The sequence below is a fragment of the Camelina sativa genome, chromosome 11 (assembly GCF_000633955.1).
Source record: "Camelina sativa cultivar DH55 chromosome 11, Cs, whole genome shotgun sequence".
Lineage (NCBI taxonomy): Eukaryota > Viridiplantae > Streptophyta > Magnoliopsida > Brassicales > Brassicaceae > Camelina > Camelina sativa.
This window is the reverse complement of record NC_025695.1, coordinates 34,757,061-34,808,180: the sequence shown is the minus strand read 5'-3', so window position 1 is coordinate 34,808,180 and position 51,120 is coordinate 34,757,061. Positions and strand designations below refer to the sequence as shown.

The window sequence follows — 51,120 nt, the reverse complement described above, 5'->3', positions numbered from 1 at the left end:
CAGAGGCGGTGGATGGAGCTTGTGGCAGACTATGATTTGAAGATAGCCTATCATCCTGGTAAGGCTAACTTGGTTGCAGATGCTATGAGTCGGAAGAGAGTAGCTTCGACTCAGGAGCAGGAGATGGAGTCTCTGGTAGGAGAGATCGGTGCGTTGAGTTTGTGTGTTGTGTCTCAGGAACCATTGGGTTTGGAGGCGGTTGATAGAACAGATCTTCTGAGCAGAGTGCGGTTGGCTCAGGAGGGGGATTTAGGGCTGGTGAATGCCTCAAAGGATGTTGATTCAGAGAATCTGGTCTCAGATAATGGTACTATCTTGGTGCACGGTCAGATTTGTGTGCCCAAGGATGAGGGGTTGAGGCAGGAGATCCTGAGAGAGGCTCATGGGAGCAAGTTTTCTATTCATCCAGGAGCGACTAAGATGTACCGTGATCTCAAGAGGTACTATCATTGGGTCGGGATGAAGAAGGATGTAGCTAGTTGGGTCGCGAGGTGCGATGTGTGCCAGCTAGTGAAGGCTGAGCATCAGGTTCCATGAGGGTTACTGAGGAGTCTTCCCATTCCGGAGTGGAAGTGGGATATGATTACTATGGATTTCGTGGTAGGTTTGCCAGTGTCCAGGACGTTTGATGCTATTTGGGTCATTGTGGACCGGCTGACTAAGTCGGCACATTTTCTGGCCATTAAGAAGACTGATGCAGCAGCGGTCTTGGCTAAGAAGTATGCGAAGGAGATAGTCAGGTTGCATGGGGTGCCAGCGAGCATTGTGTCTGATAGGGATTCTAAGTTCACTTCGGTGTTTTGGAAAGCGTTTCAGGCAGAGATGGGCACTAAGGTGCATATGAGCACTGCTTACCATCCCCAGACAGATGGATAGTCAGAGAGGACGATTCAGACGCTGGAGGATTTGTTGAGGATGTGTGTGTTAGATTGGGGAGACCATTGGGCAGATCATTTGAGCTTGGTCGAGTTTGCTTACAACAACAGTTATCAGGCGAGTATTAAGATGGCTCCCTATGAGGCTTTGTATGGAAGGTCGTGTCGTACGCCGTTATGCTGGACTCAGGTGGGGGAGAGGAGCCTTTACGGGGCATATTTTGTTCAGGAGATCTCAGAAAAGATTTGGGTTCTCAAGCTGAACATGAAGGAGGCTCAGGATCGGCAGAGGAGTTATGCCGATAGGAGGAGGAGACATCTTGAGTTTCAGGTAGGAGACAAAGTGTACCTCAAGATGGCCATGTTACGGGGTCCGAACAGGTCATTGACTGAGACTAAGTTGAGTCCGAGGTATATGGGTCCGTTCAGAGTGATTGAGCGTGTCGGACCAGTGGCTTATAGACTGGAGTTACCTGAGGTTATGCGTGCATTCCATAAGGTTTTCCATGTTTCTATGTTGAGGAAGTGTCTCCGTGAGGATGATCAGTTGTTAGCTAAGATTCCTGAGGATCTTCAGCCTAACATGACTTTGGAGGCGAGACCAGTGAGGGTTCTCGAGAGGAGAATTAANTTGACTTTGGAGGTGAGACCAGTGAGGGTTCTCGAGAGGAGGATTAACGAACTTCGGAAGAAGAAGATTCCTTTGATGAGAGTCTTTTGGGACTGTGATGGTGTTGAGGAGCAGACTTCGGAGCCTGAGGCGAGGATGAAGGCAAGGTTTAAGAAGTGGTATGAGAAGCAAGCCGCGACTTGAGCTTGTCTAGCCTGGTCCCATCTGTAATCCGTGGCTGGAGCGGGAATGGAGTATTCCAGCCCATCTCTCTTGTTTACTTGGTCGATTGGGGTGGTTGGTTGTGCGACTAAGTAACAAGATGAGGTGGTGCTCGGGGTAAAAAGTTTCCGTGAGGCGGGGGTTTCTGGAGGAAAGTTTCCTGAAATAGAAGTTTCTTAAAGTGGAAAGTTTTATGTGAGTTAAATTTTGTCCATTTAAGTGGAGAGAGCCTTGGATGGGCTTGTGTGGCCTTAGTGGCGGACTTTTTAGTCATTGTGTGGTCTTAGTGGCGGTCTTTTGAGACATTGTGTGGCCTTTGTGGCGGGCTGTTTAGCCAGATGTGTGGCCTTTGTGGCAGGCTGTTTAGCCAAATGTGTGGTCTTTGTGACAGTCCTTCGGGACAGATGGTCTTTGTGACGGTCCTTCGGGACAGATGGTCTTTGTGACGGTCCTTTGGGACAGATGGTCTTTGTGACGGTCCTTCGGGACAGATGGTCTTTGTGACGGTCCTGTTTAGGACATTTGTTTGGTCTTTATTACGGTCCTGTTTAGGACTTTTGTTTGGTCTTTGTGACGGTCCTGTTTAGGACATTTGTTTGGTCTTTGTGACGGTCCTGTTGAGGACATTTGTTTTGGCCCTTGTGGCAGTGTGATGATCCATGTGAGGTCATGAGGTATTCCAGTGAGGGGATATGTGGTTGGTAGGACATTGAGATGTCTTACGCGAGCCACGGGAAGGAAACCTGGATAGGGATAGGACTCAGACGTGTTCAGAATTGTTTGCTCGCGACTCTTGGGGGACTTAGGTTCTCCTAGTACTGCCATATTCTGAGACTTTGTGGCTTGGGAGTACGGTTGGTATATCGACTTCGGATGACGATCCGGGGACGCGCTGTAGAGTGGCAATACAAGGCCGAGTATTGGGCTTCCTTATATTTTATGGCATGTAGGCTTCGGCCTGATGAGGAGCCAATATTATGGCATGCAAGTTTCGGCCTGATGAGGAGCCAATAAAAACTCAAGGTTTAGGCCTCTGAGTAAAGGAAAGTCCAAAAGTTGAGAGCAAATAATGCATGGAGCGTGAGTCTATCGCCTAGAGGTGAGCTTTCGTAGTTCGGTCGGAGGAGTGCAGGCCGTGGAGACGGTTGCACGGGAGTCCTTGGCTGATGGTTATTCGAGATTCGAGTACGAATCTATATTGGTGGGGGAGAATAGTAACATACGCGAACCAATTATTAGTTTTCTGGGATGGGTGTCGATCGACACCATGGTGGTGTCGGTCGACACCAATATTCTCTGGTTCAACCAGTTCGATTTAATTATCGATTTGGACCGGTTAGGTTTAGGGAAAACCATTGAACCGAGATATTAAAGGGAGAAAACGACCTAGGTTGTGTTTTGTTTTGTCTCACGCCGTTTTTGAGAGAAACAAAGGCGAGAAAAGATTGTTCTTGAGTTTTTGTGAGTATTGTGAGATTACAAGGCTTTGTGGGTGAGATCTTGCTGTGGGAGTGAGGATTCAAGGCTAGGAACGTGTGGGAAGCTTTCTGGGAGTGTGGTTTCGTTCTTTGTTGGTCAGAATATTCCTGCAGAGAGGTAAGTGCATGACCATGGCTAATCTAAGCCTTTGATTTCCTTGTTCTTGCTTGTTTGTAGTTGTTTTGTGTGTTTTTCTTGCTCGGATTGGTTGCTACAAGTTCCTATGGACGTATTTGGCTTGGGTTATGAGTATTGGGCGATTTGGAGGAGGTTGGGAGCGAGATTCGAATCTCGGCTTCGAGCGGGTCGCAATTGCAGAGGGAGTGTCGATCGACACCACTTGGTGTCGGTCGACACCAGCAAATTAGGCATTGATCGACACTGTGGGGTAGTGTCGGTCGACACCTCCCTTCCAGCGAGACGATGTTTGATTTCCTGGTTTGTATGTTTTGTTTGTTGTTTGTTTGGAACATTGGAATCATTGTTGCTTGTGTGTATAGCCCAGTAGATGGGAGGATTGGAATCAAATACTCATGCATCTCAATATGTGTTTGTGGTGCAGGTAAAGGCAAAGTGTGAACGTGGAATCAAGGCGATGAAGAGGAGGATGTTCTAGGGACTCGATTGTATGTTGTCTGGCATTGCTAGGTTGCTAGAGTTGGGTTTTTAGAAACATTGTTAGGTTGTCGGTTTCATGTTTCCTGATGTTTGATTATTGGATTGTTGTTATGGATATTTATTGGTTATATTATTATTGGATATTTATTGATATTGCTATTTCCGCTGTTGTCTGTGGTTGTGGATAGGTGGCTAGTGGGTATGAGACCACTAGTTTTAGTTATATTATACTTATATTTAATATTTATTAATTAAAAAAAACGGGTCGGTCGTTTCAATATCTTTGAAAACATTTTGAAAGTTTTTGAGAATTTTTTATCTAAACTTTTTTTAATAAATATTGCCTAAAAGGTAATTATTTCAAAGAAAACGGTTATGGGATATATAATTTTTGGCGGTGTGAAATGGCCATGACGGGACAAGACGGGGAGGAACGGGATATTACATGCAAAGAACTACTTTAAGGTGGGTATTTTGAGAATTTTTGTATTTTTGAAAATATTTTCAGAGTTTTTGATAATTATGATCTACTAACTATATATAAATTTTAAATATTCAAATAAAGATTTGATGTACTTTGTCTACATCTTTTAGCCAAACTTTTTAAAAAAATATTGTCTAATGGGAAATTATTTAAAAGAGTAGAGTTATGGGCATAAAATAAATGACGGTGTCGTACAAGACATGTTTCCCATTTCAAAATAGATACGTCTAGGTTATATACATAAAATAATTCAATTAAATCTAAACTGAAATATGATATTTTGATTCCACACCGTTAAGCAAACTATGAGAAATATTTTGATTAGTTTAGTATACACGTGACAAAATGACGGGCTATGTTTGGTTATTATGTATGGATTGCAAAAGCGTATATTTTCAAATTTAATTATCCTCTACACGGGTTGCAATATTCACATATACACCAAAATATTGACAAAACACCCAAATGAGTGGCCAACTAATTTTAATAGAAAAATACTGATAGAATATAATTAATTTTTTAATTTCTAAACTATTTGAACATGAAAAAATTTCACAACGTGTTGTATCCCGAGATAGTACTTCGAAGAAATTAAATGTCTCAGTGGCCAACAAATGTTTTTGTATTGTGTTGCCTATACACAAATATATCATATTTAAGAGAAAATAGCATTCTAGCACACTTTTACAAAACTTATTTACTCACTAGCACACTTCTCAACCATGACACACTTTATTGATCTGTAATGTCTAAAACACCCTTAACTAAACACTCTCCTTATAACCAATTCATTCCCTTCTTTATAAGACACCTTTTTATTTTTTATTCACAAACTTTTACTCTTTTTTTTTTCTTTTAACCTTAATAAAACATCCAAATATTAAAAAATAAAAACACATTTCACCACTTAAATTTCAAAGAAAATTTCATATAGAAAGTTTTAAGTGGATACGTTATTTTGGACATATTAGTATGGATATCTAAATTAACAGTAATTGGTTTTATATCTACCAAACTAGTGTATTAATTAAAAAACGCAAGTCTAACTATAATCTGAAACATATTTTATCCATAAAAACCCAAGTTGACGTCAAAAACGATGTTTCAATAATAATTAGTCCATATAAATGTATATATGATGTTTTAAGCATTTGTTGCAATGGAAAATTTTATATGAATATAAAAAATTAAAAAAAAAAAGAAATTGGATTAAGATACAAATACAATCCGCTCCATACAAATTAATGGACACCAATTTTGTAAAGAATGTTGTCCACATAAACAAAACATAATGGACACTATTAGAGAAATATTCTTATTGGAAAGAATGCATTAATAAGGCATTGTTATGTTAATTATGCATTCTTATGTATCCACAAAAAAAAATATCCACAAAAAAATATACACAAAAAACGTATCCACAAATAAGTATCCACAAAAAAATTTGTCCACAAATAAGTATCCACATAATAATTAACAAATATTCAACTATAATTGGATAATATGTCTAGTTATTCATTTTAAATATAGTAAAATAGATTTTAAAACGTAGAAAAAAATATAAAATTTTAATGAATCATAAAAACAAAATTGCAAATATAAGTTTTAATAATTAAATAAAGTGATTACGAAGAGAAAAAGAGAGAAACAAGAAAAGAAAAAGAAAAAGAAAAAAGTGAAGAGTAGAAAAAAAAATGTGACAAAAAATCTTGTCCATTGAATCTTAACTAATTGTTTTAATCGAATGGTTCTTATTATTTGTGACATCAAATCTACTATTTATATTCTTTAGTTAGACTCATGTTTAAGTTTGAGGGTAAAAATGTCTAAAAATTTATTGAACAATGTAAAAGTAAGCAAAAAATTGTGTCATGGTTAGAAAGTGTGTCTTTGCACAAGTTTTGACAAAAAGTGTGTCTTTATGTAAATCTCCCCATATTTAAAGGGTTGACTATGCGACATGTAATCATCTACTTTAGAACGAGTACGTTGAAAATTTTGGTACTTTTAAAAATTGATAAGATAGTTTTTGAGAATTATAATTTGTTTTGGATAATTTCAGCTAATTAAATAAAAAATAAATACTCAACAGAGAATTCGAGTATCTCCTCTAAATTTCTTATCCAATCTCTATTAATCTATTAATAAACATCGTCTAACGAGTAATCATTTAAAAGATAATGAAATCTTGATGGATACGGGATGAGACAAGACGATATGGGACAAAACGGAGTGGCACGATACGGGATGGGACAGGACAGGACGGGACGTGTCTCTCGATCCAAAGTATATACGTCTAGGTTATATACGCACAATTATCCAAACTAAAACTAATTTAAAATTTGATATTTGGATTTAATACCAATATTGTATAAACACTGAATTTCTGCATTTAAAATAAAATTCTAACTTATTTTTACAAATTTAAAATTTATATAAAAATATTTTGCCTCGTGTTGTAGCACGGGTTACTACCTAATTCTACCACATTGTGAAACACCTTTCACATTCTACCACAATGTGTATTTAAAAATTCAAAAATAGCTTTAAGTTTATGAGCATAAATTGGGGAAAAGGTATACAAATAATATTGTCCTTTGTAACATCCATGAACTGAAATCCCAGTTCGGTATGTGCATCGATCGATGCAGGTGTTACATCGGTCGAGGCAAGGTCGGTTTTCGCGAGGCGGCTTAAGTTAAACGCGTATTCGGCTGCGTTTTGGGGTTAAGAAAACCCTTAAGCCGAGTTAAAAGGAGGTTGTGTCGTCATTAGTGGGGCTTAGCCGTTTTTGAGAGAAAAAGAGAGAGAGAAAGAAGTTCCTAAGCGTTCTTGAGATTTTTAGTGATTCGTAGTTGTTCTTATGGTGATTTGTAGCTGGGATCGTTGTATGAGCTTGCTAGAAGTGTAGATCCGTCGGTTTAGAGTCAGAATCTTCTTTGGCAAGGGTGAGTGCAGGACCATGGCTTTAAGCTTGAGATTTCTTTGATTTTTGTGTTTATGTGTTATATAGAAGATTCTTTAGCTTGTTAGAGTGTTTTTGTGTCACTTGGGGCTTTGTGAGGCTTCTCTGTGGCTGTGGATCGTGTTTTGATGGTTTAGGAATGGAGATCTGGCGAAGAGCGTTGGGGAAGATGATGCTCAATATGTGCATCGATCGATGAACTTTGTGCGTCGGTTGATGCAATGCGAGGGCAGCGCGATTTGACCTAGGAGCATCGGTCGATGCCATGTGAAGGTGTCGATCGATGCAATTATGGATTTTGTGTAATGTCGAGCATGCATCGGTCGATGCAGTATTGGTGTCGGTCGATGCGGGTGAGTCTTGCTTCGGTCAATGCATGCTTGCATCGGTCAATACAATCCCTAGTTGGTGTCGGTCGATGCATGGGTTGGTGTTGGTCGATGCAGTTGTCGTGGTTTGTTTGTTGATTATTATATGTTTGTTTGTGTAGTTCAGTAGATGGGAGGATTACCTTACTAAGTGTTTATAATAATACTCACGCATCTCATATGTGTTGTAGTGCAAGTAAATGCAAAGTGTGATCGTGGAATCCAGGCGATGAAGATGAGAATGTTCTAGTGGCTAGTTGTTGTGTTGTCTAGCTTCTATTAGGTTGCTAGAGTTGAGTCATTAGAATACTACTATGTTGTGGTTATGTGATTAGTGGGTATGACATCTCATATGTGTTGTGGGTTAGACCACTAGTTAAATAATATTACATATTAAAAAAAAATAGATTTTGTCGTTTCTTCCTTTTATACAGTGACACATGATACGACATTTAATGTGGATAAAAAGAATAACGAAAACGCAAAAAGACAAATAGTTAGCCCTGGGCATTCGGTTTAATCGGATTATTTGGGTCGGGTTGTTCCGTTTAGAGAAAATTCGGTTTCTTAAAAATTCCACCGAACAGACCCAAATTAAAATTCGGTTCAGGTCGGTTCGGATGTCGGTTTATTCAGGTCGGTTATTGACTAAAATTTATATTCCGAAATTGAACCAAATTTTTTTTCTTCGGTTTATTCGGTTTCTACTTCGGTTCACATATTAAAAATATGAAAATTTACTCTATGACAAAATCCAAATCGACAAAAAACCATTACAAATACAATAAGAGGCCCAAAATACAGTTAACAAAAACCCAAACATACAATTAATATAGCCCAACCCAATAAAATATTAGGGTTTTCGCAAAGATATGAGCCGCTGGTTGAGCGGCTGCGGCTGCGGCTGTGATGGAACCGTGACAGCAACGATGTTCTCCGCCCGTCTTGTTCCCTGAGGCTGCGGCTGCGGCTGCGGCTGCGGCTGTGATGAATCCGTTTCTAACATTTTCACTAAAACAAAAAGGAAATAACTAAATCAGTCGAGATAATCACGAAATCTAAGATCTATACAACGAAAAAACATGCAAGACCAATAATCAAATCTATACACGAACCTCACGCTGTAAACTCATTGAAGGCGGATTAAGTTGAGGGAGATTCTCGGTCATAGCTGCCATGGATTAAAGCTTCAGATTTAGAAGAAAAAAAATGAAGGGAATGTGAAGAGAAAGATGTAGTAGAGTCTAGAAAAAGAGAAAGGAGAAGAAGAAGAAGGAATATCGTAAAGGAGAAGAGAGTGGAAGAAGGAGGCAGAGATCTTTTTTTTCTTCTTAGGATTGTTGTAATGAATTATATCTAGGGTTTTGAGTTTTTATACCATGTTCCTTTAAACCGAATAAACCGATCGGTAATCGGATACCGAACCGAGAAAACCGATTTCCGAACTCATAAAATAATCCTACCGATCGGTTAACTCCTCCTCTCTCATTTACTGTCGAAAACCGAATGTTTCAGTTTGATCGGTTCGGTTTAATCGGGTTTTGCCGATTGCCCAGGACTACAAATAGCTAAAAGACAAACTTCGTGGACAATAATTACTGTCTACCAAATTTAATAAAAAAAAATTTCAAATTTTTGTCTGTCAATACAACTTGGGAGAGCCCATCTAACTTGTCTCATATGTAAGAGTAGGAAAGTTGTCCCTCGAAAATTTCATTGTTGTCCACTAAAAAACTCAATGTTTTCCACCAAAAACTTAATTATTCTGCATTTCTATAATGGTGGACAAGATTTATTTTCTGCTAGAATTGTTTATATACATAGGGTGTAAACTTGTCCACCACTAAAAAATTGGTTCATCGATTTCGAGGGGATAAACATATCTACGGATAAATCATGGATATTTGTCTATCAAAGTATTACACTTCGTCTACCGCGTGTTATATACATGAATAAGATAATGGACAATTTCAACACTCCAAAATTTAAGAAAATAATAAATAATTTTAATGTAATTATTCATAACAATGTATTTACTAGGGAGAACTCATATAACTTGTTTAATTTTTAAGAGTATGAAAGTTGTCCACCGAAAACTTTAATGTTGTCTAGCAATAGCAAAAACTTCAATATTGTGCATTTTCATATTCGTGGATTAAATTTAATTTTTGATACAATTTTCCACCGCTATATTTAAATTTCTAGAAAAAATAATGGAGTTGTAATTAAAAAAACAAAGGTAAAGAAGTAGAGAAAAAAAAATGGAAAAAATAAAAAGTGTCGAGAATTAAAAAAAAAAGACAAAGGTAAGATGAGAGAGAAAGAGAATGAATAAAATAACAAATGTTTTTGGCTAATGATACTATAATCATTTTATTTAATGTTTCTGGTATTTTAAAAAAGAGTTTTGAGATATGGTATTTTAAAAACTATAGTGATAAAAATGTGGTACAATTGTTAGATTACTCAAAGAAAAAGATATCAAATTGCATCTCACAACTCTGAGGACATTATCATCTTCTTAAGTAGCCCTCTTGGTAGAAGAAAAAATGAGTTTTAATGGGTGGTAGAATTGAAAAGTTTGTTAGCAAATGTGGTACTTTTGGCTAAATTTTCTTATTTTATTATATTTCATTTTTTGTGAAAATATATAAAAAAAAAATATATTATTTTATTTGATATTAAAGATTCTAAGTGTAGATTTAGATATATACATACAATGGATACTATAATGTAATTATCGTTAAAAAAAATAATCATTGAAATGACGAGAAAAAGTACATCAAGGCTTTGATAGTAAGAATCTTTAACAATTAAACAACAAGTTTGGAGGGTTATTGGTTTGATACTTTGATCTATTTTTCTGAATATCTGGGAACTGATGTTTTAAGTATTTCATCTTTTATAGATTTTGACGACGAACTTAAATACTGATATCCAATTTACAATTGAATCGATTCACTCATCTATCCTGGTTTGGTTTATAAAATAGATTTTTAATCCTTTTTATTATCAACAAAATTATAAAAATATAGGAATAATCAAAATTCCTATAAATAAATTTAAAATAATTAGGTGGAATTAAATATTTTAATTAAAAACTAAGATACTTTTAAAAAAACCCTAAACTCATAACCCTAAAAATCTTATCTTATTTTCTCTCTTAAAAGCTCTGCCACCTCCCTTCTTCCTCTTTTCTTTTGTGAATTTTCTTTATTTCTTATTATATTTTTCTTCTTTTTTAATATTTGATTATATTATTTTTCTTCTTTTTTAATATTTATTTATCAAATTTTTTTTTGTCGTGCACATTGTTTATCATTTATGGAACGAATCAACCAAAAAAATCCAGAAAATATAATTGTGTAAATCTTTAACAAATAAATATAGAGTTTCGGAGGGTTGTTGGTTCGATAAATTTTACCATGTTTTTCTATGTTTACTGATGTTTTAGGTATCATATCTTCTATAAATTATGACAATGAACCTAAAAACTGATATCTGATTTGCAATTGAACCGTTTCAATCATCTACTCAGGTTTGGTTACAAAAGACGGTTTTCAAGTAAAATATGATTTTATTTTATTTCATTTTTATGTGAAAATATTATATTATATATATATATATATTTTATATGATAAATATTTTAAGTGTAGGTTTAGATATATATGTATATGAAAAATATGATAGATTCTGTTATGTAATTTTCGTAAAAATAAAATATATAGTTTAATGATTGAAATTGTAAAATTGACACGGAACAAATAAATTAAAAATAATTAAGTGAAATTAAACATTTTAATAAAAAAATAAAGATATTTTAAAGGAAACCCTAGATCCTTAATCCCAACAATCTTCTCATTTTTTATCTCTCTTACAAGTGCCACCACCTTTCTTTTTCCTCTTTTCTTTCTTTTTTTTTGTGGTTTTCCTTTATTTCTCATCATTATATTTCTTCTCCTATAATATTGATTATTTTATTCTTCAGAAAAGTCTGGTTTTTCTACATACATATGTGATACATACATAGGTGAAAGAACTAATGTGGGCAATAAAGCGTATAATTGTGGCAAAGAAGCGATAAGTTTTTTACAGACTACTCGAATTTGATGAAAACTGTTTATTTTCCAGCTGAGTGGCCAAGTTTTTCAGCATAACTCAAAGAGATGCAGAGCGATAAGGGAGAATTCTTTACCTTTTCTTTACTTTTATTACTTTGTCAAGCTAATATCAAAGTAGATAATTTGACATGTAAAATACGTATTGAACCGCTCTTGAATTTATATAAAACAATGTTTTTAAAAATTTATTCGTTTGAGCTAATTTTATAAAGCTGTTGACAAAAAAATGATTATTTTATTCTTCTCCTCATCTCTATTTCGAGTTCAAAACATTGTTTAAGAATTTATGAAACAAATCATCAAAACAAATTGGAAAAATAATGGTTTGAAATTTTTACAAGTAAACACCACGTTTGGAGTGTTGTTGGTTTGATCCATTTTGTTGAATTTCTTTGTTTTTACTGAAGTTTTAGGTATTTTCTCTTCTATCAATTTTGACAATAAATTTAAAGACTAATATCCTATTTACAATTGAATCGGTTCACTCAACTTTCCCGGTTTGGTTTATAAAATGTTGTTTTTAATATCTTTTATAATAAAAAAAATTATAAAAATATAGGAACAATTATAATTGCTAAGAATAATTTTGAAATAATTAGGTGGAATTAAATATTTTAATAAAATAAGATATTTTAAAGAAAATCCTAGACTCTTAACTCTAAAAATCTTTTTTTTTTGTTACAAGCACCGCCACCTCCCTTGTGTGAGTTTTCTTTATTTCTCATCATTTGTTTCTTCTTCTTTAATATTTGATAATTTTATTCTTCTTGTCGTCTTTATTCCAAGTTCAAAACATTGTTTATCATTCATCGAATGAATCAGCAAAAAAATTCAAAAAAAGATAATGTTGTAAATCTTTCACAAATAAATGTAGAGTTTTGGAGGGTTGGTGGTTCGATCAATTTTACCGGAATTTCTCTCTTTTTATTGGTGTTTTAGGTATCTTATATTCTATAGATTCTTAGGGTGAACCTAAAAATTGATATTCGATTTGCAATTGAACTGGTTCAATCATCAATTCAGGTTTAATTTACAAAGTATGGTTAATTTTCAAGTAATATTATATTATATTTTATTTTATTTTATTTTTATGAAAATATATTAGATTTTATATTTATTTGATTTGATTTTAAAGATTCTAAGTGTAGATTTAGATATATACAAAAGATTACGATAGATTTTCTGAGGTAATTATGGTGAAAAAAAAAAGATTGAAATTGTGAGAAAAAGTACATCAGACTTTGACTTGGAATATATTAATGTGCATGGGAAATAAAAATTTAAGAAGACGCAGAAGAGAGATTTCTCAAAAAACGTATTCAATCTCTCTTTTTCTTAAGTTTTCTTTTGTTTTTTATTTTTTTTGTCTCTGCAATTAAGTTTACCGTAATCACGTCTTCCTCCATTAATCCCTAAATCCTCTTAAGTATCTCACCTTCCTTTTTCTTTCCCTTCGTATTAAATTTTTTTACAGATAAAAAAAGTACTCTTTCTTAGTTTTTTCCCTAATATATATATTTTCACTTTTCTCTTCTTTTTTTTTTTTTAATTTCCCTAGATTTTTTCAGCTTCCTTGGAGAGTCATGGACAAGAAGTTTCGTGTCAACACTAACGGCGAACGCGACATCTGGTCAACGGCGGAGGAGACTCCGGAAACGGCAACGTTTAGGCGAGGTGGGTCTCAGTCACAAGCACCACAGATGCAGCAGCAGCCGTCGTCTCAGTTTCATCAACCGGAGAGTTCTCACCAGAGGGTTTCTAATGGTTTCTTGAATGACCTGCAAACCCTAGAATCCTCTTTTGGTGGCCTCTCTTTCTCTGATTCAACTGTTCGTCAGAACAGTCAACCGATGCCCCCTAATCGGTACAATCATGTGATCAACGGCGGCGGTAGTGGCGTTGTTGTTGTTGGTGGTGGTGGTAATGGGTACATGCCTCCTCTGAGTGCTGCTTACTACCAGCGTGAATTAGAAGGGATGCAGAGGTTTAATTACTACCAGCGTGAATTAGAAGGGATGCAGAGGTTTAATCAGATGCAGCAGAGACTGTCTGTTCAGAACGATTGTTCTAATCGATCGTCGTATGATACTTATGGGTTGCTTAACAATGGTATCATGAATGGAGTTTCTTATTCTTCAAGAAACCATGTCTCAGATCAGAACCCTTGGGATTACAGTAATGGTTTTGGGACTGGAATGAACAATCCTTGGATGGGTTCTGGTTATAACCATGATCAGGCGTTGGCTATGGCGAACTGGAGGGAGCCGCCATCCATACTTTCGATGGCTAAAGATAAAGATTTGAGAGACCATCTGCTGATGCTTCTCTTGGGTCCTCAGGAGAGCGTTGATGTGATCTACAACGCTCTCTTTGCACATCTCTTTGACTTGATGGTGGATTCTCATGCTAATGATGTCGTTAGGAGGCTTATGGACAAATGCAGCCCCGAACAGATCATTCAGATTCTTGATATGGTTACTCAGTCCCAGTCTCAGTTTGTTAACCTATGCTTTGATCCACTCGGGTACACACTTCTGAATCTTTTTTTTTTTACCTTTGATATATGATTAATGCATTGTTTAGGGTGAATCTTTGTTTTTGTGATTGCTATAGTTTGTAACTAGTAATCTCTTTGTTTTGAAGATATCAGAAGCAAGGCAATGAAATGGCTGGTGATTAATACAAGACTTCGTTGTGGGGAGGATCAAATTTTGCGCTTCCTGGGAGCTATAACCACGGTAGCACTCCGGTTGACAAGGAGCAGCAATGCTAAAGAAGTGATTCTGGAATGCTTTTGCCAGTTTACTTTCCCGCAGTGTAGGGTAAGCATGTCATTCGCAGTAGTCTGCTTCAGTACTTGGAAGTATATTATGTTAGAGATGGTTGGTCCTTTGTTATGTGAATGTGAATGGATACCTCAAAATTTAAGTTGGTTAGTAATGATCCTTCTGTTGATAAACATGAAATCTATTCATCTGATGAATCTTTGTCTCTGGTCATAGAGTTGTTTAGTACTTTTGCTTACTAACATGAGCCCTTCTTTATCAAGCTTCAAGTCACTTTCTTATACCATATAGTTGAAGAGAATCCATCTGTTTTATTCAGTTCAAGATTTTTTATTGAAGTCATGACTGAAACGTATCCTAGAATCTGTAGTATGGTCTAACCTTAGTAACTTTATTTCTTGTGGTACAAGTAAAATGAGCCATGGTAGACCCTGGATCATATTTTCTTATAGTATTCTTGAGGAAATGACACTTTTTCTTCTCCATCTGTGTTTTGTCTTTTATCTTTCGCAGCATCTTGTTGAAGTTGTAGCTGGACATTGTTACCAGATAGCGATTGATCAACACGGCTGCAGCCTGATACAGCAATGTTTTAACAATAAACGTCCGATGCCTTTTCAAATAAGGCAGCGTTTTATTATCGAGATAATCACTCATGCGTTGAAACTCTGCTTGAACTGCTACGGGTAAGCATTAGATGATGAATGATACACAAACCGTCTTTAGTGTTTATTACTCACAAGTATGTTTTCCTTTCAGAAACTACGTGGTACAGTATGTCGTGGAGCTGGAAAACCAACAGGTGACAGAAGCGCTCGTGGTACAGCTGTTAGGGAGCTATGCATACCTCGCCCGTAACAAATATGGAAGTCATGCTGTCCAGAAGTTGCTGCAGCTAAAGAGTATCAACACTAGGTTGATCGTAAATGACTTGGTTCAAGAGATTGATACACTTCTTCTCGACCCGTTTGGGAACTATGTCATTCAAACCGCATGGTTTGTCTCTAAGGTAAAGGCCGCGTGTGCTTATACGTTTGTCTAAAACATTGGTCTCTGCTTAGAGGGTTGGCGAAGATAATGAGGAATCTTGTTTGGTGTGTTTGCAGGATGATGTGCGCCAGATGTTGAGGTGGCATATTGAGCGTAATATTCGGTTGATGAGGTGTAACAAGTTTGGGAACAAGATTCTGGAGAGGCTCAATATCTAGAGGAGAGAGGAGGAGCCCAATGGTAGAAAAGAGAAACAATGTTGTTTGGTGTTTGTTAGTTGGCTTTGGTGTTGTTAGCTTTCTCTGTTTTGATTGATTCAGATTTTGTGTTGTTGCTGGTTACTAGTATTTGATTAGCCGTTGTTGATGTTTCTAGGTGAGAGTGTTCTCTGTGGGTGTTTTCTTTTACTTTAACGTTTTGTTAAATCATAGGATAATTGTTAGACACAGCACCAAAAAACACACACCATGTCTTGTCTGTTTAAGATTTATGTGTGTTTTGTGTTGTGTTCTGAGCTTTTTCTCTATGTAAAACTCGAACTATTCTTTATTTTAGAGTCGTGATGTTTGTTGTCTTTTTTCTTCTTCTTTTCCATTATTGCTTACTTTGGTCAAAGCTCTTTGACTATCTCTTTTTCTGCTCGGTCCTAATTAGAATGATACGTACTTTATATATGTTCTGATGAAATTTCTATTCCAATGATTGAGCATTTTTTTCCTTTTTGGAATATAAAACTTGGTTCGAATTGGAGTCTTCCGTGGGCTTTTTATTAACATCATAAATATTGTGGGTTTTTTCGTAAAATACAATGAGGCTGCTTTTGCCCTTTTATTATTTAGTACTATAAATGTCAACTCTATAAAGAAAAAAGTGATTATTGAGCTTTTGTGCTTTAATTGTCTCAAATAAATTTTCTTTGATCTTATCAGTGTTTTAAAACAAAACAAAAAAACCGGAATGGTCGGCTGAACCGGTTGAACCATGAATCGGATACCAGTTTGCTTTGGTTGGCCAAAAAAACCAATGAAAAAAAAAAACCTTAAAAGCGAATCACATTATTGTGGACCTTGTTGGTATATTGTAATTTACAGTCCAACAACCTTCATGTCCTGTGAACCTCTAACGTAAATGTGACAGCAGCGTGGTGGTCAATGTGAGTGTGGAGTGAAGAGGATGGTTTATCCATTTGGAATCCTCAAAATGAACGACATCAGTGTGGAAGTTAAGGAGAATGGCACTTAGGTTAACCACCACTTTTGAAAGGCTGGCTTCTTCGCGTTTGGGTTCTCTCCCATATCATGACACGAAAACAATGAGGTTTCACAAAGGTTGCATATAAAACTTCATTGATTTGATTAAGGCGTCCTGTCCGGTGATAATATAACCAACACAAATTTGGTTTTGTATTTTCATTGTAGTACTAGTAAGTTAAGATTTGTTGTAGTGATCATAACGCGCTCTAAAGGAGGTAAAGGAGTTGTGATCGTTGACTTTAACAGACTTACTAAATCGCCACGTGTCAGTACATTATTCGTGTTTAAGAGGCACAAAGATGGAAAATAATAAAATAGAGAGACCATTTCATTCTCTCTTTCTCTTTTCATTTTGTCTCGACGACGAAGGATCTACGACGGAGCCACGGTGGAGTTGACTCCGCTTAAACCCCCTCCGTCGCCACCGGCGTTCTCCAATTTAAATCCCAATCCACTGATCTCCTCAATCCACCACTCATGGATCGAGCTTCGCTCCTCCTCATCCTCCTTCTCTTCATCACCACCGTCTCTATATTCTTCTTCGATCTGACCACCGCTGATGAATCGCCTATGATTTTCCCGCTAAACTACTCTTCTTTACCGCCGCGAGTCGATGATATTCGCCGCCGCCGTCGTCTCCATCAATCTCAGCTCCCTAACGCTCACATGAAACTCTACGATGACCTCCTCTCTAACGGGTTCGTCTTTTTCTCGATTTAATTACCAATTTAGTCCTATAGTGTGGTTTATGACTCATCTTTATACAGCTACTACACTACACGATTATGGATTGGAACACCACCACAAGAGTTTGCTTTGATTGTAGATACTGGTAGTACTGTTACTTACGTTCCTTGCTCCACTTGTAAACAGTGTGGGAAGCATCAGGTGAGTCTTGCTTGTGTGACTAAGCTTAGAAACTGTTGTTGGTTTTGTAGCATGATTGACCTGAGGGATTTTGTTATTACTGTTTTCAGGATCCGAAGTTTCAACCTGAGTTATCTAGTAGTTACCAGGCTTTGAAATGTAATCCTGACTGTAATTGTGATGATGAAGGGAAATTATGTGTTTACGAAAGACGTTATGCTGAGATGAGTTCGAGTAGTGGGGTTTTAAGTGAGGATTTGATATCTTTTGGTAACGAGAGTCAGCTTTCTCCGCAACGTGCTGTTTTTGGATGTGAGAATGTGGAAACTGGCGATCTTTTTAGCCAACGTGCTGATGGTATAATGGGCTTAGGTCGTGGTAAGCTTAGTGTTGTTGATCAGCTTGTTGATAAGGGTGTTATCGAGGATACGTTTTCGTTGTGTTATGGAGGCATGGAAGTTGGGGGTGGTGCTATGGTACTTGGTAAAATATCTCCTCCTGCTGGAATGGTGTTTTCTCATTCCGATCCTTTCCGCAGGTAGAGTAACTTCATAATATTTGCAGTTGGTTTGTTTGTATTTTGGGAGTAGATTTCGAGCTTCTCACAACATCACTGTAGTTTCGGGTGTTTGCAGTCCGTATTATAACATTGACCTGAAACAAATGCATGTTGCTGGCAAGTCTCTAAAGCTAAACCCAAAGGTCTTTAATGGAAAGCATGGAACCGTTTTGGATAGTGGAACAACATATGCTTATTTCCCCAAGGAAGCGTTTATAGCCATTAAGGCTGCGGTAAGATATTTTAAGTCGTATAAAATGTTTGCTCATCTCTCTGCTCTTTCCTCTTTACGAGTCTCTATCCTCCACTGGTTTTTTTTTAATCTCTGAAGCATTGGTGTTAAGAGATTCCTGTTTATGTTGTATCACGAGTATACAACATATATATATGCTCATCTCTCCTCTTTCCACTTTACGAGTCTCTATTCTCACTAGTTTGTTTTGGTCTCTGAAGCATTTATGTTAACTGCTTCCTGTTTATGTTATTTTTTATTCGAGTAATGAAGCACATCATCACAATTACAATCCATTAGACATTAAGAAATTATATTCTTTTAGTGAGTTGCTAGAGCAGTGTAAAATATTCCTGTCATGCCTAATAGAAAACCTTCGACAAAAGATTGTGCTTTTTGAGCTTATAGTATAAATTGTAGGAGACAAATGCTGATGTTTCTTCCTTATTGTAATCGCATGTGATTATGTGGTATTGCAGGTCATTAAGGAAATTCCATCTCTGAAACGGATCCATGGTCCAGACCCAAATTATGATGATGTTTGTTTCTCTGGCGCTGGGAGGTTTGTTTAAACAACAATATCACGGAATTTCAAATTTTATATGTTTTCTAAGGATACTGCATTTGGATACCAATCAGGGATGTGGCTGAGATACACAATTTTTTTCCTGAGATCGCTATGGAATTCGGAAACGGTCAGAAACTGATTCTTTCTCCTGAGAACTACTTATTCAGGGTAATAACTTGATAAAGTAAATTTGGCTAATCTTTTTCTTGTAAGTACTTGTTTGATCCTTCAGGCAAGTATTAACAGTTTCCATTTGCCTTCCTGACATGCTTATAGCACACTAAAGTTAGAGGCGCATACTGCCTTGGAATATTTCCTGATAGAGACTCAACGACACTCCTAGGAGGTACTGCATGCAAAATCAATTTACATATCTTGCATGCATTCTCATTTCCATGAAAGCATTTTATCATTTAGGCTTTAGTGTCAAAGCAGACCATGTGTTTTCCTGTCTTATCAAGTCAGTTTCAATATCTAATGTTGGGGTTTGCCTTCTTCATCTTATGAGTATAAAGTTGGTACATCTTACATTGTGACCAGGAATTGTTGTCCGCAATACGCTTGTCACGTATGATCGTGAGAATGATAAGCTCGGGTTTCTGAAGACCAACTGTTCTGATCTATGGAGGAGGCTTGCGGCACCAGATTCTCCTGCGCCTACTTCACCAGTTTCCCAAAATAAAAGTTCTAGTATTTCTCCAAGTCCCGCTACAAGCGAGTCTTCTACCACTGATCTTCCAGGTAGTTTAGCCTTGTATGTCTCTATGTTGCTAGTCGCTGTCGTAGTCGCAGTCGTTGGTCGCTAGCGACTGCAAACGAGTAGAACCTATATCTGTCATTGTATATATTGAGAAAATTATTCAGAAGTTTGCTGAATCGAAACATTTCTTGGACATGCCATTATTCTAAATTCTTTTGGAAGACTATATATCCGCATTGAAAGTCTGGTTTTCTGGTGATGAAAAAGTGAAATTCCTCCTAAACTAAATTAAATTACTCCTAAAATAAATTAGTCGTTATTACCCAGAGCCTCATCAACATCATCCATAGCACTGTCATTGGCTACATCAGAACTTCATTTTCTTTTCTATTTTGGCGTTAACTTGTTTGTGGCTATATCTCACGAACATGTAGGTGTTTTCCGAGTTGGAGTTATCACCTTCGAAGTGTCAATTAGCGTGAATAATTCTTCACAGAAGCCTGAGTTCTCAGAGATGGCTGATTTCATTGCCCATGAGTTAGACATTAAAAGTTCACAGGCATGCTTCTAAACAATCATTTGACTAGTTTTTCTCTGTCTGAGGTGCTTTCTTTGTGATTAAATCGTCCCAGTGGCTATTCTTTTTGTTAGGTTCACTTGCTGAATATCTCGTCCAGGGGAAATGAGTATCGCCTGAAATGGGGAATCTTTCCCGCACAATCATCTGAGTACATTTCCAATACTACGGCGCTGGTAGTTGTCTTTTTCCTTACAAATGATGGTATAAGTGTTTTCATACGCAAATAAATAGATGTGAGTTGTACTTTGTACCTGATTGCAGAACATAATGCTGCTTCTGAAGGAAAACCGATTACGCCTACCTGGACAATTTGGAAGCTACAAGTTGCTAGAATGGAAGGCTGAGCAAAAGCAGAAACAGTAAGTTCCATTGCTCTCATATCTATGGTCACACTGGTTTAGTGGGTTTGATCTGTCTTACGGGTTTGTAGTGATGCTTTTGTCAGGAGCTGGTGGGAGAAACACGTACTCGGGGTGGTTGCGGGAGTGGTGATATCATTGCTGGTTACTTCGGCGATGATCAAACTTGTATTGGTGTGGAGACGTAGAAAGCAAGAGGAAGCTACTTATGAGCCTGTAAGTGCTGCTGTTAAAGAACAAGAACTTCAGCCTCTCTCCTCTGATACATCTAATGCTTGAGCCTCCCCATCACTTATAGAGTTTCTATATCTCTCTCTTTCTTTATATATATTTTATATACGTTTGATAGAAAGATATTAAACACAGGAAACAAGATTCCTAATTAAAGACACTTTGATTTTAAGTATATTGATGTAGTTATTACGTTATTTTTGATGTATAAGTTAAAGAAAGAAAATAGAGAAAAAATGGTTGGAATGCTTTTTCGCTTCTTGCTTATTCTGATTTCGAGAGGTGTTTTGGTATTTGAAAGGTTTAGACGTGAGGGTTTGTTTTGTGTGAGACAAAAGCAACTCAAGCACACACTTCATCACTTAGGGTGTATTGATCTCAAAATAGATACGTTTTTGAATGATTTTATGATTTTCTGTGAAATTATCTGCAATCTCATTCTAGGGCTATAAAACTCTGATTATTTTTTCAAGGGTTTTGTCTTGAAATCAAAAATAAGTAAGATAAATAAACATAAATATTCAAAATTTGGATGTTAAACACCGATAAATATTCAAAATCAGCGTAGTCATCTATAACTAAATATACCGAAATAATCTTACAAAAATCAGCGTAGTCATCGATAAGTGGAGATTGAGTTTGTTATGTGGTTATCCTTAAATAATCTTTTGTGTCTAAAATTGATAAAACCGTCTAACTAAACTTAGGGGTTGACGAGGATATAAAAAGACAAACAATGATATAATATATATTTTTTTATATAAAATTTGGTTTTAAAGTTACTTATTAATATGATTGCTGTCAATTCTGCCGGTTAAATACTGTGCAGTTTTTATATTATAATATGTAATTTTTCCTTTTTTCATATTTGTTTTACTTAGTTTAGTATGTTTTGTCGTCATTTAAAATGTAGTATTTTTTTAAAAAAATTCTCTTTTCATCTTTGAATTATAGAAAGTTTAAATAAGATGGTGTCTATAATTTTATATTTAATTTCTTAATTTCCTTTTTAGATTAATTATTTTGATTTCTAAATTCAGCTTCAATTTACATAAGATTGATCATATATTATCATGCTAATAATGTCATGATTTAATTTTAAAAACTTGCATTATTTATTCCATTTCATTTTCTAATTAGAAGTATGTGATAGTTTCTTAGAAACTTTGATATTGTTTATTTTGATTTTTTTTTATAGTTATAAAATGTAAGATCAATAGATGTTTCTTATTTTCTAATAGTTTTAATTTAATTGTAGTATTTTGAATTTCTTACTCATAAGTTCTACTTTCAGATTTATCTAAGACTCACAATATCATCCTTTGTTGTTTACAATTTTTATTTCTTAGTTTCTCAACTTTTATTGGTTGGTCATATGCTCATTGCAATCACATAGATTTTTTTATCTTAGTTTTTTTTTTATAATAAATATGTCATCAATTATTGCTATGTGATATAATTTTATTCAAAAAATCTTTTTGTCAACAGTTTTTATGGTTAAATAAATTATGCAAATTAAGTGAAAGTAAAAAGACATATATTTGGCATACTGTATTCTTTAGGTGGTCCTAAAGAGAATGTTCCAACGGTAATATATGATTAGGTGATTCATAAATTGATGTAAATAAGTTAATAAGATAATAGGTTGAATGATGGTTTGCATGTAAAATAATATCTGAAGAAGGTGTGTAATCATATTTGATGCGAGATTGAGAAATCATGTATTTGAATTTGGCAATAGCAATAATAAAGAAAAATTAACGATGAGGAGAGCAGTAAACCAAAGATTATCAAAAAACAAGAAAAATATAAAAGGAGCCATGAACTAAGAAGAAGGTGGAACTGAAGAATTCAAAGAGGATGCAAGAAAATAATGGAGAAGATTCAAGTGAAGTGTTGTATCATGCAGTCCAAAAACAAAGCATAGTACCTTACTAGAAGTCAGGATGGACCCGACTTCTAAGATTGTGAAATCAAAAAAAGTCGTAACGGAAGCGACTAAAGATGAATTATGAAGAGGGGAGTATTGAAGTTCTAATAGCAAGAACTTAAAGAAAGAGTTCAAGAGTGGTATCCAAAAACAGAAGAAAAGATCGAAGTCAAGCTAATACAAGATTTTCATACAACGCCAAGACAAAATTGACCAAGCTAGAAAATGAAGGAAAAGGAAGAAGTCTCGAAAGATAAGAGGCCAAATAGGAGATTGAGTCAGTAGAAGAACCAAGGTGAAGCTAAGGAGAATTCGAGGATGAATTCTATTAAGAAGAGGAGAATGTAATACTCCATACTAAACCTAAAAATATACGGGAATGACATGGACATGACCATGAAATAAATTAAGAAGAAGTTGAGAAGGCTGTAAGAAGAAGTAAAAACCAAGTTGGAGCTAAGAAATAATTTTCTTTTAGAAAATCAAGTTGCCAAAGACTCTTTTAGCCGATCACCGAAAGGAAAAGTGATTCGGTTAATTTTATTTGAGTTTGAGGATTTTAGGGAAGCTAAAAAGAGATAAAATAGAGTATTTTATCTTGAAAAATTAGTTTTTCATAGAGGAATTATTTTTGGGACAATGACACATAAAACTAGTCGAAACGGGATATTCCAGCGAGAAACGGTTAACGGCTTGTGAGAGTTAAGCTTAGAATCAATTAGAAGTGTTTTGATTGGTCAAGAGACGACCAAGTGGCTCATTATCAGCCAAGAAAACAGGATAGAGGCGTTGGTTAGCTGTTGTGCCATGTGTTATCTTTAAGAAGTGGATAAACATGGTTAATTTGGAATGGCAAGTTGTGATTGGTAGAGAAGTGAACGTGAGACACTAGTTTAGGTGACTAAACAACCTTAACACCGACTTTAGGAGAGTAAAAATAGGCAGCCTTCGTTCATTAGTTTTAGCACACCAAAGATCAACCAAAAACCTTAGTTAAAATTCCTATTTCGATTTTGAAGACTCTAGAAGTTTCTGAGTAGCTCAAGGAAGTTTGTCGAAGAAGTAAGCAAGCGAATAGGTAAGTAGCTTAGTCTTAGTTTCAGTTTCCCTCCTAGCTTTTCTGTTTAGATCCCAATTTAAGCTTATCTTAATGATGTGAAATCTAGAGCTTTCGAGTTCAAGTGGATCTAGCTAGTCGGAGACGTAAAACCAAGTGCAGCTTCAGCCGAACCTTGTGAGTACCAAACACATGTGGAGTAGCAAATGTTTAAGTTTATTTATTTATTTGAAATTGCGTGTGAGATTGAAGTTTATAGTTGATTGAATTGTTTGGTTATTATTTTAATTATAGTAATTGTTGCATTTTAGGTTCGTGTTCTATCACATTATAGCTTATGATCATTGTTGTGTGATTTGTTTGATGTGAGCTATAACGTTCACTTCTCTAACAATCACAACAGGTCAAAAGTAATTTTGCCATTCTCAGCCAATAAAACAGGATAGAGGAGTTGGTGAGCTGTTGTGCCATGTGTTATCTTTAAGAAGTGGATAAGTACGGTTAATTTAGAATGGAAAGTTGTGATTGGTGGAGAAGTGAATGTGAGACACTAGTTTAGGTGACTAAACAACCTTAACACCGACTTTAGGAGAGTAAAAATAGGCAGCCTTCGTTCATTAGTTTTAGCACACCAAAAATCAACCAAAAACCTTAGTTAAAATTCCTATTTCGATTTTGAAGACTCTAGAAGTTTCTGAGCAGCTCAAGGAAGTTTGTCGAAGAAGTTAGCAAGCGAATAGGTAAGTATCTTAGTCTTAGTTTCAATTTCCCTCCTAGCTTTTCTGTTTAGATCCCAATTTAAGCTTATCTTAATGATGTGAAATCTAGAGCTTTCGAGTTCAAGTGGATCTAGCTAGTCGGAGACGTAAAACCAAGTGCAGCTTCAGCCGACCCTTGTAAGTACCAAACACATGTGGAATAGCACATATAGGTTTTATTTATTTATTTTGAAACTGCGTGTGAGGTTAGTTTATAGTTTATTGAATTGTTTGGGTTTTATGTTTATTATAGTAATTGTTTCACTTTAGGTTCATGTTCTATTACGTTATAGCTCACATCAAACAAATCACACAACAATGATCATAAGCTATAATGTGATAGAACATGAACCTAAAATGCAACAATTACTATAATTAAAATAATAACCAAACAATTCAATCAACTATAAACTTCAATCTCACACGCAATTTCCAATAAATAAATAAACTTAAACATTTGCTACTTCACATGTGTTTAGTATTTCCAAGGTTTGGCTGAAGTTTCACTTGGTTTTACATCTCCAACTAGCTAAATCCACTCGAACTCGAAAACTATGGATTTCATATCATCAAAATCCGCTTAGATTGGGATCTTAAAAAAAAGCTAGAAGGGAAATTGAAACTAAGACTAAGCTACTTACTTAGTAGCTTACTGACTTCCTCGAAAAACTCCCTTGAACTGCTCCGAAACTTCTGAGGTCTCCGAAAACGAACTAGGAATTTTAACTAAAGTTTTTGGTTAATTTTTGGTGTGCTAAAACTAATGAACAAAAGCTGCCTATTTATACTCTCCTAAGGTCGATGCTAAGGCTTCTTAGTCACCTAAACAAGTGTCTCACGTTCACTTCTCCACCAATCACAACTTGCCATTCTAAATTAACCGTACTTATCCACTTCTAAAGATAACGCATGGCACAACAGCTCACCAACTCCTCTATCCTGTTTTATTGGCTGAGAATGGCAAGATTTTCTAAAACAAAATTACTTTTGAGCTCCAACTTGATTTTTACTTCTGCTTAAAGCCTCCTCAACTTCCTCAAGTTCTTCTTAATTTATCTTTTCTTTAGCACAAAATTCCAATTTTACTCATTAGCGCTCTTTTGACTATCTTTCGAGTCAATTCTATGAATCTAAAAACTTACTGATTCTTTTTGGCTAAAACCTTTCAAGCTTTTTTATATTTTAATCACATGCCTCTGCCCACTGAATGCTTCATTTTCTTCCTTCCCAACTGTTTCTTAGTTGCTGGACTAATTACCGAAAAATAGCGACTTTCGCAAGACGACTATCTGCTCCTGTTGAACCTTAGCGTCTATTTTTAAATAATATTTGCAGAACTTTGATGTCAGTTCTCTTACCTACTGATTAACTCTAGTCTTTCTTAAAAATGCTCTTCCTCAACTTTTTCTTCTTGGTAAAGTCATTCAACTATCTTACTGCATCTTTCATCTCCGATTATTTTCTAAGTAATAATATCTCAAGACAAGCCCTCTAGATCCCTTCTACTGATCTTTAGTCATTATTGTTCCTTTGGTTTTTAACCAATCTTCCCCTCTTTTGTTTTATTTTCCTCGTTGGTCGAATGGTCATGTCCACGTCCTTCCAATATGTTTTAAGGTTTAATACAGAGTTTTACATCCTTTTTTCTAAGCACTATTAATAGTGCTACAGTAACTATCCATCATTAAATTGGAAAAATAGATCAATAACTAAAACTGAACCACCTTTCATCTTCTCTATTTTTTTTCTTCTATAATTTAAGCTATCATTTTTAAAGTGCAGATTGATGGAGGGATTGAGCCTGAAAGAAGACATGATTAATGGAGACGGAGAAAACTAATGAATGAATTCCTTTTGTGACAAAAAAAAAAAAAAAACAAGGGTTGGCACGTCTATGGTACATTTCTCTTTCGATATTTTTTTATTATCTTACCAAATTGTTAAATGACATTTTATTTACGTCTCAAGTTGAGACTCTCAACCTTGTTTTAAAGCCTTGTTTTCCAAAAGTCTTCAAAAACTCGTGTAAAAATATGTAGGTGATGGTGTCAACCAACATTAGCCTCAAAAACGACTTTCAACTTCATCTCTTTGGTAAGAATTTTTATTTTGTTCCAAATTGTTCAAATACTTTCAAATAAGACTTATATCATAAGCCAAAACTTCTAAAAACCATGATATATCAGATATCATATTAAAAATATGGCTTAACTTATCCCAAAAGATAACTCAAAAATTTTAAAGCTACCACATTTTTTATATATTAACCAAAGATCTTTATTCCAACCAATGGGAGACATTAGACTCTTATAAGAACTCTTATAAAATTAGCAGGCAAGGTGTTTCTGTTATGTGTTATGTTTTATCGATTTACAATTGGATTTTCTATACAATGATACTAGTAGAAACTAGTGTACTACAAAGTTACAAATTAAACCGTTCAATTTTTTTGAATTGTTTAAATGGAAAACATTTGCATTTCGCTTTCTTATGCGGCCGCTAGATGTCATCACACTACTAGGCCACTTTAGTTCACTTTTGTATTAATAAACAAAAACCCACTTTGATCTGCATATCCACCTGGATCACATACAAAACCCTATTTTCCCTTTTTGTTTTTAACCTTCTTTAATCAGCAAGAACAGCCAAAAAGATCAATAAAATCTCAGATCTTTCATGGACCACTTCCGTTGCAGGAGTACAAACAAGATGGCCAGGACCCACGTTGTTGTCGGTTCCAGACCGTGTTGCTTCATCTGTGCCATGGAGGAAAAAGACCCTTGTGTAAGAAAAGCATGGTTAGAGTTATTTCTGAAAGATTTGCACATGACAAGAGACGACACAGAGCTCGCTCTCACACTTAGTTTTATTTGGAGATACGCCATGGCCGACCCTGAGAACCCCGAGTTACCGTCTCTTGGGGTGTTCGACTGCATGACAAGGTTAATGAAGAAAGGTCTTGAGGATGTAGAATGGGTGATGACAGGCCAAAATGTGTATGTTCCTTACTATGCTGCTCATGTCATTGGATCTTACACCATGAAGAAGCCTGCGTTTGCTGTAAAAGCTGTGAAGTCTGGAGTTATAGCTCCATTGCTTGAGCTTATGAGAGGAAAGATGAGCTGGGTCGAGCAAAGAGTCGTTGTTAGGGCGTTAGGTCACTTGGCGAGCTACGAGAGGACGTTTGAGGCAGTGGCTGCTTACGAGAATGATGTGGTGAGATTATCCATGGAGATTGCAACGACATGTGTTGATGTTGTGTATGAAGAGTTTGTGAGTGTTCAAGCAAAAGAAGGAAGAGTGAGGTATCNAGAGCTCGCACTCACACTTACTTTTATTTGGAGATACGCCATGGCCGACCCTGAGAACCCTGAGTTACCGTCTCTTGGGGTCTTCGAGTGCATGACAAGGTTAATGAAGAAAGGTCTTGAGGATGTAGAATGGGTAATGACTGGCCAAAACGTGTATGTTCCTTACTATGCTGTTCATATCATTGGATCTTACACCATGAAGAAGCCTGAGTTTGCTGTAAAAGCTGTGGAGTCTGGAGTTATAGCTCCATTGCTTGAGCTTATGACTGGAAAGATGAGTTGGGTCGAGCAAAGAGTCGTTGTTAGGGCGTTAGGTCACTTGGCGAGCTACGAGAGGACGTTTGAGGCTGTGGCTGCTTACGAGAATGAAGTGGTGAGATTAGCCATGGAGATTGCAACGACATGTGTTGATGTTGTGTATGAAGAGTTTGTGAGTGTTCAAGCAAAAGAAGGAAGAGTTAGGTATCACTGTGACTTGCTTACTAGAGGACTTGGAGGGTTAGAGATGGAAGACCAAAAAGCTGAGGAATGGGCAAGTCAGCTCCAATGCTGGTCACTTCATTTACTCAATTGCTTTGCTTACAAGCATAGGTCTATTTCTCTTATTTGTAACAAAAACTTTCTCAAGGATCTTAGCCAAATGTGGGGTGGATTGGTTAACCACACGTCTCGTGCAGGCATCGGACTGATCCGGATTCTTTGTTATAGTAAACAAGGGAGAGAACATGTCTCAGGATCAAAAGATATGATATTGAGTCTATGCAATCTCTCTCGGTCTTCTGATGATTGGCAATACATGGGTATAGATTGCCTTTTGCTGCTTCTCAAAGACCAAGAAACAAGGTACAAAGTCATAGAGATGTCATTGTTTTATCTAGTAGACCTAGTTGAGGTTAAAGCTCTTGATGTCAGACCAAACCTAGGAGATCGAATAACTAAGGTTCTTTTAATGCATTACAACACAAAGAAAGGTTGTGTCTACACTCACAAGGTCCAAAAAGCCTTAAAAGAACTATGGAGGAACAAAGTAGAGAGGAGAAAGAGGGAGAAAAAGATGATGAGTGAGAATCAAGAATTGCTGACAGAGACAAGTGTTGTTGTGAATTTGATTAAGCAGCAAGCAAACCAATTGCTTTGTGTAGGAGACATAGAGGGAGCTATTAGATGCTACACTGAAGCGATAGGCTTATGCCCTTTGAAACTGAGGAAAAAGAGAATGAATCTATATAGCGACAGAGGAGAGTGTTACTTACTCCTTGGAGATGTAGATGCGGCCATAAGTGATTGCACAAGAGCTCTTTGCTTGTCGGAACCAGTGAATTCGCACGGTAAAAGTCTTTGGACAAGATCAAGAGCTTATGACATCAAAGGGCTTTCAAGAGAAAGCTTGATGGACTGTATCATGTTTGTCAATGGCCGCTGCTTTCGTGGTAAAATCCCTTACTACGCTGCTCAAATGATCAGCAAACAGATGGAGGCTACGTGGCTATTCGAAAAGGCTAGAGCAGCAAAGCTTAGCAGGATGATGCTCAAGGATAAATATCACTTAACCGGTATATTTTCTTTTACATATGTGTGTGTGAATAAAGGATTTTGGATCTCTTCTAGATAACACAAGATTGTTATTTTTCCCTCTTAAGGCTTGTCGATGATCGCAGAAGAACCCAAGAAGAAGAAGAAGGAAGGAATGGTGATGGAAAGGAAGAAACCTGATCACTTACATTGAGCAATCTATTTAGCATCTCATTCGGTCCTCATTAGTTGTTTTCCTTTTCATTTTAAATTAGACTGACTAGTACTTTTTGTGATGGATTAGTATCTTTCTTTTTATTTCGAAACAATGTGAACTTGTTAACAAAAAAAAATGAAAAATAAACACAAGAGTTGATTACAAAAAAAAGCTTATGGCTAAGGAGTTGCAATGACCCAAAATTTTTGGAAATGCCGGTTTTGAAACTAAAGGAGCTGCTTGTATCAGATAGTCAAAAATAGTTACGGTGTGCTATCTAGTTGACTGAAAATTAATTTGTAACTAGAAAATCTTATTCTTGTTTTTTTTTTGTAATTTGTAAAATGATTTTATTTACTATTCATCCACATATTTACTAAAAAATAAACCCTAGCTAGTAAAGACAATTTGCTCAAGTTCACCAAAATCACAACTATAATTACGCCTATATAGTCTTTGAGGGTAACTTTTGGTTATTGTGTCATGTGATCACTTTTCCTAGTTGAGTTTTCTTCTACTTTGTCCTTACAATTTGAAATGAATTAAACTTCTATAGATAAGATCGAATCCTTAAACATTATGAACAAAAAACTAAAGTTACGATGATACACCAACACTAAAAACATATTTGAAAATTCGTATATATTTATCATTTATGGGTTCTTCTTAGTAGTTACAACGTTGTTTTCTTGGCATCGGATAGAGTGGAAATGAGTATTTTATGTGAAGAAGTAAATGGCGGAAAGGTGCGAGTCACATAGAAGATGGGGAGGACCACAAAACCACAATAAGGTCCGCGTGATCTTTTTAACTCATTCTTTTACTTAAATATATGGTTTAGTGTAGAGTGTAGACAATAATTTCACGACTTTGCGTACATCATTTGGACTAATTAAGCACTCTACTTTTTATAATTTATTTACCAGAAATGTCAATCAGAATAATAATGAAGTTATGGAAAATCCTAAAACATTATACCTGACTACTCAAGACCCGGTTCCTGGGCTGGATCAGAATTTTTTTTCATATAGATACCTTTTTCATTGCTTATAGACTTATAGTGAGAGGTGTCCAACACAATTCAAAGATGGGCAGTACAAAGATGAACGGTCAATAACAATAAGTCGAGTAAATATTGAGAGGGTATCTTGGGGAGGATTATTCGGTTTGGGCTTCACGGGTTCACTATTAGACGGACTTTGACGGTCCCCAGTATACTTCCAATAGTAACCTATAAAAGAATATAATGCACAACCATAGGTCTGTGTAATGCCCATGTAAGATCGCAGACATGATCACGTACACACACATGTTACACTAAAATGTGCTCCAACCGTATCCGGGACCTAGTCTGTCCCAACCAGCCTAAGCAGTCCCAACGACGGGTCTAGTGAGAAGCTCTAAAACTTGATTTGGATGTTTTATAGAAAAAAAATTCAATCGATGTTGACATAAATTTTTTGGAACCGGCATTTAATAGGGGTAGGTTTGTATGATGTAATAGGAGTAGGTTTGTATTTCAATCAATTTGGAACATTTGAAGTCTCTAGCACTGGATGCAAGTATTGAGTTTTGAATCTTTAGGGGTTGTATTATGAATTGACGTTTGAGGTTGAAATGGCCATAGAACAGACACAATGGTATAAATCTCTTGGGCCTTGACGATTAAATTATCATCAGAAGCTTATAAATAATGATTCTGCTTTTTCTATTGAATTAATCGATACATTAAAGTGGATTTGGACATCTGCGGCTCTCTCTCCAAAACAGCAACCACATCCTTCACAGTGATTGTCCTTACCACTTTTGGTTGAGGAGACGAACCTTGGTTTTTCCCTACTCTTCGACCACCTGAAAACATGAATCCAGAGCTTATTATCACAAACAAAACCACGAGGAACTCAATAGACAAAAGCCACATCACAACTAGACTCTTAGCATTTCTAACACTAGGAGCAATTCATGTATTCGAGGAGGGTTTTTGAGCTTTGTTCATTCCTGATTCTTTACTCTTACGTAAAAAGCGGTTATATAATGGACTTACCATTTCCAGAAAACCGTCGTCCACCATCTTGCCTGTCCTTAGAGTTCTTTCCTCCACCTGAAGTAGCTTTCTGACTCCCATCTTTACCACCTTCAGATACAGATTTTTGACGAGCTTCAGCCATTAATTGCCATTTTAAAAATGTATCATCTCCTCCGACAGCAGCACGAGCAGCAACATTTGCAGCTGTCGTTCTCATTTTGTCATCATCCTCCTTATTTACCTTCACATATCGAAACCACTAGTCTAAGAACAATGCAAAGATAANCTATTCGAAAAGGCTAGAGCAGCAAAGCTTAGCAGGATGATGCTCAAGGATAAATATCACTTAACCGGTATATTTTCTTTTACATATGTGTGTGTGAATAAAGGATTTTGGATCTCTTCTGTATAACACAAGATTGTTATTTTTCCCTCTTAAGGCTTGTCGATGATCGCAGAAGAACCCAAGAAGAAGAAGAAGGAAGGAATGGTGATGGAAAGGAAGAAACCTGATCACTTACATTGAGCAATCTATTTAGCATCTCATTCGGTCCTCATTAGTTGTTTTCCTTTTCATTTTAAATTAGACTGACTAGTACTTTTTGTGATGGATTAGTATCTTTCTTTTTATTTCGAAACAATGTGAACTTGTTAACAAAAAAAAATGAAAAATAAACACAAGAGTTGATTACAAAAAAAAGCTTATGGCTAAGGAGTTGCAATGACCCAAAATTTTTGGAAATGCCGGTTTTGAAACTAAAGGAGCTGCTTGTATCAGATAGTCAAAAATAGTTACGGTGTGCTATCTAGTTGACTGAAAATTAATTTGTAACTAGAAAATCTTATTCTTGTTTTTTTTTTGTAATTTGTAAAATGATTTTATTTACTATTCATCCACATATTTACTAAAAAATAAACCCTAGCTAGTAAAGACAATTTGCTCAAGTTCACCAAAATCACAACTATAATTACGCCTATATAGTCTTTGAGGGTAACTTTTGGTTATTGTGTCATGTGATCACTTTTCCTAGTTGAGTTTTCTTCTACTTTGTCCTTACAATTTGAAATGAATTAAACTTCTATAGATAAGATCGAATCCTTAAACATTATGAACAAAAAACTAAAGTTACGATGATACACCAACACTAAAAACATATTTGAAAATTCGTATATATTTATCATTTATGGGTTCTTCTTAGTAGTTACAACGTTGTTTTCTTGGCATCGGATAGAGTGGAAATGAGTATTTTATGTGAAGAAGTAAATGGCGGAAAGGTGCGAGTCACATAGAAGATGGGGAGGACCACAAAACCACAATAAGGTCCGCGTGATCTTTTTAACTCATTCTTTTACTTAAATATATGGTTTAGTGTAGAGTGTAGACAATAATTTCACGACTTTGCGTACATCATTTGGACTAATTAAGCACTCTACTTTTTATAATTTATTTACCAGAAATGTCAATCAGAATAATAATGAAGTTATGGAAAATCCTAAAACATTATACCTGACTACTCAAGACCCGGTTCCTGGGCTGGATCAGAATTTTTTTTCATATAGATACCTTTTTCATTGCTTATAGACTTATAGTGAGAGGTGTCCAACACAATTCAAAGATGGGCAGTACAAAGATGAACGGTCAATAACAATAAGTCGAGTAAATATTGAGAGGGTATCTTGGGGAGGATTATTCGGTTTGGGCTTCACGGGTTCACTATTAGACGGACTTTGACGGTCCCCAGTATACTTCCAATAGTAACCTATAAAAGAATATAATGCACAACCATAGGTCTGTGTAATGCCCATGTAAGATCGCAGACATGATCACGTACACACACATGTTACACTAAAATGTGCTCCAACCGTATCCGGGACCTAGTCTGTCCCAACCAGCCTAAGCAGTCCCAACGACGGGTCTAGTGAGAAGCTCTAAAACTTGATTTGGATGTTTTATAGAAAAAAAATTCAATCGATGTTGACATAAATTTTTTGGAACCGGCATTTAATAGGGGTAGGTTTGTATGATGTAATAGGAGTAGGTTTGTATTTCAATCAATTTGGAACATTTGAAGTCTCTAGCACTGGATGCAAGTATTGAGTTTTGAATCTTTAGGGGTTGTATTATGAATTGACGTTTGAGGTTGAAATGGCCATAGAACAGACACAATGGTATAAATCTCTTGGGCCTTGACGATTAAATTATCATCAGAAGCTTATAAATAATGATTCTGCTTTTTCTATTGAATTAATCGATACATTAAAGTGGATTTGGACATCTGCGGCTCTCTCTCCAAAACAGCAACCACATCCTTCACAGTGATTGTCCTTACCACTTTTGGTTGAGGAGACGAACCTTGGTTTTTCCCTACTCTTCGACCACCTGAAAACATGAATCCAGAGCTTATTATCACAAACAAAACCACGAGGAACTCAATAGACAAAAGCCACATCACAACTAGACTCTTAGCATTTCTAACACTAGGAGCAATTCATGTATTCGAGGAGGGTTTTTGAGCTTTGTTCATTCCTGATTCTTTACTCTTACGTAAAAAGCGGTTATATAATGGACTTACCATTTCCAGAAAACCGTCGTCCACCATCTTGCCTGTCCTTAGAGTTCTTTCCTCCNGTTGTTTTCCTTTTCATTTTAAATTAGACTGACTAGTACTTTTTGTGATGGATTAGTATCTTTCTTTTTATTTCGAAACAATGTGAACTTGTTAACAAAAAAAAATGAAAAATAAACACAAGAGTTGATTACAAAAAAAAGCTTATGGCTAAGGAGTTGCAATGACCCAAAATTTTTGGAAATGCCGGTTTTGAAACTAAAGGAGCTGCTTGTATCAGATAGTCAAAAATAGTTACGGTGTGCTATCTAGTTGACTGAAAATTAATTTGTAACTAGAAAATCTTATTCTTGTTTTTTTTTTGTAATTTGTAAAATGATTTTATTTACTATTCATCCACATATTTACTAAAAAATAAACCCTAGCTAGTAAAGACAATTTGCTCAAGTTCACCAAAATCACAACTATAATTACGCCTATATAGTCTTTGAGGGTAACTTTTGGTTATTGTGTCATGTGATCACTTTTCCTAGTTGAGTTTTCTTCTACTTTGTCCTTACAATTTGAAATGAATTAAACTTCTATAGATAAGATCGAATCCTTAAACATTATGAACAAAAAACTAAAGTTACGATGATACACCAACACTAAAAACATATTTGAAAATTCGTATATATTTATCATTTATGGGTTCTTCTTAGTAGTTACAACGTTGTTTTCTTGGCATCGGATAGAGTGGAAATGAGTATTTTATGTGAAGAAGTAAATGGCGGAAAGGTGCGAGTCACATAGAAGATGGGGAGGACCACAAAACCACAATAAGGTCCGCGTGATCTTTTTAACTCATTCTTTTACTTAAATATATGGTTTAGTGTAGAGTGTAGANATAGTCTAAGAACAATGCAAAGATAATTTTGACGTGACTCTACAACTGCTAATAATTTCTCCATACCTTCACACCCTTTGAACGGTTATCTTCTTTCTCCTTCTCACTGTCAACTCCACCATCACCTTCTTCACTCTGCANCATTTGGACTAATTAAGCACTCTACTTTTTATAATTTATTTACCAGAAATGTCAATCAGAATAATAATGAAGTTATGGAAAATCCTAAAACATTATACCTGACTACTCAAGACCCGGTTCCTGGGCTGGATCAGAATTTTTTTTCATATAGATACCTTTTTCATTGCTTATAGACTTATAGTGAGAGGTGTCCAACACAATTCAAAGATGGGCAGTACAAAGATGAACGGTCAATAACAATAAGTCGAGTAAATATTGAGAGGGTATCTTGGGGAGGATTATTCGGTTTGGGCTTCACGGGTTCACTATTAGACGGACTTTGACGGTCCCCAGTATACTTCCAATAGTAACCTATAAAAGAATATAATGCACAACCATAGGTCTGTGTAATGCCCATGTAAGATCGCAGACATGATCACGTACACACACATGTTACACTAAAATGTGCTCCAACCGTATCCGGGACCTAGTCTGTCCCAACCAGCCTAAGCAGTCCCAACGACGGGTCTAGTGAGAAGCTCTAAAACTTGATTTGGATGTTTTATAGAAAAAAAATTCAATCGATGTTGACATAAATTTTTTGGAACCGGCATTTAATAGGGGTAGGTTTGTATGATGTAATAGGAGTAGGTTTGTATTTCAATCAATTTGGAACATTTGAAGTCTCTAGCACTGGATGCAAGTATTGAGTTTTGAATCTTTAGGGGTTGTATTATGAATTGACGTTTGAGGTTGAAATGGCCATAGAACAGACACAATGGTATAAATCTCTTGGGCCTTGACGATTAAATTATCATCAGAAGCTTATAAATAATGATTCTGCTTTTTCTATTGAATTAATCGATACATTAAAGTGGATTTGGACATCTGCGGCTCTCTCTCCAAAACAGCAACCACATCCTTCACAGTGATTGTCCTTACCACTTTTGGTTGAGGAGACGAACCTTGGTTTTTCCCTACTCTTCGACCACCTGAAAACATGAATCCAGAGCTTATTATCACAAACAAAACCACGAGGAACTCAATAGACAAAAGCCACATCACAACTAGACTCTTAGCATTTCTAACACTAGGAGCAATTCATGTATTCGAGGAGGGTTTTTGAGCTTTGTTCATTCCTGATTCTTTACTCTTACGTAAAAAGCGGTTATATAATGGACTTACCATTTCCAGAAAACCGTCGTCCACCATCTTGCCTGTCCTTAGAGTTCTTTCCTCCACCTGAAGTAGCTTTCTGACTCCCATCTTTACCACCTTCAGATACAGATTTTTGACGAGCTTCAGCCATTAATTGCCATTTTAAAAATGTATCATCTCCTCCGACAGCAGCACGAGCAGCAACATTTGCAGCTGTCGTTCTCATTTTGTCATCATCCTCCTTATTTACCTTCACATATCGAAACCACTAGTCTAAGAACAATGCAAAGATAATTTTGACGTGACTCTACAACTGCTAATAATTTCTCCATACCTTCACACCCTTTGAACGGTTATCTTCTTTCTCCTTCTCACTGTCAACTCCACCATCACCTTCTTCACTCTGCAGCAAGAAGAACCAATTTTGTCATGTCTGTGTGCTGTAGTAAATATAAGAACATAGGTAATGAGCTCAAAACCGACCTCACTCGGTTTCTTAAGCTTTTCAGCTTCAGCCTGCTTCTTCTCCCATTCTTCCTTCACCTTCTGGTTCATTTCATTAATTTGTAGGCGAATATCTGATGTGATAAAAGTCCGGTGTCTAGATTTCTCAGCATCAACCCGCTGAAGAAGAATTTTTACCTTGAGAAAGAATAGATACAAAAATGTTGAAGCAGGTCGTAAGAGAAAATAAGACTGACCTGCTTTGACAACCGAATTATATGGGATAATAATCCTCGCATCCTTTCCTCCACACACTGAGAGACAAATACATGAGAAAAGGGGAAAAAAAGAAAAAGAAGCTCAAGTACTGTAAGCAAATAATGCACAAGTTGACTTCTCACCAAAGACAAGCACCTTTCGACATCATTGCTTATCTGCTTTATACCCGCTTTCGCCACTGCCAGATATGAGAAACATTTGTAAGCTTCTTCTCCAAGTGATTCCATAACTAGAAATTAAAATAGAAGAAGATATGGGAAGTATCCAAACTAATTTCCGCCAGTTTTCTTTGCAGCGGATTTTTATGCAAGATTAATCTTTCTTCTTCTTCGTGCACAACTCTCCGAGATGCTTCGGAAACACGAGCATCCTCCTTGGCCCCAGAGAATAATTGTTCTTCCTCTTCCTAAACCAAATGCAGACAAAAAAAAAAGTTTATTCAGTAATCTACTTCCAGATATAAATTGAAAACTGAATCTACCAGGAAACGCACCCTGAGATTAACACCACTGACTGCAGTGACATCATTGAGCTGTTCAATACTTTGATCCATAGAATTCCCTGCTACTTTTTGCTTCTTACTGCAAGTTGATCCATGCAAAACAATTATGATTTTATTTTACTTGGGGACTCAAAAAGAAAAATGCTTTAAGCTTTAAAAATTCATACAACCGAAATCTCTTATTAAATTTGCTAACTGAAAAAGAGTGACTCAAGAAAATTGTTCCCCATGTCTTAGCCTGAGCAGATCAATTACCTTGGTGGTGGAGGTGAAGAACCTAATGTCTCCAGAGGTTTTTTCTGACCAACAGAAGGCTTTTTGGGTGGCATCCTAGCATTAATTCCTCCTTGAGAGGTTCCTAATGGGCCACGAGAATTCATCTGATGGATACACAAACAATGTCAATAAGAGATTGTCCAACCGAAATACCGAGGTTGTTACAAATAACTAGGAAAATATGCAGGGGATGTTGACGCGCCATGGTTGCCCCAGGAGCTCAAAAACAAGAACAGTTGAGACTAACTTTTATAATGAGAAAATTATATATTAATAGATCTCTTACTGTTGTACTAGCGTCTAGTTGAGTTGTCATGGAAGGAGATACAGAGCTTGCAGGCGCCATGTTGTTAGGTGTTGATAAACCCATTCTAGAGGAATCCTTCTCTAAGTCCTCATTCGAAGTTACTGAGGTTGCATTATTCTTTTCAAAACTTTGATCAACTGATTCTTGCTTAACAAGGGACACTAATGATCCTTGACCAGGTGCAGAATTTAGAGGTAATGATGAGCTGTTCTGGAAGTGTGATGTAACGCCACCTTGAACCCTATTCGGGTCATTTACAGAACTTGGCCTCTCAAATTTGGGCATAGTCATCATGTTTGTGGTAGATTGGGGGGGTCCTCCAAGACCAGTTGATCCCACAGTCGGGTTATGTGCCCCATGTCTCATATGGGAATCATGAAGGTGCGGTCTCAACGCGGAACCAGAAGCATTGGTGTTTGGACCGGGATATGTGTGATAACTACCAGAGGTAGTATACATAGGAAAAGAACTTGGTGGATGCTGCATCTGGTGCTGCGGATGTTTGGTAAGTCCCTGCACCGTAGCTGAACTGCCTAAGGTGCCTGAAGTTGAGGAAGGTAGTTGGTTAAGGTGGACTGCCCGAGGATCAGACTGCGATTTTTGATTATTGATTTCTGCGATGGAATAGATTTAATCAGGAAATAATAAGATATATCTAAAAAGAGTATAGAATATTATAAAAGTGTACGAAAAAAAAAAAAAAAAANAAAAAAAAAATGCATCAGTGAATAATTTATACCAGTAGAAGGAGCTTGAATCCCAATTTTTCCTTGGTTATAGTTCATCTGAAAACAATGAGCACAGATTATAAGTAAAGAAGAATCTAGACCCACTTAATCACACCCATGGTAAATTGCTCAAAAGTACAGATGCTTCAACGATTGACAATTTTGTTTGATGGAATTATGATCCCAGTTCAAAAAGCAAAACCTTTATTAAAATAGTGGAAAACAGAACAAAGTAAAAACTCCCAAAGGGAATGACTTTGGTTCTCTCGGATACACCAATAAACCCCAAATCCCTCCAAAGTCTTGGAAGAAGTTCATAAACGAGCGTCAACCTTATAAATATAGGAAAAGATAACTCCCAAACAAAAAAGGGAAAGAAAAGAAATAGAAATCCTATTGTTATCAGGAAATAACAAAAAATGGAAATCGTACTTAGAATTGGAGTAAAAATTTTGTATCATATTACTGTTTGATATGGGAAATAAGATAAAAATCGTCTCAGTTGGTATACTTAACGTCTTAAACTAGTCCCACTTTGCAGACGTTGACCACAAACTCTGGAAGTACATATTTAGCACCCTTTTAACATGTCCACTAAAAAAAATATCAGACATAGTGTGACCAAAATGTGGGACAAAGTCAGTAAAAATCATATGATTAATCATTCCAGGGATAAGTCTGATAACCTTAGAAAGAATTATAATCGCTAAGATAGTGTTTAATAAAAAAAAAAAATCTCGACTTTTTGGTTGTGAAGAAAATAGAGGAAGATTTAAGGTTTTGCCTAATTCATGAAGCCACTGCAAGGTAGAGGAAAGAAGTGAAAGCGAGAAAAGATGCAGACAGTGCAAATACGACCTTCTGGTTAAGGATTTTGGAAAAGAGGCAACAGAGAGATACAAAAACGTTTCAAACATTGAGGTATGAAAAAACCTAACAGCTGGAAACTGGAAAATCAACCAAACAAAGTTCCCATCAACTGGAATCTGGTAAAGAAAAAATCAGATCACAGAAATACAGTATCGTGAAGGATAATAAGATGGTGTTCCATAAAACCAATATCATATTATCGTGAAGGATGCCAGCCTAGAAGTATATATTCTAAAAACCAGTTGAATTAAAGATCACCAGATGTAGCTCATGTCAGACTCAGACCATTCAAGCTAATAAAAAAAAACAATAGTCCTTTAGATCCAGCTAAATTTAAAGGACAAAAGTAAAAAAATTAGAGCCTCAAAAGCAGACTTAAATAGACAATTCCAACATGATTCCGTTCACAAGCTAATACTCTAAGTCGGTTTTCTGGTTTTATTTACTACATGACACAAAATATGGAAAATGGTAATACCTGCTGCAGTTTACTAACTGCCAACCTGAGCATCTGATCGCCTACAATATCCTTCATATGTCTTGTGAACCCCTCTTTGGGGATTTCATTTTTCTGCAAAAAGAAAGTATCAGAAGGAAAGCAATGATATTGCAATAGCTTTCGAACAGAATTTCAAATGATTCCACTGATAGACATACCTTAAGTCTAGCATATAAGGTACGGAGCTGCAGTGCTCTATCTTTATCGAGTTGAGCCATTAAGGTAGGAAGCAAAGCAGCAAATGGTACTTGCTTAGGGTTGCGGTTCATAGGGTTAGCAGACGGTTCCACTCCCCGAGCCTGTTGACTACTCATCTTTTGCAGTTTCACATACTGAGATTCACTCTCTTGAACATTATGTGATCTATCTGGTTCATTACCAGTAGGATTCTTTTCAGAAATCGGCAACCCAATTGTTTGGGGTACCTGCGATGGATTCTCCCACAGTTGACCTGCTCGATGAAGGTCTTGAGGCTGGTTGTGTTGTAAATGAGATTCATTGGCTCGTTTCAAATCATGTTGATGTTGATTTTCTAAAGTCGATCCTTGTTGCTCCTTCATCTGAGTACTTTCAAGGCTGTGCTGCGTCTGGACATTGATATTAGCATCTCCAATACCATTCTTCCATGGCGCAAACTGCTGGCTGGGAGGATGGTTGTTTCCTATAGAAATAATTCAAGCAACTGGTTGATGAAACTACAGTCACAAGTTAAACTGGAGGAAAAATCAGATAATGCCCAAAAAGGAAACCAGGACCATCACCCTACTATCTACCCTAGCTAATAAGTCCCATCACATTGATCGTTTTCAATGACTCAACAAGCATATATACAGGCTCTTGCCGATAACAAAATATATGCCGCTATTAGCATACAACAGCCCTTAAAAACTAGTCTTTCATGACCTTGATAATTGCTTTAATGTAGGATTGAAACTTTCTCACATGTCAGTAGATAAGAGAAGTTTACAATATAACCTAACATAGACATCTTCTTTAGTTATCCATGTTCCAAGAGTAATAATAATGTATCAGAAACTACTCTTTATATCGAAACAAGCACAACTTTGCTAACATGCCAAAGCTTCCCCAGATACTTAATAGCTTCACAGTGACAAGTCATTTTCTCATTACATTGGATCGCGCATCCACTCTAAGAGAAACCCACAACAAAAAAAATCCTATCTTTACTTCCAATACTGCACCTAAACCGGTACATAAGTTCAAGAATCTGACACAGAGCTCCCTCAGAAACTAAACAAAAACGTTCTGTAAGTCGTATGCAATAGGTTTCAAACTACAGCTCTCATCAAAAAGCAGGCTACAATTACAATCTCAGACGTAGAATCTAACTAGCCCTATCTTAAAAACTCGAATTTTGTAGAGAATCATACCAGGATTCGTCCCGAGTGGCATTGAAGTTGTCATAGAACCTTCAATATCTCGATTCAGAGCAGCTTGGAAAGCATCTACATCAGCTCCCGAATGCATCGACTCATCCTAACCAACACAATTCGACCGGAATCAAAAATCACTAACGACGCTTCAAGCCACCGAGCAAGGGCATCACACAAAATTGGATTTTGAAAAAAAAAACGAAATGAGATATAGAAACCTAACCTCGTCTTCTTCAAGGAGCTTGAAAATTGAAGGATCCATTGAAAAAAAAAAAAAAAAAAAAAAAGACTTACNCAGAGAGACCTCTCGGCGAAGATGAATTAAAAGGAAACATTGTGTTATAAAATCTCGATTGGTAAATTTCAGATTGAGTCCTTGCATAAAGATTATATCACATAAGAGTCCTAACCTAAACGGTGTCGTTTAATGCAGGAGTCAAAACGGTGTCATTTTCTCTGTTGCGACCTGCGAACTGTCTAAAGGGAGTTTTTTACTGGTTTGTTTAAGAACTGTATGTCGTTTTAATATATGAAACAAAACGCTGTCGTTTGATTTGTTACTGTACCGCGGATATGTAAAACGCTTCGTTCTGTTTTTCGAAGCATTGTATGTCGTTTTTGGTTTTAACAACTTGTATGTAGGCATGAACAAAATTAAATCGTAACCGTATTTTGGATCGTAACTGTACCGTATCTGAACCGTAACCAGACTGTAACCATATAAAATGGTTAAAATCTGTAACCATTAACCATAAATATATAGTTAAATTATATTAACTATAACTGTTAATTAACTGTAACCGTATCAAAACCGTTAGTTAACTGCATAGTTAAACTATAATTTGTTAACCGTAACCGTTTTAAATACTAATAATTATTTATTTAATATAAATCATATGATATATATAAAATATGAGTACACTAAAAACATATTAATTATAATTAAATAATATCAATTATATTATATCATCAAATAATATCAACTGTATCATATCTATTTTATATATCATATGATTGTAACCGTATATAATCGTAACCGCTTCAACCGAACTGTATTTAAGCGTAACCGTTTAATCATTTATTAAACGGTTATGGTTAAGGTTAAACAAAATTTCTAACTGTAATCAGTGGTTAATAAATTGTAACCGTGATAACCATGATAATCGTAACCGTGGTGCTGCCTACTTGTATGTTCTAATCCTTGTTTTAAAAATTGGTCTCAGCGGCCGGTTAATCGCCGGAAAAGCGCTCAGCGGTACCCAACCGCCGCGATTTTAGCAACTTCGGCCAATAAATCGGATATGTGAAAAAACTCAAAGTTTTGTTAGATTTATGATGAGAATCGGTTATTTATGATTAAATATGAAGATTTTGTATAAAGTATTGTGTAAATCGACCAAAAAAATGTTAAGAAGGGAAAAAATTAAACTGAGTTTTAGGGTTGGTGGATGCGCAATCAAAGAAAAAGATGAAGAGTTTACCGATTTTACCCTCTGATAAATGAATAGATTAAAAACTAACTGATGGGAATCAAACCTGGGACATGTTACTCTATTATAATGACTCGAACCATTAAACCATCGAACTTTTTCAAGATTTAACTCATGAAATAATATATATACTTGTCCAAGTTAGATATAAGCCCTAAAACTAGTTCCCGATTAATTCTCGTGTAATCTTTGATTAATCGCTAGGTCCACATCAACCGTCCGACTAGCGCCTAGCGATTTCTAAAACAGGGGTTCTAATGAATCAGCAAAACGCAGTCGTTTGATCTGTTGTAGCCTCTCGGGGAGAGAGTTATTACATTAAACATCATGTCGTTTTATTGGTTTTCTCTAAGCACTGTACGTCGGTTTAATGTTATGTTGGAAACGCTGTCGTATTGTCCTGGTACGGAGGAGTTACATCAAAACAGTGTAAAGCTGCCGCCATTAACGAAACATCGGAGAGAGAGAGAGAATGAACATCGTTGGATTGAGCAAACGTTTCTTCTCCGATCGTCGTTCTCTTCACGGAATCAACAATGCTCTCGTCGGAACTGTGTTCTCCGGTAGGAAACCTATCCTTGGATTCTCCGGCCGATCGTTTCACGAGCTCCGCAAGGCTGGGAGTTTCGTAGTCCCTCGCGTCTTCTCCGTGTCGCGAAATCTATCGACGAACGCTTCGTCTCCTTCGAAACAGCCTGCGTTTCTACGATGGTATTTGAGAAAGCTCGAATCACACCCTTTCGTGACTAAGAGCGTCACTACTTCCCTTATTTATATGGCCGCCGATCTCACTTCTCAGGTTTGGCTCTCTCTCCCTTGTTCGTTTTTGTTTGGAGTCTTTATGGTGTGGAATTAGGTTTTGAGTCATTTGTAGTTTTGGAATTTAGGGTTCATTCTCAGGGGATTTTATATTTTCAATTAGGAAGGAAACACCAATCTTGCATTGTTTCATCATACATAGAGAATTCCAAATTGATGTGTATGTTCTTACTTTTTTGTGTGTGAAAGTACCTCTGAAACTAGATTAGAGTCTTAGTAGTCAGAAGAAATGTTATACTTTAGTATAGAATAGCTAAGATAGCAATAAAAACTGTGATTTTGGTGTTTGGTTTAGTGGTGTTGTTTTCTAATTTGTTTTACTTATCTTTGATCCATTCTGTGTTCTCAACGACTGTTTCCTTTGGTATCTAAAGACTGTATTTACAGTGTTTACTGAGACACTGGAAAAAAAATATCTGTTTTGGTAGCTCGGGTAACCAACTATGCCGATAGACTAATCTTTATATTCAAGTCGTTTTTTCGTTTTTTACTGAATACTGGATGAGTTTGGTATTTTTGTGCTCAGAAAACTCACATCCCAATTGTCTAATGATCTTGTTATCTCTTGTGCATTCTTATAAGGCAGACATTTGTTAGGTGTGTGTCTTGGGGTGCTTATAAACTCTCTTTTTCAGTCATTGTATGATGATCATGTTTTCGTTAGCTTCCGCGGAAACTAGAGACTCTTTTTGTTGGTTTATTATTTGTGCTGACTCTCTAAATTCTTCAACAGATGATTACAATGCCTCCTGCTGGTTCATTTGACCTGATAAGAACAGCTAGAATGGCTAGCTTTGGGTTGATATTTCTCGGGCCGTCACAGCATCTGTGGTTCAGTTATCTTTCTAAAATATTGCCAAAGCGCGACGTGTTGACAACCTTTAAGAAAATAATGATGGGGCAGGTTCTTTTCGGACCTTGTAGCAACACGGTCTTCTATTCTTATAATGCCATTTTACAAGGTACATCTCATAATTAAGCTTGTCGATTGAATCTCTGGTCTCAAATGGATTTAGCTTTTTACAGTTCTACCTGTAAATTTATCAATACTCATCATGTGTTTGGAGTACTTGCATGTTGCTGGTCCATCATAAAGGTGAAAATTCTGACGAAATTTTGGCAAGATTGAAGCGAGATCTTCTGCCAACATTGAGAAATGGACTTATTTATTGGCCGGCCTGTGATTTTGTTACATTTAAGTATGTGCCAGTTCATCTACAGGTAAACCAAATATCTCTCTTACTACTTTTCCACTGTTTGGTGTGATTTTAAAAGTTTTTCCAACTTCAACATGTAATCTCTTGGTTGCAGCCACTGATGAATAGCTCGTGCGCTTATATATGGACGATTTATTTAACATATATGGCAAACCTGACGAAAGCTGACAGCTGAATAATCGACACTTTTATTGGTCACACGCAATTCGCAATCTCTTTATTCCATTGAACCGTCAAGTAAACATCAGATAATAGTACTAGTAGGTTTGTTTTTTTGTATTTACAATTCAGCAACAGTATCTCATAGATATGAACATTATTATGTATGGATTTTGAATTTTTTTATCCAAGCATATATTTCTAAGAAAGTCCCAAAGTTCCATCACAAATATTGCCAACATGTGCTTTGCCATCTTCTTTTTCTCTACATCCAATTATTCTCTGCTGATCTGCGTGCCACTCATCTATGTCACTAAGACCCTCCGTAGTCTCATCTCAAGAGCAAGGTTCTGCATACCTTTCTGAAGTCCGAACAAGAACATCCCGATCTTGTTCGGTGAACTCATGAACATCTGATAGAGATAACCGGCGATATCTTTTCTTTGTCCACAGGGACAACCTTTGGTGGTGGTGCAAACTTAAGAGGGCTCCCCCTCTTACACTTCGACAACACTAACCCTTTGTCATTCAAATTATCTAGGTTTTAATCAGGTTTAAGTAGATAAACCATGTTGTAATTGACTATTAACCTTGAGCAAATGTCTTATGAGCAAAGTGTTTCAAATGAATAATTAGGACGGTTTTAGAGGTTATGATTCAACGAAATATGTATCTTACCATGGAACTAAACTTCCATGATTAATCCAACTAGGATTAGGGTACGACCGACCAGTTGTCTTTGGCCGTCTGGCTGAATCTATTGCCCCTACGGATTAAGCAAGGAAGAAGAGAAAAAAAAAAATTTAAAGGCAACAAAGTCATTATATTTGGAGATGGGACACGGATCCTAAGTGTTTGGCCATAACCTTATTCGGATCTTAGATATATTAGAAGTGTATCCAAACACTCTCTTCTTCTTAAACCTGAAGGAGAAATCAAATCCAAACGCATAATATTCAATACCTACCATATAAGTTCTGTTACTAATTTAAACATTTCAAAAAATCAGCGATTATATACAAAACAGTTTTAGACAACTTACCATACGTAATAAACGGCAGCATTTAAAATAATTACCATTTTTGTTCGTCATTTAATCTGATAAAGATCAGCCAATCTTAACAATACCGATTTCTACACCTTACCTTCTAAAATCAAAACTAAATATTTGTATTCTTTAATATTTAGCAACTATTCCGGATCTTTAGTAAAGAAGATAATTAACGTATCTTATCACTAATATTTAATAAGCATATTCTAGAATTTATCATTTTCCGAAACCGTCTCTATTAGTCATATAAATACAAACCTCGATGAACAAACTTAATACTCAATAGTTTAGATCTATCAGCCAATTTTGTCATCAAGACTGCTAATCGTGGATGAAGAAAGCTCGCTAACATCAAGCCTTTCAAAACGAGTTGGAAAAGTAAAGGTGAAATCGTTAATAGTGTACAAGGAACAACATAGATGGGAGGGACTAAATTATTGTTTTCTTATTTGTTTGTATCTTATAGGATCTACTACAGAATCAAACTTGCCAAAAAGAACGGTTTTGAAGGATGTTACAAACATACCTGGTCTTGCCAAACATGGTCGAGAAGCACCATCGATCAAGAGAAAGCAATTACAAGGAACTGAAAACAATGGGATCTTCCTTAAACAACAAATAAGGTGATAGTTAGTTATGGCATTACCAAGTTATTTGATCTATATTGTAATCATCAAAGTAACACACATTTGTTGATATAATGAAGCAGGATCTGCTGCAAATCCAGCTTAACATCTTTACAAGAATCAAGGGATGTTAGCTTTGTGCTTGCTCATCCAGTAATCCGACTAAACGAAGACAAACTCATGGAATCTCTACGCAATTTAGTCCTCCAGCTATTAATAGCAAGCAAGGTAATAAGGATGTGAATAGATATTGAGTAACTGCTGAATACTATCTATACATTATTGTGTGTCTATAGTCATCTAATCATGCATTAGAACTAATATTAAGTCGATTCTCAGGTGTAGCTTCAATGTAAAATCTTTTATAGAACATACAAACAATACAACAATCCGAATATTATTACTTAAGTCAGAGCTATTTTAACTAATAACAACCATTACAAGAAGATCTTATGACAACTTTTAAAAATGAACTNTACTACAGAATCAAACTTGCCAAAAAGAACGGTTTTGAAGGATGTTACAAACATACCTGGTCTTGCCAAACATGGTCGAGAAGCACCATCGATCAAGAGAAAGCAATTACAAGGAACTGAAAACAATGGGATCTTCCTTAAACAACAAATAAGGTGATAGTTAGTTATGGCATTACCAAGTTATTTGATCTATATTGTAATCATCAAAGTAACAAACATTTGTTGATATAATGAAGCAGGATCTGCTGCAAATCCAGCTTAACATCTTTACAAGAATCAAGGGATGTTAGCTTTGTGCTTGCTCATCCAGTAATCCGACTAAACGAAGACAAACTCATGGAATCTCTACGCAATTTAGTCCTCCAGCTATTAATAGCAAGCAAGGTAATAAGGATGTGAATAGATATTGAGTAACTGCTGAATACTATCTATACATTATTGTGTGTCTATAGTCATCTAATCATGCATTAGAACTAATATTAAGTCGATTCTCAGGTGTAGCTTCAATGTAAAATCTTTTATAGAACATACAAACAATACAACAATCCGAATATTATTACTTAAGTCAGAGCTATTTTAACTAATAACAACCATTACAAGAAGATCTTATGACAACTTTTAAAAATGAACTCAATTCGAAGAGTTACTGAAAGACAATTTACCTTGTTTTTTTTTGTAATTGAAGGATCAGAGAGGCCTCCAAATATTGTACGCATGCTAGAGGATGACAAGACGAAGCAGTGGATCAAAAGAGAGGTCAGTTTTGTATAGCCATCAACAAAGCGGATCAGATCAAGAACCTGAAGCTGGATTGTAAAGAGAAATCGGGTTAAAGGAGTAAGCAGCGCGAGAAGAAGCTAACTACAGTGCATGTCGATATGAATTCTCTAGAGATGAGGCAAGGGTAACTTGGCCGTCTTCCGAAGTGAAGTCGCCGGAGAGGAGAGACGATACGAGATTGTTTCTTGGGGACTGATTCGCACGAGGAATGCATCGGATCTCGAATCGGTAACGGAGGAGATTCCTGAGATGGCGGCGACAATAATGGTAGGTGTCGTGGTGGATTTATAATGGTGAGGAGTAGACGATGAGATCGTTGAGGACAGAGAAGGTGAGCCGCCGAGAGGTTTGACAGAGGAGAAGTCCATGAGAATTGAGAAGGTGAAGAGACTGATAAGAAGAAGATGGACAAGACCATCGTGAATCCGTGATTAACGAAGAAGAAAGTAGTAGTAGAAGAAAAGCTAATAGGAGAGGAAATGTGACTTAACACGAAAAAAGCTTTTGGGCTAATATGCAAAACAGGCCAACATAAATGGGTTTCGTCATTTGTGTTTTAAGTTAAGGTTCAAACAATTATTGAGTAATTAATCCATTCCATTTTTACTATTAAACTTATATATATAACTTTATGTATTTTATAATTTTTCATATATTTTCATAACCTAAAGTGTCTATGTTATTTTATGATACATATTTTATTTTCAAATATTCAAAATGATATATATATATATATTATTTACTTATTTATCAAAGCAATAATTAAATTTTAAAATTTTATGGTATTTTATTGTTTAAGGTTACTTAATCAAAAATTAATTACTAAAATAATATTTCTATTAACAATTAATAAATATATTATTTCAATCAATCAATTTACTAAACAATTCACTTGCACTATACTCTAGAATAACAAATACAAGATGAGAGCATGTAGTTTCGAATCGAATTCCAAATAAGTATATAAGTTTAAATTAAGAAATTTTATAGAAAAAAATGATTGCCAATTACACGAAGTATACACACATAGCCACATATGCAAACAATATAAATATCTTATTAACTACACGAACTATTGTCATCATACAGTGATATGCATTAACAAACATGAGTTCAATGTACAATATCATAACCATCAATTTTGGGTGCTTTGTTTGCCAGAATTGGGTGTTGACTAATAGTGACTAACGTTAACCGATGTTGACCGACATTTATTTTTTTTTAATTTATTTTTCTGTTGACCGATGTTGAACGACGTTTAGGTTTTGATGTGTGCTTATGTGTTGGCGTATACTTCGTGTAACTGATAATCACTTTTCCAATTTTATGCAAAATTTTAGTTTTATCCCACACAGAACTTCAGAAATTAATGGTTCTTGCCTATCCCGTTTCCGATCATTAATACAAAAAAAATTTCTATATTGAGAATGTCCCATATTAATTGGGAATACATTCGTTATGTGACGGAAATTTGAAAACATGTATAGGACATAATGGGACATAACAAATATTACATTCGTTCCCTAAATATTCGTATTTGTTTTAAACGAGCTTTAATCGTTTCAAACGGGTTTTAAACGGATCTCTAATTTGTTTACAAATATAACACCGCACGTACGTTAAAACTTAAGTGATAAGGTTGGAACTCGAACAAATGAGCAAAGATAAATCATGTTGCTACCCATAAATCGAACCACTTCACCCACATTCATAAATCAACACAACGACCAATTATTCAAGAAATTCAAACATTCTCGAAAGATATCATAATTCGCTATGATTTAGGCCCAAAAAAAAAAAACTAGTACACCAATTCACTCTATTTTTATTACATTCTTGTAACACTTACAAATTTCCAACATTTTTCTATTTTTAAAAAATCATGAATATATTTATATTTAGAAAATTATTTGACAAAATAAAACTAGGGTAGGTAGAACTAGTATGAGGTTAACCACATAATTCACATTGTCAAAACCAAACTTAGGCACGTTTTAGGTCATTTTGCCTCTTTCAATCATAAAATAAAAACATCATAGTAGACAAAATAAAACATCATTTTTCTTATTGTCCTTATATTTTTTTGTCCTACTCTCTTCTCTTATTTTCTTTATATTTTTAAAAAATAAACAATTGGCACGAGATATTTGCCGTCAGAAAACAAAAAAAAAAACACGATATTTGTTTTTTCCGCCATTTTCTTCTCCACAGAAAATGAATTTTTAAAAAGCCAAACTGAAAGCCATCAAGAAATCAACACGTGGGAACAATTAAAGAGCTTACCGACAGTTTTTAATAGTTTCGTTCGTATTCAACGGCACTCGGACAAAAAGGGAGAACCACACTGAATCTTTTCATACGTGGCCCAAATCTAATTGGTATGACGTCATCATGCCGAAAGGCAAAAGGACCGCAGCTAGTAAGTAATATTCCTTTATTCTCCTTCTTGGAAACTCTTTTAATTCGACAAAAGAAACTAAAACGAACCGATCCAAATTAAACAGGAATTCATCATACACCATTAATCCAAATTTTATTTTAATTTCGAATTATCAAAACTGAATTCGAATAAACCTAATTGATTTTCTGCAACAAAGTTTATAGAAAAGTGTTTACCCAAAAAAAGAAAGAGTATAGAATAATATGTCTAAAAGAAAGTATATAAAAAATATTACATTAGATTATTTTATTTTCAATATGATCAATCATTTATCTAAAACGGAAACAAATCTAAACAATTTACGAGTCTATTGAACTTAATACTTTAAATGGTTGAATTTTAGTAAGTTTTTAT

The 51,120-nt window shown here is 35.8% G+C and overlaps 6 protein-coding genes and 2 long non-coding RNA genes across 15 annotated transcripts; 4 read left to right on the top strand and 4 right to left on the bottom strand.

Annotated features, from left to right (window-relative positions):
• On the bottom strand, nucleotides 8,290-8,972 carry LOC104725165. Its single transcript, XR_757843.2, has 2 exons — nucleotides 8,737-8,972; nucleotides 8,290-8,632 (listed from the first exon to the last, which is right to left on the bottom strand). It is a non-coding gene; the product is annotated as an uncharacterized LOC104725165 (long non-coding RNA).
• Nucleotides 13,326-15,962, top strand: LOC104725163 (putative pumilio homolog 13). The gene is made up of 5 exons (XM_019232462.1): nucleotides 13,326-14,266; nucleotides 14,393-14,564; nucleotides 15,042-15,214; nucleotides 15,288-15,537; nucleotides 15,635-15,962. The coding sequence occupies exons 1-5, from the start codon at nucleotides 13,326-13,328 to the stop codon at nucleotides 15,734-15,736; spliced, it is 1,638 nt and encodes a 545-aa protein (XP_019088007.1). The 3' UTR covers nucleotides 15,737-15,962.
• On the top strand, nucleotides 17,103-21,118 carry LOC104725162 (aspartic proteinase-like protein 2). 6 transcript variants are annotated; one of them, XM_019233242.1, is made up of 12 exons: nucleotides 17,103-17,469; nucleotides 17,539-17,659; nucleotides 17,749-18,176; nucleotides 18,274-18,430; nucleotides 18,909-18,991; nucleotides 19,069-19,165; nucleotides 19,274-19,343; nucleotides 19,538-19,738; nucleotides 20,132-20,256; nucleotides 20,349-20,450; nucleotides 20,560-20,636; nucleotides 20,723-21,118. In XM_019233242.1, the coding sequence occupies exons 1-12, from the start codon at nucleotides 17,249-17,251 to the stop codon at nucleotides 20,913-20,915; spliced, it is 1,875 nt and encodes a 624-aa protein (XP_019088787.1). In that variant the 5' UTR covers nucleotides 17,103-17,248; the 3' UTR covers nucleotides 20,916-21,118. The 6 variants fall into 6 exon arrangements, with proteins under 6 accessions (XP_019088787.1, XP_010442077.1, XP_010442076.1 ...); XM_010443775.2 differs by having other exon boundaries at nucleotides 20,708-21,118; XM_010443774.2 differs by having other exon boundaries at nucleotides 20,539-20,636.
• LOC104725160 lies at nucleotides 26,665-29,741 on the top strand. Of its 3 annotated transcripts, XM_019232750.1 has the most exons (4): nucleotides 26,665-26,706; nucleotides 27,309-27,917; nucleotides 28,386-29,476; nucleotides 29,564-29,741. In XM_019232750.1, exons 2-4 carry the CDS (start codon nucleotides 27,322-27,324, stop codon nucleotides 29,647-29,649), a joined length of 1,773 nt encoding a protein of 590 aa, XP_019088295.1. In that variant the 5' UTR covers nucleotides 26,665-26,706; nucleotides 27,309-27,321; the 3' UTR covers nucleotides 29,650-29,741. The 3 variants fall into 3 exon arrangements, with proteins under 3 accessions (XP_019088295.1, XP_019088296.1, XP_010442068.1); XM_019232751.1 differs by lacking the exon at nucleotides 26,665-26,706 and having other exon boundaries at nucleotides 26,953-27,769; nucleotides 28,238-29,476; XM_010443766.2 differs by lacking the exon at nucleotides 26,665-26,706 and having other exon boundaries at nucleotides 26,953-27,917.
• LOC109127727 (transcription initiation factor TFIID subunit 4b-like) lies at nucleotides 31,243-35,262 on the bottom strand. Its single transcript, XM_019233139.1, has 3 exons — nucleotides 35,198-35,262; nucleotides 31,697-31,919; nucleotides 31,243-31,503 (listed from the first exon to the last, which is right to left on the bottom strand). Exons 2-3 carry the CDS (start codon nucleotides 31,893-31,895, stop codon nucleotides 31,361-31,363), a joined length of 342 nt encoding a protein of 113 aa, XP_019088684.1. The 5' UTR covers nucleotides 31,896-31,919; nucleotides 35,198-35,262; the 3' UTR covers nucleotides 31,243-31,360.
• LOC104725161 lies at nucleotides 33,773-34,306 on the bottom strand. The gene is made up of 2 exons (XR_757842.1): nucleotides 34,252-34,306; nucleotides 33,773-34,058 (listed from the first exon to the last, which is right to left on the bottom strand). It is a non-coding gene; the product is annotated as an uncharacterized LOC104725161 (long non-coding RNA).
• On the bottom strand, nucleotides 35,983-41,996 carry LOC104725159 (transcription initiation factor TFIID subunit 4b). The gene is made up of 15 exons (XM_010443765.1): nucleotides 41,932-41,996; nucleotides 41,706-41,811; nucleotides 40,473-40,975; nucleotides 40,294-40,386; nucleotides 38,957-39,002; nucleotides 38,197-38,831; nucleotides 37,890-38,014; nucleotides 37,626-37,713; nucleotides 37,403-37,538; nucleotides 37,255-37,310; nucleotides 37,111-37,167; nucleotides 36,893-37,033; nucleotides 36,744-36,812; nucleotides 36,437-36,659; nucleotides 35,983-36,243 (listed from the first exon to the last, which is right to left on the bottom strand). The coding sequence occupies exons 1-15, from the start codon at nucleotides 41,968-41,970 to the stop codon at nucleotides 36,101-36,103; spliced, it is 2,460 nt and encodes an 819-aa protein (XP_010442067.1). The 5' UTR covers nucleotides 41,971-41,996; the 3' UTR covers nucleotides 35,983-36,100.
• LOC104725157 (PXMP2/4 family protein 4-like) lies at nucleotides 43,636-45,602 on the top strand. The gene is made up of 4 exons (XM_010443764.1): nucleotides 43,636-43,997; nucleotides 44,751-44,979; nucleotides 45,114-45,238; nucleotides 45,329-45,602. The coding sequence occupies exons 1-4, from the start codon at nucleotides 43,671-43,673 to the stop codon at nucleotides 45,407-45,409; spliced, it is 762 nt and encodes a 253-aa protein (XP_010442066.1). The 5' UTR covers nucleotides 43,636-43,670; the 3' UTR covers nucleotides 45,410-45,602.

What these genes read in the sequence shown, in the direction of transcription:
- LOC104725157 (XM_010443764.1), top strand. Translation starts at nt 43,671, where the DNA reads ATGAACATCGTTGGATTGAGCAAACGTTTCTTCTCCGATCGTCGTTCT. An exon ending in CCGCCGATCTCACTTCTCAG is followed by an intron (nt 43,998 to 44,750) that starts GTTTGGCTCTCT and finishes ATTCTTCAACAG; the next exon opens with ATGATTACAATGCCTCCTGC. An exon ending in TTATAATGCCATTTTACAAG is followed by an intron (nt 44,980 to 45,113) that starts GTACATCTCATA and finishes TCCATCATAAAG; the next exon opens with GTGAAAATTCTGACGAAATT.
- LOC109127727 (XM_019233139.1), bottom strand. Translation starts at nt 31,895, where the DNA reads ATGAGAACGACAGCTGCAAATGTTGCTGCTCGTGCTGCTGTCGGAGGA. An exon ending in ACGACGGTTTTCTGGAAATG is followed by an intron (nt 31,504 to 31,696) that starts GTAAGTCCATTA and finishes TCATGTTTTCAG; the next exon opens with GTGGTCGAAGAGTAGGGAAA.
- LOC104725160 (XM_019232751.1), top strand. Translation starts at nt 27,289, where the DNA reads ATGGACCACTTCCGTTGCAGGAGTACAAACAAGATGGCCAGGACCCAC. An exon ending in AGTCGTTGTTAGGGCGTTAG is followed by an intron (nt 27,770 to 28,237) that starts GTCACTTGGCGA and finishes TTAGGGCGTTAG; the next exon opens with GTCACTTGGCGAGCTACGAG. An exon ending in GGATAAATATCACTTAACCG is followed by an intron (nt 29,477 to 29,563) that starts GTATATTTTCTT and finishes TTCCCTCTTAAG; the next exon opens with GCTTGTCGATGATCGCAGAA.
- LOC104725162 (XM_010443773.2), top strand. Translation starts at nt 17,249, where the DNA reads ATGGATCGAGCTTCGCTCCTCCTCATCCTCCTTCTCTTCATCACCACC. An exon ending in GATGACCTCCTCTCTAACGG is followed by an intron (nt 17,470 to 17,538) that starts GTTCGTCTTTTT and finishes ATCTTTATACAG; the next exon opens with CTACTACACTACACGATTAT. An exon ending in CTCAACGACACTCCTAGGAG is followed by an intron (nt 19,344 to 19,537) that starts GTACTGCATGCA and finishes CATTGTGACCAG; the next exon opens with GAATTGTTGTCCGCAATACG.
- LOC104725163 (XM_019232462.1), top strand. Translation starts at nt 13,326, where the DNA reads ATGGACAAGAAGTTTCGTGTCAACACTAACGGCGAACGCGACATCTGG. An exon ending in CTATGCTTTGATCCACTCGG is followed by an intron (nt 14,267 to 14,392) that starts GTACACACTTCT and finishes TGAAGATATCAG; the next exon opens with AAGCAAGGCAATGAAATGGC. An exon ending in CTCTGCTTGAACTGCTACGG is followed by an intron (nt 15,215 to 15,287) that starts GTAAGCATTAGA and finishes TTTTCCTTTCAG; the next exon opens with AAACTACGTGGTACAGTATG.
- LOC104725159 (XM_010443765.1), bottom strand. Translation starts at nt 41,970, where the DNA reads ATGGATCCTTCAATTTTCAAGCTCCTTGAAGAAGACGAG. An exon ending in TAATTCGGTTGTCAAAGCAG is followed by an intron (nt 37,034 to 37,110) that starts GTCAGTCTTATT and finishes ATTCTTCTTCAG; the next exon opens with CGGGTTGATGCTGAGAAATC. An exon ending in ACGACGGTTTTCTGGAAATG is followed by an intron (nt 36,244 to 36,436) that starts GTAAGTCCATTA and finishes TCATGTTTTCAG; the next exon opens with GTGGTCGAAGAGTAGGGAAA.